This window comes from Odontesthes bonariensis, chromosome 18, assembly GCF_027942865.1.
Source record: "Odontesthes bonariensis isolate fOdoBon6 chromosome 18, fOdoBon6.hap1, whole genome shotgun sequence".
NCBI classification, from domain to species: Eukaryota; Metazoa; Chordata; class Actinopteri; order Atheriniformes; family Atherinopsidae; genus Odontesthes; species Odontesthes bonariensis.
In genome coordinates, this window is record NC_134523.1 from 6146866 (window position 1) to 6218637 (window position 71772).

Below are 71772 nucleotides of genomic sequence, written 5' to 3' on the forward strand. Positions count from 1 at the left end.
TGGTGTGTAGATAGACTGATTTGACTGTCATGAGATGCACTCATGGACAGATTATGACACGACAGCTGCTCTGACATCCAGAGGACCCCGACAAAGAGAGACGCAAAATGACCACAAACCATGCCTATATCATTATGTCGTACTGGGTATCTTGCAGCAAACGTCCAGCATTATGTCTTTCGGTTGCCAGTCTTCCTCCCTTTCTTTCTTTTTGTCTCATTTTGCATCTTTGCTTTGCCACATTTTTTACCAGTTTGTCTCCTTTTGAATTGGCTTTAAAAATATTGTCATGTTGTGTCAGCCATTTGCCACGTTTGAAAGTCTATATTTCATTTTGTTTCTCTCTCTCTGGGATTTATGAGACATTTCTAGGATAAAACCAAGAGCCCCATTCACTCCTTGGGCCCTTGGTCCTGTAGCTACTAGGCCTGCTAAATAACTATTGATTTTTTCAGATGTTCAGTAAATGCCCCTGTGAGTACAAATTATTTTCTCCCGTTGTGGTTGGATTACATATGGCTTGCAGTTATCTTTCTCCTTTTTTATTTCATATTGGTGGGTTTCATTGGTGGTTAGCTGCCTTCGAACGGATCAAAGTCATGGGACAGCATTAACGTGCAGTGAGAGTAAGTAGTAATGTTAGTAAAGTAGAAATCTTATGCTCTTAATCTGCATAGTAATGTACGGAAGAGTATTAGGGCCAGGCATAAGAAAAAATAATAATATTTTGCCTGTCGAGATTAAAGTCGACACGTCGAGAATAAAGTTGAATTTTCGAGAAAAAAGTCAACTCCTCTGGTCCATCATCTAATTACTTTATTCTCGACATTTCGACTTTTCAAGATTCAAAGGTTTATTGTCATTTGTGCAGTTAGAAACGTGTTTCCCTGAACAATGAAATTATTTTCTTTGTTGCCCGCACTGGATGTCCAAATATATAATAATAAAAGATAAGATAAAGATAAAATAAGCATGCAACAACAATATTCTAACAGGTTTCTTAAATAAAATAGAAATATAGAAATAAAAATATAGAAATCTAGCCTGTGTACATAATGTGCAGTAGTGCGCTACATTACATCGACATGTCGACTTTATTCTCGACAGGCAAAATATTAATATTTTTTCTTATGCCTGGCCCTAATACTCTTCCGTAGCATAGTAATGGGGTATTGGTTCTCCAAAATACTTTTCTAATTTGAAAACAAAATGATGAGATAGCTAATAGCTCGTTACGCATGCGCAGTGTCGCCGGAACGCTCCGCATCCAACCTCACCTCGTGAAGTTATTAAATCCGAGCGGCAGGGCACGTGGTAGGGAAAGGTAGGGTTAAGGGTTAAAGTGTTTACGTCGTTACGCTGGGTTAGCTGAAGCAAAAATCATAGCTTACTGGAATTACTTCTATATTTTTTTTTTATAGAAAGCAGGTTCAAATAACAGCATTCAGTTGGGTTTGTCAGCCACGCTTTTAATAGTCATCATGTTTCCAACTTCCAGCAGAGTAAAACTCAACCGAGTGGCGTTGAAAGACGTTGTTGGGCTCAAACTAGCCCCGCGGAGGCGAAGACCTCCAAAGCCAATCACTAATATTTCAGCTGGCTCCTCAAAACAAGGAGACAACGTAGTTTCTGAGTCGGCTCCTTTTAACAGCAATGCACCACCCCAGACTTGTTTAACACAACTAAAAAAACAAGAACATGGGACGGAGATGCCCGCTGACATCCCGGGCGGAAAGTTAGAGGAGAAATGCGCAGGGTCGCAGCAGGCAAAGAGGAAAAATGATCACGTGTCACGCGATGATATGGAGTGTAAACATAACCGGCCTAACACTAGAGGCAAGTATCAGCGGAGTAAACTCTACACTAGGAGCAAAGGCAGGTTGGAGCAACCGGAAATGCTCGGCAATTTTCGATGGAGGTTCACATTGTGCGTTGGCGCCGATTCGGACAGCGGCGGCAGGGCGAAACCGAGGGTTAAAAACTACAAAATGTCCCGCCGGGTGAAACCGGCCAGCGGGACACCGCCGCCGCCGCTCACAAAGACTGCAGAGAAGCGTACACAATCGGCCTTCAAGCCAGGTAGAAGATGTGGAAGTGTAATTGGGAACGATAAAACTGTAATACAACGTGTTAGCCGCGTTGCTAAGCGATCTGGAGGCGGAGGGGGAAGGAGCTCAGAGAAGGCCAAGTGCGGGCTGTGTGACCCTCAGCCCGCGGCTGCACGCACGGGACGAGTGACGCCGTCAGTGCTCTCAAGACCACCAAGTAAGGTGCACTGTTAGCTGTTAGGATAGCGAGCGACTTTAAGGTATTTCACTGAGCACATGGCACTTTGGTCGAAATGTACCAGCAGTTTAAATCGGCGGTTTGCTTGCAGATAAGAAAAAAAGATTCAGCTAATTGTTGGCTAACTTGCTTTTTTTTCTTTTTTTTTTTTTGTTGTTTGCTAAGTTTGTTCGATCATTTTGAGATGCTAAGCTAACGGCGGGATGAGTCTAGCATCTTTGTCGACTGAGAAAAATGTGATGTTTTGTTTCGTGGGTGTGTCCAGCGGGAAATGTTTATACTCGGTGCCAAAGACGAGGTATTAACTAAAACCACACTGACATTAAACATTAACTAGGAGGCTGATAGTTTGAGTCCCTGAGGGGCTGCCACGTTGTGCTGAGACCCTTCTTGCTTTGGTCCCCGATTGCTGCCAATGGGCACCACTGTGTGTTAGTAGAGATGATTTCCTGTTACTTCAGGATCATAGGGATCAGTTAAAAAGAAAAGCTCATCTATTCTCTTTGGGGTTTATTAACCAACATTTAGTAGTAATATAAGAAAGCGTTATTATGATGGGTATTGAATATTTATATGTCTAGCTTACTTTTGGGACTATCTCATCTGCATCCTGGAAGAGGATCCCAGATGGTTCCCACTGAAGCCGCTCAGCTCTATAACTTAGATGGGAAAGTTAATTCGGTGTACATTTGCTTCACCGAGCAGTTGGTCCTGTAACCTGAGTGGTTCCCATTTGTAAAACCAGGACACTTTAAAAGCACTCCCTGCATAGTGTAAATCTGAATTTTATGCGTCCAGGTGCGTTCCACTGATGCCATTTGGAGTTGGTTTGGGCCAAATTATTATTTGGTGGTAAGACATTGGCGTGAAACCATGTTTTAACATTATTATTATTTTTTATGTTGTTGTTGTAAAAGGGACCAGTGGGTCTGTCACCTTTATTGGTAGCTTGTTAGGAGCATTTTGCACAGGGGGCTGGAATTGCTGGAATTCATTTTTTTTTCCTCCTAAGCCAAAAACGGGTAAACTGTAGCAGCCAAAAATGCAGACAAAGGGTCAGGTGTCATTTGACTGCAAGTGTCTACCTCCATTTGTTAGAATGTTGTTGTAGCACCTCTTCAGAGAGGGAGAGAAGAACAATTTTCCTCACCGTTTCAACATGGGGGGTTTCTCAGTTTTCCTTCTGTTCCGGTCTAATAGCACCAAGTGTTCACGTTGGGGATTTGAACTTCTGATTTTCGACCAACTGCATTTTAATGAGCATCTGTTCTCATAACATCAAGTATTTAGTCACTCGGCCAAACACGACAGCATCTGGGTCTGCGTCGGTTTTTGTGTTTTCAGCCAAAAAGAGGTTAGAAACGTGCACAAACGTCATATTTGATCTAATGAATGGGAAAAGACAGATCTTACATTGCGGGTGTTTGGCTCACAGCTGATGTCGGATAAGATTTCAGGATTGTGACAGCTTCGGGGGACCAAAGTGGTCCTGCTATCGATGTAGTGGTGATCAGGTGCAGAGTGTTGCGCTCCTGTTATTGCACTTTTTGACTGTTTTTTTTTTTTTTGTCTCCACCTGCAGACAATAGAAATACACACCCAAACGCCACTGGATCTGCGGGTTCAGAGGGATGTTTGAGAAGATCCTCTGGAGCCTCCCACTGTGTTGTTCGGGGGGAAAGTAAACACGTTTCCTCTCAGCAGAAGAACCTGTGTAAGCAAGCGCCAAAAAGCTCTCGTCCAGGGTCAGAGACGCGCACCGTTGACTTTAAGGTCAACGGAGAAAACGCAGTCGGCGGAGCAACTGACAAGATTATTGTGTGGATAAACCAGTATCCCAAAGTGACTCTTTGCGACGTCGGCAAAAAATGTGACGCGTGCCGTCACAATTGTGGCTACGTGTTGCCGGACATTCTGAAGAACAAGGTTGTGCGCTGCTTCAAACGGGAAATGAGAGCTGGATTTCGGTTTTGGCCCGGTTGTTTTGGGCACGACATACACGAAAGAGAGGCAAGTGCTCGGGCTAAAAGTAATAAGTGCCGTCCCAGTGTTCCAGATGAGGAGCACACCCGTCCGCCTCGAAGTCTAGTTGAACACCTGGAAGAGGGCATGGATTCACGGGCGCCATCTTGTCAACCCACAAAGCGCGTCCGCAGCTGCCGGACGAGGGAAGACTCTGCGACTCGTTTCTCAAGTGGCAAACATGCCAAAAAGGGGGAGTGCAGGACTGGCGTGTGGGGCAGAGACGCCTCGGAGGACACCGGTCCGGGATCTGACTCAGTGGCTGTAGAGATTCGCAGAGACAAAAGAATTAAGCTTGGCGATAGCGTTGTGAGCAGCAGCACTTGCGGCTCGGCGGTGAAAGAAAACCGCATCGCAGAGAACCCTGGTGCTCAGAGAGGATGTCCTGCAGAAACGAATGGATTGGACGTGTCGTCAGAACCTTTCTGTGAGGACGATGAGCTGGGCGCAGATGAGGCAGAGTCGTTCACTTGCCAGAGAGTGAAGGCCTACATCAGAAAAATCCGTTTTTCCTGTGCACGCACATATGTGTCTTGGCCCTTCTTAGGTGGCGGCCCGGCTCCTGCTGCTACCACGGCCTCCTCAGCAGGGTCTGTCCATTCATCAGAAAAGGACAGTCCCTCTGTTAAAGCCAATCTAAATGAGGCCAGTTCATCCAGCGACCAAACTGAGAACCTCCTCCCGGGTGCACGTTTAGAGGCGCAAATAGAAGATGATGAGAGCATTTTAGGAAGAAGAAATGGGAAACGACATAGAAATGCATCCGTAAACACAGATACGGGGATCATCGAGCAGACGGCGTGGTCTGAAGAATCCGTTTCCTTTTCCTTCCACAGTCGGCACGGGACAGAGCCTGGTGTTGGTGCAGCTCTCACCTCACCTTTTCTCGTTAATGGGCCTGAAACCTACAGCTCCATGTCCACCCCTTCCCCGTCAGCCCTCGGGCTGAGCGACTGGGAAACTGGCACTACTTTGTCTGCTGTGTCAGATCCATCCACAAAGGATGGTCCAAGTAGGCTCTCAGCCACGCCACCCTCCCTCCCACCGTCATCGTTTCTGCCAGGGAAAGCCTGTGACCTTAAGTTGAAAACCGTAGAAAACTTGCTATTCCACTGCAAAGAAACCCGGCTGATTTCTTGTGGTTCTTTATCCTCTGCTCAGCCAAACTCGGACTCCTCTCGTTCAGGTGGATCCTCCCCGCTTCTTCCTCAGGATGCACACAAGAATGACGAGTTTCTCCCAGAAAGGAGCCCACCAGAACTGAAGCCTTATTATTACACCAGCCCCATTAAACGCGACTGCTCATTTACCATGGAGCATTATGGGCTGACGGACTCCAGTGGGTTTATGCTTCCACCGGTGCTTTCTCCTGTCACTTCACCACAAATGCACTCGTTCCGGAGCAGCCTCTCGTCCCAGAGCTCAAGCACTTCTGAAGAAGAGGAGGAGGAAATGAGCGCAGATGCCAACAAAAACGAAACGGTAACCGAATGTCAGATGTCACGAATCGTTAATCGCTGCACTGAAAAATCCATAGATTACCATGAAGAACGGGGAGAAGTTTCAATGAATTTCAACACCCTTACCGCCAGCGACACTAAAGAGCCGCGTGATTGTAACGAAGAGGAAAGCCGGGAGGAGTCGGATGACGAAGATGATGTGGAGCAGGGTAAAAGAAGTTCGGAGCAAGTTCCCTTAAATCCTAAAATGAAGGCTTCCCTTGGCTCAGCTGTTCTGACTGAAGCCCACTCTTCTCCCAGCAGTGACGAAGAAGACGGCGAGGAGGGAGAGCAGGATTCTGTTGGAGAAGCGGAATCAAGGCCAAGTGAAATTTCAGACATTTTGAACGAGTTCATAGCTTACGAACAGGACATCCTGCTTGTCGATGTGATCCAGGACGACCCGGAGCTGTTTGACAACCTGCCGGAGCAAAGTCTGCTGAAGCTGGGGCCCGCCAGAGCGGCCGAGGCCCCCAGAAGGAGACTCACCGCGGCGGTGAAAACGTCAACAAGGATAGGCGGCACACCGGCGGAGCTCGATCGAAGGTATGGTCTTCACATGCGACGGCTTCTCCTTACAGTCACAGAAGACTTGTGCTGCAGCTGCTGTAAGTGAAGTTTTTTTTTTTCGCGTTTTCAGATTGGCGCCAGGAAGAGGAGACTTTCACTGCGACAGCCCCGATAACACAGGTATGAGCAGCGCCCAGAGGTTGTTGGAGAGAGAAACAAGTCCGTGCCTCAAATGTGGTGCACTTCACCCGCGGGCTGATTTCCATCTTTTTTTTTTTGCATTTGCATTTGCAGAGGAGGGTGACAGCAGGCCATGGAGACCGCGGTGTAACACCACCCAAGCCAAAACGCAGAGCACATGCCCCGGCACAAACAAGCAGCCCAGACATGTGGTAAAGTAATGGGGTCTACGCTGCCCCTGCTTTCTGTCGTGTATAGGAGGACAAAGAGCTCTTCTCCCGGCGCCCATTTTGAAGCATTTTATTTGCAGGGCCTCAGGCATGATAATAATGTCTCTGCAGCTTTAGAGAGGAGCGTTGATAGGGGTTTGTCTTGCGTAAAAGCTCCAAATTAAAAGGCGCAGAATGAAAACCGAGGAGAAGAGCGTGACGTGTTACGAAATTAAGAAAACACGACACCCTTTTATCAGTTTTTTTTTTTTTTTTTTTAGGTTTAGAAGACAAGGATTTTCACAGTTTTACAATGCCTAGTTTGTGATTTAGTGTCACACGCTGCAGAAGCTTAGATGTTACACACAAAATCGGATTGGGTGTTATTAGAGGTGTGAGTTTGAAACTTTTTTTTTCTTCTGTTTTTTAAAAAAAAAGGGTCAGTCCGACGCCAACAACAATCACGCGGACGGTGACCTGGAAAGGTACACGCACAGGTCGCAAGATCAGAGCTGCTTTGTGTGTTCAGTGTTCAAATGTTGTGTTCGTGTCCACTAGCAGGAGTCAGCCCATCCACACGGACTCCCCTCACATCCCCCACTTAATGTCCGCAGGCACTGGTGAGTAAAAGTGGAAAAATCGCTTCTGTCTCAGGTTTCGCTGATGACAGACTCTTTTGGCAATTGAACTGTCGGCGTGAATCTTCGGCCGTGTTTTCCTTACGTAAAACAAAACTGTTGTCCGGCTCCCCTCGCAGGGCCGTGGATCAAAAACGCAGCAAACGTGACCGATCTCAGGCGCCAGAAATCTAATGCTGTAAGTGTTCCGTTGTGTGAAGTATGATCACCTCCCTCAGAACAAGCTTGATTTATTTTTTTCATACATGTTCACTGGCTTTAACTTTGATTAAATTGTGGGGGGGGGGGGGGGCATTATTTTGGAAAGAATCCCTTTGGAATCAGAGCTGGATGAATGGCTGTGGGTGACGCATTAAATCTGTGTCGATGCAAATTGGACAAAAAGGGACATTTGTTGCATTTCCTCAATTCCTGCTGCTGCAGCTTAATAGAAAACATAAAAAAGGACCAAAGAGTGGTTTAAAGGGATAGTTCGCCTCTTTTGACATTAAACTGTATGACATCCCATACTAGCAATATCATTTCTGAACATTGACTTAACCCTGCTGCGTCCTGTGAGCAGACTTCCAGCCTCGTTTTGGCTTTGACGAAGGTAGTCCGGCTAGTTGGCTGGGGCCACAAAAATATATCATTTTGCTTCTCAAAACAATATGCGTTCAAAAGAGTAATACATTTGCATCACAAAATCACAAAAAGTCAGACCTCACAATCGCTTGGCGCTACTTTCTCTCCCTTCGTATCACTGCGGGCTGTGCAGACCGAGCAGTTAACACTGTAACAGGTGCGGCTGTCGGCAGGCGGCAATCACGGAGTGATATGAAGGGAGAGAAAATAGCGCCAAGCGATGTGAGGTCTGACTTTTTCTGGATGAACGATTTTGTGATGCAAATGTATTACTCTTTTTGAACGCATATTGTTTTGAGAAGCAAGACGCTTTATTTTTGTAGCCTCAGCAAACTAGCCGGACTACCTTCGTCAACGCCAAAACGAGGCTGGAACTCGGCAGGACGCAGCAGGGGGTAAGAAAATGTTCATAAATAATATTGCTAGTATGGGATGTCATACAGCTTCATGTCAAGAGGCGAACTGTCCCTTTAAGTAATTCATTCTTTGGAACTGCGGTTTTGTTCTGTCACACGGTTGGTCGTAAGTTCAGTGTTTGGTCCATCTGTGTAACGCAGCAAATCTTCTTCTAACTCTCAGTACTGCAGGCAGTTCTTTAGTGAATCACTATCCTGTGGGTTCAAGATGTGTCGCTTCCAACATCTACCTGTGGAGGGGGATGAGAAGGTACGTTGAGCACAGAAATGGATTTGTTCCCAGCTTGAAACCAGTGGGCTTAACTGTGAAAAAACTTGTAGAAACCTGGTTTCCCCTTAATTCAGTGGAAGAAGAACCGTGAACTGTACATGTTTCCTCCCATGATTCTGAGTATTGGAGCCAGGGGGCTGTGGGAGTGTGTTGATGTCGAAGCTTTCAGATGATTGTTGAGCTCCCCCTGCTGTGCTACAGCTGTGATTGCACGCTTCTGATCCTTTGAATCTCTTCATTTGTTGTTATGTGCCTGCTAGTTCTGTGTTGAAACTGTGGCAAGGTTCACCAAAAATCCAGCATGCCTTCAGAAAGCTGGTAAGTTACCCCCCCCCTTAACATTTGATAAATTTGACATGAATGCTATTGGATAGATTTTGGAATAATCCCTGCTTTACATTTTCACCTTCATGAGCCGCTCTTGCCTGCCTTTCTGTGCCTGTCTGCAGGAGCCGTGTTTATGGGATACTACCACAAAAACCCACCGGGAGTGTATTTCTCCGTGCCGGTCCTGCTGTCCCTGCTGCGGGCTCTGCTCAAAGCTGGCATGGTGTCTGATGTCTTCGGAGTCCTGAGCGCCAGCTTGGCCCACAGTATAGTGGTCAGTGGGGCAGTCGCTCATCTAACGTTAGCATTAACATCAAGCTGCAGGATGCCTCGCGGGCCAGCAGCCGCAGCATGTTCTGTGGGGAGTTACTGGTCCCCTTTGGACACTGGATTAGATGCTGAACCTGTCCCCCTCCCCCCCTCTTTCTAGCCCGGCCATGAGTTCCTGCTGGACCTTTTTAACTTTGTGAGAGAGAAGGGTCTCATGGGCTTAGTACCTGAACTAATGCAGCTCACATTCAAGGTATTTTAGTGCCCTCGTACTGTATTCACAGCAAGCCAGTGGGATCTGCGTATGTTGTGGTGCGTGTGCAGGATTTTTATCGTGCGTGTCCGTTTGCAGATGGCCAACGTTGGTCTGGAGCTGAGCTTGGATTGTCTCGACTGTGTAAAAAACGCTCCTATGTTCCAGCAGACGGTCCATCCAAACTCGACTGTCGCCGTGTCTGCCAACCACAAGCAAGTGGAACTTTTTCTTTCTTATCCGTGCTGTCAGTGTTTTCATTTTTTCCAACTGTAATCAACTGAACGACTGTCTTCTTTCCCTAAGGTTATCCACCCCCGCACACTTTCCAGAGTACCTGAATTTAGCCCATGCAGTTGTTGAAATAGAGGTCGGTGCTTTGCTTCTTTCGGCCGGTCATGAGCACGTTTGGTTTCAGTTAACTGTCGTATCAATATGAATTTAATCTCTTTGTCAGCTTTGCACCAAGCAAGAGGACTGGAAGCGGATCGGAGAGGTTTTTAGGTGCATCTGCCAGTCCAGCCACCATCCCTACCAAGTAGAGCGCATCAGTGGTCGCATTGCCATTGCACTCCTGTGCGAGAGCAAAGACAAGCTGTCGCTGCCCTTTGCTGCCTTTGCAGAGACGGGTAACAGCTGTTTGTGAACATGGCTCTATTCACTAGCGCTTATCACTCTCCTTTAAACATATATGATAATGCCTGATGATTTTATTTATTTGTTTTTTTTAGTGTGTCAGAACGAAGGTGAGGACAACCTGATCAAGAGTTTTGTTGGCAGAATCGGAGTCTCGTTGATGTTAAGATACCACAAAACTCATCAGTGGGTCAAGGTAAGTGAACCGCGTGCGTCTTTCGGGCCCGTCTTCATCTTCCGTCTCATTTCTTATGCTCGTGGGATATCTGTCTCGCGTGTGTCTCCAAATGTAGGGTCGCAGGGTGGTGGAGATCATGTCGACTTCGAAGGTCGGCTACACAACACTGAAGGGTTTGTTTGGGAACGAGGATGGAGCATCGCGGTGCTACCTGGTCACTGTGGCAACGGAGCTCCTCCTCCTCAGTGGCAGTGTGGAGGGGGCTCTAAACACACTCCGAGGTAACAACGTGGTTAGCTCAGCTGACTTTATCAACCTGTAAAGGTTTTTCTGTAATGGGTCCTTCTTGATGGTGAGTCTGGTGGGTTGAATTAGAGGGGAAAGCGTGTGATGTCATCGGACAAGCGACTGCACTCGTGTTACACCCAGCGAGCAGCAAAAAGACAGCTGGCCTAATGGCCGTGGACAGTTTGACTGGCTCAAACAGGTCTTGAATAATGAATAGCTGTTGTGCGATTGACAGCAGCAGCAGGTTCAGAGAAGGGTCTTCCTTAAAAGTTTAGAGAAGAGACCCAGAGAGATTTCTGTCTTTAACAGAGACAAGTGCAGTCCGGCATTTGGTGTCTGGTTTGTTAGCTTTCTGAGTATTAATCATTATTCTACAACAGTATGACGAACCATTGACGTGATAAGCTGTTTAATGTCTGCCATGTTTAGTCTGTGTGAGTGCAAAGTTTTTAATGTCGGCGCGACCTTATCCTGAACCCAGAGAGCTGATTTGGTCTTTTACACCCTCATCTTTGCGTACTTGTATACGCTTTCAGGATTTTCTTCATGAATTTTCCCGGCTTAAGAATAAGGTTCATATCAGCAAACTTGATCTCCGGCCAGATGTTGATGTCTGCGGTCCACAGATTGTTTGGGAGGTCCCTAAGATCTCACAGCTTTTACAATCAGCCCATGGTCTCAGGATATTTCTTGCTGATTATTTATTCATGCTTTCATTGTTCATTCGCTAACAGTTCAAAGTGTTTTGGAATAAAAGCCGAAGTGTGTTCGATCCCTCCACCGTCGCTGTGGAGCGGAGAACAAAATCATTCATCGGCCCCGGTCGACGTCTCGGCTCATATCTTTTTCATGAGCCCAGAAATGCCCGATATCGGGAAAAAAAATCCCATGAGCATGTAAAAGAATGAACCATTTAAATGGTAGTTCTAAGTAAATGATGATGGGATTATAAAATTCGTTGAGGAAAAAAAGCCTCTTTATTTATAGTACAAAACATTGAACAATTACACATTCAAGGTCCGGGGGTGGTCGGTATTTTCGAAAGACGGAATATCATACACAACACGTTAAAACAGTCTCACTCATTGGCCAAATAAGCATGCCATTAGAGTTGGTTCTGTTCTTAAAGGAAAGAGTCAGGGCCTCCTCCTCACATCAGTCCCAAATTTCTGATGAGGACGAGATGTGGAATCAGCAGGTGATCCACTTTGAAAAAGGCAAAGAGTCACTCCTGCCAACATGAAACGCAAGTTAACGGGCTAAAGATTTTGCCATACGTTATCTGTGTAAGTATTTTAAAGGCAGGAGTCCACTCAGCGCCGAGCAGAGGAGACTGGATCCACATTCAGCACATCCAGCCGAACAAAGAGCTGCTGTTCTTTATGTTCATACTGCGGGGGGGAAACTGAGTGGATTGGACTTGCAGAAACGACATTGTGTAAACGGACGTGTCAGCCAATTATTTCAGTGGTGAAATATGTGAAAAACAACATAGTTTTCAGGTCTCCTTCTATACATATTAACCATGATAAACTGTGGTTAAACGTGTGTTGTTGAGAAGCTTTTTTTAAATCTGTTTAACTGTTACTATAAGTCTTGAGATTTCATATTAATGGTAAGAAAAAGCCCACCTTGCATAAGTTTTGCTCTGAGCATGGACCAAATATGCAGCTCAGTGGGGGGAAAGGTAGGAAATGATCTTAACGTGCACTGATGCAAACGAAAACCGCATCCTAACCCGGTGAGCCTGAACTTAATATCTTGTTTATGTAAGCAAAAATACGATACTCTACACTTCCCGCTGTAATAAAAAAACAAAAAAAAAAACAAGGTGGTGAATTATTGCACCGGCCTGTTTTTGCATTGCATTACACTTTTATTGTTTTTCCATTGGACTTTTATGGGATACTTGATACCGGCAGATGGCTTATTTCTGCTTCTGTTGGCAGTAAATCTCCACTGAGTTCCAGAAATAATAAAACCCCTAATTGAACTGAATTTTGACCCTTGAATAGAGTTTTTATGCAGATGTAGCTTTGAGAGCTCACCAGACTGCATATGATTCTGTGAAAGCTTTGAAAAAGAAGACATGAAGGCAATGCTTTTTTTTTTCCTTCCGTCTTGTAAACCGTTTGACGAGCTTTGGCAAGTGTCGTGTTTATTTTCGTTTGTGCATCTGTCCACTCAGAAAACAAGTGGTTCCTGAGCTCGTCCTTGTGGCCGTGTGAGCCTGCAGATCTGGAGAGTCGGACTCATGTGTTGATCCGTCTGGCTAAGAAAACGTCCCACAGAGGCACGCTGGAGGTGCTCTGTAACCTCCCTGGAATTAAAGAGCCCAATGGTGAGCTGCGGGGGGGTTGGTTGGGTGTCAGATGCCCGGAGCATTGGAGAAACCAAACAGTTGAAAGGTTTTCCTATAAGTATGTATTTAAGCTGGTGTCCTCTCTGAAGCCTGATCAGTTTGATTCCCTTCTTCCCCCTCAGACTCGATCGACATCTCCAGGTACAGTCCTCTGTTTAATGCCCACCTACAGGTGTGTGTGGACAGACTGATGCTTCCCGTAGCTTCGGACACGGTGGACTTAATGCTGTCTAAAAACTTGGCTGTTGAGCACTCTGTGCTGCAGACACTTCTACACAAACTGGGCAAGCAAAACATCTGGTTGCGGGCCCGGGAGGTCTTCAGACGTAAGTATCGCTCTCTGGTTTATGGATTGGCTCACTTATGGTGAAGAGGAAAAAATGGCCAAAAATTAGACAATTGAGCTCTCGGGATGAAGCTATACACCGCTCATTGGATCATCCCTGGTCTCAGCTGTGCTTTAGCTTGGAGAGGCTGCAGATAATTTTTTTTCTAGGCTTGAAATGATCACAGTTAGGCTGACGAGCTACAAAATCTACCCTTTTGGCTACTAATACGCTGAAGGATTAGAATTGAAGACGTCAGTTATAGAGCAAGCAAATTTACAATTTGACTTTATTTTTTAAGATTTTTTTAGCTCTAATAGCAATTTACTTCTAGTTTACGGTGACAACCCAGGCAACAGGAGGCAGGAGCATACTGCACAATCAGCCTCACAAAAAAACGAGGCGCTAACACAGCAGTTAATGAGTTAGCCAACTTAGCTTTAGCAAAGGAGTATTTCAAAGGTTGTCAGCCTCAGTATGATGGTTGTAAGCCCTGCTAATGCCCACCTGTGGCAGTGGTCACCAGCTCAGAGATGCTAGTTGTTAGCCTCTCCAAGCTAATGCACAGTGAGACATTAGGCGATCCAATGGGTAGTTGGGTGAAATGCACGCGTTACCGACCACTGCTCCACTTATACAGTCTCATTTTCTCACCCTTTTTCTGCACCATAGAAGGTGAACCTTAAATAATCGATCAATTCAAATAGTGCTGGGCGGTATACCGGTTCACACCGAATACCGGTTTATAATTTCGTTATGATATGAATTTTTAATATACCGCCATACCGGTGTACTTAATTACACAACGGGGGGGAACGCTGCGTCGCGTGACAATGTTTGAGACGGGACCCTTTTCAGTGTTGCGCTTCTAAACACGCATGTTTACTGTCTATTTTTAACGCTATTTAAAAAATACTGGTATTCGTTAAGCTGCATTTCCTTTCCCTGCTCTCCCTCCGTCTCTGTCAGTCACGCGTCTCTCTCACATAGCCTACACACACACACACACACACACACACACACACACACAGCCCCTCCGTGCACACCGCCCCTCCGTGCACACCGCGTGTGTCTCCATCAGCGAGATTATCCCTGGAAGCATGGAAGCTTGCTAGCTTCTGCGCCGCGTTAGATTAGCTCCCATTAAAAAGTCCTATAAAAATATTTTATATTTTTAATACAATGTTGTCCCGACCCATAGCAAACACGCGATTACGCCTTCTTTATAAAGTTAACTAGTCGCAAGTTTGCCGTTTAAAAAAAAAAAAAAAAAAAAAAAAAAGTAGTTGGGTTGTCGAGGTCTAAACACTAGCAGCTGTGAATCAAATAAAGTAGTTTTTTTTAAACTCTTACACTGAATGTTTGCTGCTTCAATCCAGATGAGTATTGAAAAATATTTTCCGCGATTGAAAAAGAGACGTGCGTGTTGAGGATGAGGACCAGCCTGAACCGGAGGTGTCAGTCTGAAACAGCTGAACAGTCCGACCTGTGTAATTAGCTATGTTATTCATTTGTTTACAATGAAGATGTGAATATTAATACAATAAAGTTTTGTGTGACCAATTATTAACGAAGGAATTATTTTGAAGAATTTTTATTTTAATTTTTAATTCTGTTCTCAATCTGTAGAAAATGCTGTGAACACCTAATTATGCATGAAAAAAAATACCGTGATATACCGTGAAACCGTGATGCCATGAAAAAATACCGTGATATGTATTTTTGGTCATACCGCCCAGCACTAAATTCAAAACATAAAGTTGACTTAAAAAAAGGAAATCATTTAATCTGAACTTTCAGAGATTGTTCAAATTATATTTTTATTCTTATTTTTTTAACTGAATGGTTGATCACCAGGTTCTTTAAGTGTGGGCTACTACCCCGGAGTATCTGCTCCCCCTGGTGACATGGCACTTATCGTCCCCTGTGAACTTGGAGAGGTGGAGCTGGCCCTCGCCTTTGAGATGGTCATCACCGTCAATGCATCGATCATTCTTCCCCTTCCAGAGACCACCGCTTCTTCTCTCAGCATCACTCTCACAAGGTAAATTGCATATTTGTGTGCGAGACTTCCAGCTCGTTTGGTCTGCACGTACGCGACGGTCTCGCTTCCTCTTCTTCCAGGTCCCAAAGCTGTGAGAGCGAGTACCTCTCAGCAGGAAGCCGCCTCCTCTCTGCAGCTTGCATCCCGCAGCCCAAACTCACCGTCCACTACACTGCAGTTAACTCCTCCCAGGAGCAGGTCTTCAGACTCGACGTATCCTCAGCGCGCCGTTGGCTCCGCCACAATCATTTATGGGCCGGTGAAGTGTGGACGCACTAAGCCAAATCTTTATTTCCCCTGTTGTCCTCGAAACTATCCGATACTGCTTGTGTTCAACACGCGTTCTTCAGTGAACTCCCTGAAGGCGACCGATGAAATCAGGAAATAGAGTGCATGTTTTCTATCGGCTCATGTATCACTATAGATGAGACACAGAAGATCACAACCAAAGACTGACGCCAGATCTTTACCTTTAGTTTTCTGTTCAGATTCGTTTTAAGATCTCTGTCCGATCAATTTTGTTTCCTGAATCATTTGTGTTGATCCGTCACTCAGTATTTTATGGGATTTTCTATTTGAATACAATTATCTTTGGGAATGGAATCCAGTATAATTTTGCAGCGTCATTGTTACAGTATTGTGTTGATTGTAAATAGAATTTGAGTGTAAATAGATATATATTTATAATGGTGTTTAGTCTTTGACAGTATTATGTTACTGTGTTAATAATTGTCAAAATCTCAATTGTTGCTTGTTCAGAAGCTGTGGTTTACATTTTCTTTGTATAAAGTTTTAATTAAAAAGAAAAAAAGCACAAAAAGATTGGCTTCTGTGGTGGATTTGAAGTCCGTGAATGTAGTGTTCAAGAAAACTATATTTAGTTCTCTAAACGGGAAGTTATTTTGCAGCATAAAGAACGGTTAAGAGTCCAAAAAGAAGTCATCGTGTAGAGTTATCGCTGTAGGGGAGACTGACCTCCTGTACTGTGCTTTGTTGCAGTGACTTCTTTTTTTGGATGATCACAATCTCTGAGTCACTGGCTCTGGTGCTGCTGCGCCAAACAGATGGCTGCAAAGAAGGTTGTTCTCATCAAAGACTTCTAAAAGATTTGTGTTATCTTGATGCACGCGTCGTTTCCTCAAGAACTACAGTCAGGACTCAAGCGGTGCTAATAGAATTAGTAGAAAAGTTAAGAGTACCGTGCCCTGTGGTTGTCCTATGGTGCTGATCACTTTATCAAACACAACTCTTCCAAGTTTCACAGACGATGGTCTTTTCCAGGCGGTTGTGGGCCCCCCCCCCCCTGTATTTTCTGCTGCTTCTTATATAACAGGATAAGTTGGTTTAAAAACATTGAAGAGGGCTCGGATAACATGATTCCCAGAGTGCTGCCTGTTCCGTCCAGGTCAGAGTAGGCTTGTTGCAGCAGGTAGACGATGACATCTTTGACACCAAACCCAGGACAATAAGCAAACTGTAGTGGGTCTTGAAAGTGGATCATTTACCATCTCTACAGGACTTTCATGATGTGGGGTGTTAGAGCAACTGGTCTGTAGTTGTTGTCATGCAAGGCTAAGGTTGAATAGAATCCCACATAGTTGTTCCACACAGGCCTTCAGGAAACTGAGGCGGACACCATCTGGCCCGGCAGCCTTGTTGCAGTTCAGTCCCTTCAGCTGCTTCTTCAGCTGACTGCTGGAGACAGACCGACGGACAGGCTGGGGAGGGGGCTGTTGGTTAGGCTGTTAATGTCCATTACTGAGCTGCAGGGTGCTTCTGTAGGGGTGTGAGAGAAAGGCTGTGGATCCAGAGAGTGTGTGAGGTCCTCGTAGTAGGATGCAGTTGAGGATAACGCTGTGTGTTGTTTTGAACTAAACATATTTGACAAGATGTTCAGGTCATTGGCTCCGTCTAGACTTTCCTCAATCTGTTGTTGGAGAAGCACTTCACTATCCTTGTGGGGATGATAGTATCCACAAGGATGCCGATATAAGCTGACTAAGCTGTCACACGCTTAGTCATGGCGCTGATGTCATCACCATGTGGCTCATAGAGTGTCTAAGATGCTGTTTGATCACAGGTTGCTGCTGAACAAGTACCAGATTATCGTTTGATTTTCCTAATGGTGGATGTTCAGAGGAGCTGTATGCATCTCTAACAAAAAATGAAACTTTTTATTTTCTCTGGTAGAAAAAAAAGGAACGTAGTTGAAATCTCCAGAGATTGCCATGAATGTGTTTGGGTGTTTGAAGCCTGTCAACATCTCAACTAATGACGTGTTATATGTTTGGAGGGGAACTGGGTGAAATACGCACCGCTCCTATTTTAATACAGGTGAACTGTCTCAGTACAAATTTTCTCATTCACAGTGACATGTCCAGGATTACACCATCCGTTAACAAGCACTACAATGCCTCCTACTTTGCTTTTTTGTCGCTCTTTCTGATGTTGCGGTTTGCCTACATAATCTGAAAGCGGGGTCAAAAGGTGTTTGAGTCCGCTTTATGCTTCTGCTAACATGTCTGTGTGGAAAAACATTACAATGCATTCTCCACAGCCCCGCTTTGTCCTTGTGAGTGCTGCAAGCTCGTCCATTTTATTTTCTAGCGGTCTTATGTTACCCATGTGGATTTAGGGAAGAGATGATTTAAACCTCCTCCACCTCCTTTACTGACATGCTGCCACCCAAAGTCCACAGCATTTTCTTTTCATCTATTTGGGGTCTTTTTGGGGCATTAATTGGCTTTTTAAAAACTCAGTCAGCTGCTCCATTTAGTGAAAAACTCTTCCACTGGCATGTTAACTCACAGCAGATGTTAAAAGGTACGAGAAGAAATCCCTTTGGCCTTTAAACCAGCATTGGTAGCTTCCTTTCATTGGCATGCGTGACTTGTAAGGATGTATGTAGCACATGAGCACCAATACTTTTTGTTTTGTTTAGAGCTCCATACTGGACAGCACTGGTAACAGGCACTGCTGTACCCCAGGACAAGTGCAGTTGCATTATAGAGGGGGTTGTCACTGATTTGCAAAAGTTTTGGAATGAGTGGCAAGCGTTGTAGTTACATCTATGTAAATGCCAGGATGTTTCAATGTTGTGGCTGATCAGCGGTGAAGGTCTCAAACACACAAAAATGTTCAAATGAGCAAATCAGTATTTGGTCATATCAGTCAGGATCTATTTATAAATATATATATATATATCAAATGTATCCCTACACTTAACTGCAAATTAAAGTTTTTATGTTCCCCTGGAGGAGCAAATATTTATATTTATAAGGAGGTGCAAGATATGACCATAGATATCTCTTTCTTAATCTTTGTTGTGCTACAGAGCCAATCAACCACCAGAGGGTAGTGCTGGATTATAATGAGAAGACTTTAACAGTTATTAATGCAGATGAGGGGCAGTTCAGTGTACTGCGAATAAGATTGAAAAGATTTATTGTTGCATTGGTGAAAATCTACCCCTGCTCCGATGGTTTCAGGTGTTCTATGCAAAATCTAACTGCCTCTTTCTTAACTTATTACACCATCTCACTTTCTTACACAAACCAATGGTGTAATCACTTCTCAACTCGCAGCCTTTCTCGCTTCACTTTAGACATGTGTTAAGTCCACCATCCGCTGCAGCAAAGTTTTTGTGACCTTTACAATGTCTAAACGCACTTAAGTGATACAGAGACAAAGTGAGGCTGTGAAGGATGACTTCCCATTTCCTAAACATCTCCTAATCTACGAGACAGTCATGAGATGGGAGCTCAGAGGTGAGCAAACATGGGGAAAAAAAACCCTGCAGACCTTCATGTTGTGGTCTGAGTCCATTAATGTCAGAGGGGATGCTACTAAATCTTAAAATTCTTAAGCGGCCGTTCAGTTCGATCACATGCCAGTGAGGACACAGGCGCCTACGTACATGTCATCTAGGGATAGAGATAATCAGAACACAGGCTTGTTTGTGTGATTTTGTTTCGCTCATGGCTGTACTGTCTTAATCACATTCTCCACCTCATTCAATCTCTCACGGCAACCTTGACCGACCCTCACATCTTGGCATCCAAGGACTGATGTTGTGTCTGTCACGTGATACAGTTCAGTCTAACTCCGCAGGCGCGGCCGCAGGGACTCTTCAGCTACATGAGTGTCTGCTGCAGCAGATTTATGAATGGCCTGTAAAAAACTCACGGAATGTTTTCAAACCATTCATCCTTTAATTCACCCTTGGTTACTGTAAATCAAGCACCATCGCCGTCGTTCTTTCTTTAAACCTTGAGATAAATGGAGCATGGAGCAACGTGAAAAATCTGTGTCAAATTAACCTACTTAAATGACTCATATGATCTCACTTAGATAATAACCAAACCATAATTCCATAAGACGTGCAGTTGACCACTTCAATGGTTGTCCTGTACCACTACTGCTTTATTAGTTAGTTATCGCCTTGACAGAGATCATAATTCTTTTCTTTTTGCTATTCGTGTTCGTTATCCTCATGTTGCCTGAGGGCAGAACAATTACAGTAGACAAAAAAAAGCAGCACAGAAGTACAGGAAATTAATAAGAAAAGAGAGTGAGCGTGTATTGCGTATGTAAGTTTACATTACAGTCTATCAGTCGGCTACATATCAATCTCTTTAAATAGATACCCACGCACCACAAGACTTTAAAAATGTGACACGGTTGGATGAAAGTAAAGAGGGAACCTGTAAAGTGACATTTGAATTGCAAACTAATGTGAATCGCTTCTTCATAACTTTTAAGAGCTCATCCAAGTGACCTTTTCAATATTAATAGTCAGAGGGGTTGAAATGAGCTCTCTCAAAGCTCCCTGCACAATCAGGGTGCCAACAGGGAAATACCACAGTAGACTTCTACTCTTTCATATTCATGAACTCCAACAACTCCGTGGATACTCTATAATAACTAGAACCCACTCTACTCTCCTCCCCAACACCTGTTGTCTGGACTGTGGCTCAGAACTCATATAGTATGTTTAAAAGTGTAGCTCCAACAACTGACTCGGTCCCTTTTCAGGCACATGCTCCCCTTCAACAGTCATTTAATTGACATAAAGTGACAATAAAGTCAGTAAAGACGTTTCAAAACTCCAACAAGTAGCACATTTAAATCAAATGAATACGTGTAAGGTTGGACAATGGCGAAATGATTCTCAGGACATAAAGCTGAGTTTTCTACTGTCTTCTTGCCTTCCGTACACACACAAACGTAAAATAAAGCAATTTTACTAATTCACTATTTTGTCTGCATTCGCTATGATTTATTTATTTATTTTTTTTATCATGGTGGAAGTTAGTCTAAATCCCGTTGCCTTGAAACGGAAAACAAATCATTCCAAGGCCCAAAGGTTACCGAAGTAGCCATTAGCCAGTCTAAACTCCACCCATATCAGTCCACCAGCCAGTCAGAGACAGAAATTCCTGAACTGCTGTCTGACCATCAGTCTGTTTATTTATCCTCGCGGAAAGGCGAATTCAATCAAAAAGAACAACTCGGCTTTTTGTCCCGTTTCATTCCCCTCAACTTTTACCAAGATAAAGCTGAAGCAAAACTGTGCACACGCTTGTCACTCAGCTGACCATCGCTCACTTGCGCCATGGCACGCACGCGTTCTCACGTGACCACACTCCCCCAGAGCCTTTGGCACACACCCCTCTCTCCTCCCTTAGGACGGAAGTAGGTCCATTTTTTCCCCTCATCCAGATAAGAGCGGCTCGAGGGGCCGAAGCCCGTGCAACACGCGCTCGTGAGATGGCTTATATTTTGTGTTTGTGTGATCGTTAATCAGCAAAGAACGACAACTCCGAGGAGGCGGGCGTGATTGACCGAGATTTTCCTGTTTGCAAAGACACCATTTTTCTTTTGGTTTTTGTTGCTATCCTGCCTGGGAGGAGAAAACCCTGCGCATTCCTCCGCGCAGGGAGCCACAGACTGAACGGGGAAGGAGAGCTGGAAGCGGCCTCTCCATGAAGTGGACCGATGAATTCACCCTCAGAGGCAAGGGATAGACGTCCTGTCAGATGTTTTGGCTTTGTCAGAGACACGCTGTGGTTGTTATTTGGCATATAGGTGACCCGAGGCGCACTATAAGGTCGCTGCTTTGATGAATAATTCACGGTCTCTCGGTCCAAGGCTCGCGCTGCGACTTCCAAACGACCTGCGCCCGACTCTGCGTGAACGGACCCCCGTGGTGGACTTTAGGCTCGTGTGGTTGTATTGGTTTTTCCTAAAGTGGGGAGTAGGGGAAGTATGAATTGCGTGTCGCTAGTCTAGGTGCTGCTGTGGGGGAGGAGAGAGGCAGCTTCCAGTACTTCAACGCCGACCCGGTGTCACTCCGTTTTCGGGTTTGTTAAATGAAACACAATCGGGACACCTAACCCGAGACTCGCGCTCCGTCATCGCGTCCTTTTTACTGTAGACAGGCACGCGGGTTATTTCCTTGAACCGCCGAGTTGAGCGCAACATATCTCGCATTTAGTTATGTTTGTAGCTACGTTTAATGGAACCGTTTCCGAGCACTTGCTATACCTCTTTGTTTTTGCATCCGACAAAAACTGCATGATATAGATTTTAAAACTCCAAAAACCAACTAGCAGCGTTTCCCAGGCGATCCGACTGTCAGTGTCCCATGAATCCACCTCAAATGCCACATTATCTTCTGTGTAACACAACGGGCTGATATATCCTCAAATGAATGACTCGACCTCATTCCTGCGCGTGTTGTGAACTGAGCCTTGTTTCGCTGCAGATGGCTTCGTTTCCAGACTCGGACCTGCAGACGTGCCCGCTCTGCAAGGAGCTGTGCGGCTCCTCGGCTCCCATTTCCTCCAGCTCCTCTACCTCATCATCTTCCTCGCATAACTCGTCGTCCTCCAGCCAGACCTCAAAGAGGCTTCTCGTCCTGCCCTGCCTGCACACCTTCTGCAGGCAGTGCCTGGAGGGACAGCGCAGTCCCAGTGACCCGCTCAAGCTGCGGTGCCCCACCTGCGACCAGAAGTTCTCCATCTCAGAGGCCGGGGTGGACTCCCTGCCTTCCTCTAACTTCCTCTTCAGCAACCTGCTGGATGTGGTGGTCAGCTCAGAAGAGCAGATCCAAAACAAGAATGGCCTCCACCATCACCGAGGAGGGTTAGTTGGGGTGTCCTCTGCTTTCCATCACCCGCATGGAGGCCTGCTGCACCCGCACAATGTGGGAGAGCCTCAGTGCAGTTCTTGTGACGAGGAGAACCCAGCTACATCCCACTGCCTTGACTGCCAGGAGTACCTCTGTGACAACTGTGTGCGGGCACACCAGCGGGTGCGGCTGACTAAGGACCACTTCATTGAGCGCCAGGGAGAGAGCCTCCACCTCGGCCGGGTCAACAGCAACGCGGGCCAGTCGGGGGTGTCCGTGTCCCTCGCCCAGTCCCTGCAGAACAACTTTGCCCTGCTGTCTCTGTTCCAGGACCGCATGAGTTTCTGCCAGCACCATGAAAGCGAGGTGAGTAGAGCACAGAACTTTACTCACATTACAAACTGTTGAAACTAAAGGCGAGGGAAGGGGAAGGGGGGTCAACCCATTCACAAATGCTATAACTTTGGGTGTGTTTTTTGTGCCGTGGAATCTAAACCTTCTGCATTAGTCCCACACATACATTCACAGATGCTCCTATAGCATAATAGCATTATGTGTGTGTAGTATAGAACCATGCTGCGAGCCATATGGCCTTAGTTTCAAAGGGAGCTGAGTGGCTCTTCACCTAGTTCCCTGGAGAGGAACAGGCACGCGTGTTGAGCTGGATTTTCTCACACACGCACACACACAAAGGCCTTATGTGCACACACACGCTTATAGGGCATAGACACACGCAGAGTCTGGTTAATCTGTACCACACCATCCATTCAAGGCAGAGAGAGGCCCCTGTAGGAACTGCACACATGTTTCTGCGAGTGTTTGAAGTCCTGTCCATGGACTATTTGTGAAGACCTATCTTTTTTAGATAATGGAAAAGACAAGTTAGAATTCAAAAGTGTTTTTTTTGGTTTTTTTCCCCACTGCTGTAGGCAAAGCAAACTACAAAGGCCTGTGTAGCAGGAAACCATTTTTTTTTCTTGGTTTAGTCATCTGGTCAGGAAGTATAACAAATAGCATTAGTAGGAGGTCTTGGAATGCCATATTTGCAATACTTCTGGTTTCTGTTGAGGAGCTTGGAGAAGTTCTTCACCCTGCTCAAGACTTATAAATGGTCGCTCTTTTGGCTGAGTTGCTCGTCATTAAACGTTTGGCCAAGTCTGCTCCCCTAATTCCTCCAGAGAATATAGTGGCGGCGCATTGTAGTAAGTCAGTCAATTAATCTACTGCAGAACTCAAAGCAGTGTTAAGTTTTCCACGTAACCAAGAGCAGATTGTGGTTACACATCAATCTTTTAAGTTACAGTAGCATGTGTGCGCCTTACTGCCTGGGCCTGCATTTAAACACTGCCGACCCAGCAGGATGCCATTCATTGCTAACAGAACCTCGAAAAACAAGCTTGCGGTGCCTGCAATGACTTACTGCCTGCATGTGACCAGAGGTGCAACTCAGAAGTTAAAAAAGCTCTTGCTTCATAAAGCTGTCATCTTAATTGTGACCTGGTAGTTAAGTGTGTGTACATTAGTATATTTCTACCCACACTTTAGATATCATCACCATACTTGCTAATTGTGGCGTAAAATAGCAATGTTTCAAGATTTTAAAGCTACATGTACTTGTGCCACAGCGGTTACAGACTGATATTAGCCGTGTTTCCATTCAGTAGCGAAACAAACAAGATGCAATCCCTAAAAAGTGCAAAAAGAAGCGAGTTAGGTATGTTTCCAATAACTGGTTTGAAACTAATAGAGTAGGCTGCTTAATGTTGCCCGAGGGTGGTGGTACAGTCTCCACAGCTTGTGGTTGCAATTCAGTAGAAGAAGTAGTTTTTGTAACTGGAAAACGAACGTCAAAGAGGGGGGAAAAAAACTAATACTACTTAGTTCAGAACCAGGGAGACCTTTCTCCAAGGGGAAGCCTCCTCCTTTGTGCAATTGTGAAATTGCTTGCATGAGTGAGCATGTTTCTGAGCGGTTGTTGAAGCAATGGACGTGTTGAGATCTTTCTGATCTCTGCCAGGTCTCAAATGATTTGCAGTTGTTTCCATTTCCCCTTTATACAGAGTCTCCCTGAGAATGAGCCAAAACCTCCTCAGCCGAGCATGTAAACTTATTTTGCTCATCAGCGGATGTTTTTTCCAGTTTTTGCCATTCGCGTTCACCTTTTCGTATTCATATCTTCCGAGTGTGGATCAAAAATGCTGTAGTGGCGCGAGTTGAAAACGCGGGGTCTCGTCGCTTCTTTTGCTTTGTGGTAAAGCTTGTCCCTCCTTCACTCAGACAGACAGATGTTTGTTATTAGTTTAACTGGGTTCCAGAGTTGGTGTTTGTTAGAACCCAACGAATCGAAGTAAAACAAAACCTCCAAATGAGTGATTCTTCGTTTTTGTCAAGACTTCAGATCAGTCAACTTGTGACAAAAAAAAAACGCAGAAAACTATTCTTCAAATTTCTATCTTTTTTTTTTTTTTTCCATTCTTATTTTTTGTTGGGTGACCCCCACCCCCCATTCCACTGCCAGTAAATAGGCAGGTTCAGTTTTCCAGTAAGGGCCTCATTTCCCTCTCACTCACTCGGTGTTCTTCTGGCCTGGGGGAGGGAATGACACAGGAGAGGGCTAGTCTTTCTTTACCTGTGAGCGTTGAGAAAGCAGAGCCATTGTCCATCATCCAGCTCTAAGTCCATCATATATTAAAATTCCCCCGTGTGCTTCGTCATTCTGCTGGTTAGAAACCAGCCTCGACTTGTTTTTGTTTGTCGTAGTTGCCAATTACATTCCAATTTCAAATCCTCGTAATCACAGAGGATTAGTTTGTTGGTTTCTTTTCTTTTTTTAATGTATTCTTTCTGTATTGTGCTTTGGAATAAAGTCCATGGTATGCGCAGGAACATCCTGAGAGGCTTGCATTCAGCTGGCTATCAGCTGTAGCCTTTTAAAGGGTTCCCAAGTGCGACTCGTAACGGGGGCACGAGGCGGCGAGCACGCTTTTGTCTGGGCTGGTTCTGCAAGGCTGACATAAAGTGTTTTGGTCCTCGTTCCATTATGAGAGGAGTATGTGGTGTTCTAGGTTGCTTGGTCTTTCAAAGACGATCAGAAATGAATAAATAGATCCCATGATACTCCATGTGTTTATATAAACTCCAGTTTATATGACAAGTCTTTAACCCCCCCCCCCCGCCCATAAATGGTAAATTCTTACGATGAACAATTTGGTTGCTATTTTGTGAAATAATTGCTTTTTTTTTCCTTTTTCTTTTTTTTTCCTGTGTGACAAATCTGCCCTAAATTATTGGGCTCTCCTCTGGTTGTTTGGCATAAATTAGAGCTGGACAGATCAATCAGTTTCACCATAATTGGTTCCAATAGCACTTTTTTTTTTTTTTTTTTTTTAACTGTATCTATCTGTATGAGTTGTGGCTGATGGCTGTGCAGCCTCCACCGTCTCTGCTAGTGTTGGACACACACACACAATGCAGTTTTGAATGCAGGCTCCATATACATCAAGCTGAATTGTGTGTCAAGTACAATTCATTGTTTAACATCTGATATTCTCTGTTGCTGCCCTTAAAATAAAACGGCTCAAGCCTTTTTAGTCGTTGCCAAACAGCTGGCAGAAATGGCAGAAAATGCTGAAGAACAAAACGTTGTCGTCAGTTTCATTTAGGCCATTCTGTTGATAACGCACAACGATTGCAGTTGGTGCCAATAATTTCCATTAGTCGGTTATTTTAACAACTGTGACAGGCGTGAAGAAAAGACGTTTTCTGCGTGCTGTTTCCCAAGAGTGGACGTTCAGTCTGGTTCTGCTTGGCAGAGATTAAAGATGAAACGTGTCCAGCGAGGGGTTAATTAAAAAGCCAACTTGGTTAACCTGTTAAAGAGGATCTCATCAGCCCACAATGGCTCATAAGTCTTAGACAATGGTCCTGGTCTGTGGAGGAGTGGAACGAGATTTAACACGGGCGTAAGTAATGGCATTAGCAATGACTGCATTCCATTTGGACACTCGGGTTTTCAAGACGTTGTCATTGTGCATGTTTGTTTAGCATCTGTTGGGCAAATAATTGATGTTATTATCTACAGCCATGTCTTCTTCGCTTGAAATAAAAGGAAAAAGAAAAGGCTGTATTCACAATTCAAGCCTAATGGTGTATAATGTTTTCTTGCTGATTGTCTTTTGTTGCTTCTCCACTGCTTCTGATAATTGTGACAAATTGCTCGTATGTCATCTCTGACATAAATGTTTACATCGCCACAGTCGGAGAGGATCTTAAAGAAAAAAACGGACAAGATGGATGGGTTTGAATGGAAAACAGATATGCAAAAAACTCTCTGACCTATCCTCATTAATACTGATTTGAGCAACTTCATATTTAACCTGATCTTTCTCAGACTGAGAGAGACGAATTTTTGTCTTTCTTTTATGAACGCTGTGGAATGATGACTGTAGAGTTTACTTGCTGTGGCTTGAGTTTCCCCCAAATCTGTAAACTTAACCTATTGCTATTTCCAATGAGGGTCATTGAAGCACAGAAAATGAAGAAACTGTAGAACCTTGTTGCTTCCCAACTGATGGAGACAAAAAAAAAACTGCCACCGAAAGGAAGAATTTCAGGTGGAAGATAAGACTCCTTGGTGTCTTATCAGTGGCGAAGGGAGTCGGCTCCACGCTGATAAGAACACGCAGGGTATATGTGCTCGAGAGTGGGCGCAGGCCTACCTAAGCAGCGCTGATGTCACTTTTTTTTCACATTCGCATGCAGGGTGTCCCACGCTGTGTGCGTGAAGTTTAAAATGGAAAATTGGATTACATCAAAGGAGCGCCCTCTGCTCGCTGTGATGTCACGCTCCGACATACAAATGAATTACGGGCCCCATTTGAGAGACGGCTAATGATATGTTAATCCTACGAAATGTCACTCCGCTCTTTAGATTGAATTGTTCTTGCCCTGGCTACGTGCATGGCTGCACACGCTCGCGACTTCACAGCAACACACACACACACACTCACACTCACACTCACTCCCAACTGGTCTACGTGTTGACGGGGTGAGGGGCTACTGGAGCGGTCTGATAGAAAGTGGTTGCTGGGCAATGGGGGGGCAGAAATGCGTTGTGCTTTAGGGATGATCTGAAGTTGAACTAATCAGTTTGATGGCCCTCTAATGCTTTTGTATCTCCTGAAGGGCCCAGTTTGTGTGACGTTAACGCACGAAGGACAGTGAGATGTTTGATTCTCCTGGGAGGTCTAGGAATGTTGCTGCGGGTTGTTTCGCATTTCTACTATTCTGGCTTTTTATTTGTGTATTTTACAGCTCTATTGTCCTGTTCTGTAGTAAAGGGTTATCGCTTGAAACACATGCTTGCTTGGCTTTGTGAACCCCTGTTCTACTCCCCCCGCCTTGGAGGTCACTAGTGGAGAATGTTTGCAAGGAAACCTAACCCAACACTGACGCTGATACAAGTCCAGAGGAATTCCTGTAACTTGAGTTTATACCTCCTGGGTTCTCTTTCCCCTTCTCCCTCTCCCTCTCACACACACATAACACATACTGGGTATTTCCTCTGCCGACTCCTGCCTTTCTCATCAGCACTCTCGGCCTGTCTGTTCTGTGTCGGAGACAAAGGACGTCGCAGATACAGAAAATCTCCTGCATGATTTAGCAGCTGTTGCTGTTAAGGGACTAGTGATTACGTTTCATCACTCCTGGATGCGAGTGTGGGAGTGTGTGGCGGCGGCGTTTTTCTTTTCCGAGAGCATCTTCCATCTGTAGGTAGTTATCCCCTGAAGAGGATTTCAGCGTGCGCGCCCTTCCACGCAGGCAGCAGAGTTCGATTATATGAAGTTGGACTTCCAGGGTTTTAATGTGCAACATGTGCCCAGTAATTAGAGAGCATTCCTTGTTTCCTGCGCGTTTCATGTAGGCTAAAGGGAAATGTACGTGTGTGTGTCCTAGCTTTGATGTCCATTTGAGGACTTTTGTCCATATAAATTTTATGGTTTGAAAGGAAGGCATTTATCACATTCCCTTTGACAACAGGATTTAAACCCCATTCAAAAGCTGGAACCTGTGCAGCTTCCCTCTCAGCGGTTGGGCCCAAATGGGGTTTTAATTGGCCATTATTTGACCTCACTCAAAAGAATTGTGCTATTAACACATTTAACTTTAAAGCTCTCCTCCCTGCGTGAGGGACACTGCGCAGCTTCCAGATACAGTTTGTCCGCTGGAAGTTTTGGTATACGTTACAAGCTTTGGAAGGCCTTTCAGAGTTCTTAGCAGCTTGGATAATCCACTGGTGCTGTTCCCAGCATGAAGTACTTCCCTAAAATTGAAGTTAACCTAAGGACTGTATCTATTTGATTGCGCGCACTTTTTCAAGAGTCAAGAGTTAAATATGTCAGGCACAAGAGTTTGAGACATTTCGCATCTAAAACAGCGTGGGTAACCTGGAATCTAGTGCTTTTACATAGCTGTACCATTGTTGTTCTGTTTAGAAAATTTTAGGCAATGCTGATCTAAAACCTCTCCTCACCTCCCATCCCTAACCTGTCCTTACAACCCTAAGCCAGTCAGACTGTTGCCAGGTCTCTGCACGTGTTGGATACAGCCGGTGGCAGAGTATTGGCTGATAGGAAAATCCAGTGAGAGCTACAAACAACCAAAACGGTTTTAAAGAAAGGAATAAGAATACAACTTAAGTTACTTCCAACAACTTTTGCAGCTTGTTAGTTTACTACTGAAGAAGATGTTGATGAATCACATGAAGTTTTATTATTCATGGTGCTATGAAACACACTCCTGTACCAGGTGTTTTTCCCAGTGTTAAACATGTTGCTTTGGCTAGCTTTGCATCTCGCGTTACTGTTGTTTTTGCAAGAGTTGTCTGACTCTGACTATGTAGCGCTTAATCGAGCTGAGGAGCATTAAGCATTTGGGTTGCTTACTATGCAATCTAAATGCACAGCTAGCGTGGTTACATGCTAAGTGGAGTCAAGCCACGGTTAGGGTTGGAATTGGCTGGTCGAATGGACCTCCGTCTTTGTCCCAGTATACATGTACTGGAAGGGAATGGAGTTATTGACGGGCTTTTTTTGACCATATGAGAAAGTGTGGTTCTGAAAAGCAGGATTTTATCACAGCAGAGCGGCAGGCGTGAAATGCCTAAAAGTCTCATTGGGCAGATTTTTTTTTTTTTAATCGTAATTATTGACGAGTTTTGTCGTCTGACAAGAGAAACAGGAAACTATGTGAATGAGAGCAGCTTTAAGGAGGAATAGGGCTGTAATAATAAGCTGTTCATTTTTTACAGATGCAAAAAAAAAAAAAAAAAAGGTTTAGGCTACGGCTACACGAAAACGTTTTTCACTGTAAACGATACTTTTTCTTATCGTTTGGCTGTTGCGGCCACACGCAGCCGGCGTTCCCAGTACCCCAAAACGATAGTTTTGGAGAACGGGTTCCAGAGTGGGAAGATCTGAGAACGGCGTCGTTTCGTTTCCATTGTTACAGCCAAAACGGATTTGTTTACATCTGCGTCACAGCCACATGACCAACGCAGTGACGTATACACATACGTCAGTGGCCAGAACAAAAAGCGGCTTCCATTCAAAATCTGGAAGAAGAAGACAACACAACGAGGACAGACAGCGATCATCATGGACCCCACAACATTGATAGCAGCACTGCTGCAGACACTGCTAACTACAGCGGCGTTGTTGAAGGAACATTTACAGGCGATGCGCTGGTAGAAGTAGGGGCGTACACGCATTGCTTCTTCTACTGTTCTGGTGTAACCGGTGGGGGTGGCTTACAGCGCACCTAGAGGTGTGGCGTGTGTACTGCATCGTTTTCAGCAAGCGTCGCGTTTCCATGTGGACACAGAAGCTTCCCTGTGTGGTCTCAATCATTTTCGTACCCTTTTTTTTTAAAAAAAACCCTCGTTTCGTTTTCGTGTAGCCGTAGCCTTAAACTTTGGAGTGCCTTGACCACGCAGGAGTGATTCACACCCCTGCATGTATTATCTGGGTGTGTAAGTCTGGCTTCACTTTTGTAGGATTTTGATCAAACTAACATATTTACATGCATTGTTAAATTCTAGTTTTGGTATGACTTAATGCAAATTTTAATTTATTGATTTGTTTTTTTTCCTGTGTTTTTTTTTTTTTTTTTCCCAGTCTAATGTCCTTACTGATAAAAGCTAGTTTGTGGCTAAACACACACACACACACACACACACACACACGTGCACATTTGTTATGTTCCCAGCTGCTCCACATTTCATTCACAGTTTCTCCAACTGATTGATTCATGAACCCAGCTTTGATTCTCTCCTGTTTTTTTTTTTTGTTTTTTTTTAATCCCGTCTTCTTTCCTCCATCGGGCCTCAGTTGCCGAAGTCCCACCCTTTCCTTCGCTGTCATTTATCTCTATCTTTATCTCAAAGAGCCACTTGCACGCTCGCTGTCTAAGGAGACCAGCTGACTCCAGATTGTATTCCTTCTCCGCTGCAGAGCTGCCCAATCAGAGCGTCGGCTTACAGCCACCGCCCCCCCATGCTGTATCTGGCAGAGTTTCAAAACATCGGCAGGAGTGTCCGGTGGCAACGAGCCAACAGGGTTTGCCTCAAGAGGGCGGAGCAGTAGTCAAGAAGGAGAAAGAAAAATGCCAGTGAGAGAGAAAGGGAGTGATGGAGGGAAAAAAGAGGGAGGGTAAGAAGATTTGTGGAAAAGGTTAGGGTAGGTGTCTGTAATTTTCTTAAAAAAGCCCTTTTGTCTGGTGCTTTTCCGGGTTTGTCTGAGAATATTGGGATCAGGCATTCCTCAGATTACTCACCCTGAACATACCAGACTGTCTTAGGGCTGGTGCTGACTCTTTAGCCTCTCATTAGTGGAGACATTTTGCTGATCCTTCCTCTGTAAACTGGCTTGACTTTTGCTCATACTAAAATCGATCACTTCCACACTAACAACTAAAGAGGTGTTGCTTGGTTTTAACAACCCCCTCTTGCCGTGGTAGGTTTGGCCGTGCAGGAAACACACTCCTGCAGCTGGTGTAGCTTTTTTTTTCCCCCCAAAGCTTAATAATAACAGTTTCCACTGAAAGTTGGAAAGTTTTGTTCAATTCGAACCTTGAGACACCTGCGTCCGCCTGAAGTGTTGAAAGGGGGGATGTGTTTGCGTTACGCATTCATCAAATACTTGAGTCTTACCTGACGTGGCTTTGGCTTTGCAGTGCATCTCTTTGAGCTAAGAAAGATTGAAAAGAAAGTTCAAATCCGTCTTATCTGCATTCTCCTTGGTAGCAGCGTGTTGTTGTGCTTGTTCTTTTGAAAGGAAAAACTACAACATGGGTTACTGTACGGAGAGAAGCAGTCTGCAGATGTAGTCGTTTTAATTGGGGTTTATTCATTTGAATTATGGTTAAATTTTAGCAATATTTTTGCCATTGTTTTAGAAGCAACTCATTTGCATAAAGGTGGGAAGCTGGCAGATATGTGGAGAGCTGACATCAGCCTTCAGAAATGTCCCTTTTGTGTTTGTTTGTTGGCGTCCGTACCTTTCTGACCCGTCTTGTTTCTGTCTGTTGAAAGGCAGCTAATGAAAGAGCTCACAAGCCTGAATCACGGACACGGTTTACAAAATAAAATTAAATCATCAGCAGGGGTGATCCACAGACTTTTAAAAAGGATTGGGTATAAGTTTCTTTCTAAAAACTCCAAACATGTTTATGTTCCCGCAAGGGATTAATAAAGTTATTCTGATTCTGATTCTGATTGAGACTCTTCGCGGCACTCTTAAATAAATGACTTTTGGCTGTCTTGGTAGAGAAAGTCGAGCCACTGCACACCGTTGCTGAACAGATGAAGTTGCCTCTTCTGTATTCTCCTTTTATTGAACCTGTTTTAGCACTTCACAGAGCCGTTCTGGTTTTTCTGGCACCACAGTGTGACATTACATGGCCCTCGTCCCTTCCCCCCACTCGGCTGTGCACGCAGGCAGCGAATGCTGCATGGAGTGGTTTTAATGGCTAGCCGAGTTGGTGGCCCCCCCCCCCCCCCCCCCCCCCCCCCCCCAGTTCTCTGTACATCAGAGGGGAGGATGGGAGGGAGGAAAAGTGGCAGATCCTGCCGCTGTGTGAACACAAAGCCAGGCAGCTCACAACAATCACGCCTTTTCTATTTTCAAGATCCTCGCACGCATGTTTACATTAGGAAAAAAAAACCAACAAAATGGCATAGGTTCAACTTGAATCATTTCCAGACTGTCACTGGTATAATTAATCAGACAAAATCACCATCCAGGTGACTTAAAGACGAGTCTGAGCAGTGAATTCGGCTCTGCAGCCATGTTTGGTACATTTTCCTCACACAGTCCGCAGCGTTGTGGCGCGGATATATTTTACATACATACAAGGGTGGCGGTCCCCTTAAAGGACCAAGCCAAGCTGTAACCATGGCCCGACTCAACTGTGCATGTCTGCATTTTGATGTTCTAACTTCTGAATGAATGAATCACGTGCTGTCGTTGGAGCCCTGTACGTAATTAATGAATTAATTGCGCTAGAGGACATACTTTTTGTTATTTCTTTATGCTACTGTGAACAAATTATTAATATTTGCTGATAAAGGTGTAGCTGGAAGTAAGTATTTTCTGAAAAATTACTGATTTTTTTTTTTTATTTTTTATTTTATTTTTTTATTTATTTATTTATTTTATTTTTTTTTGGCCTATGATCTGGATAGAAATGAACAATTTTATTTTTAAAATAATTTTTCTTGATCAAGTAGCTGTTGATGCTTTACTCGAGTTCCTTTAAATTAAAGGTAAAATGTTGGCAAAAGCAAAACATTCAGCAACACTCTTCAGTTTTCTTTTTTGTTTTTAAATTTTGATGATGTAGGTGAGTCTACGTGGAAAACTAAGAATGGGTCCGTGCAGTACGACGGGAGGGAGAATGAGAAGCATCCGGTGCGCTAATGAAATCCAATAACTCACTTCCGCCCCCAGCCTGCTGGAGCCCTGCTGCTCAGATCTCTGCAGCCGGTGATGCCGTGTTGATTTCAGCACAAAATGCACATCCAGCTTGCCTTTCCGCTGTTTGTGGCTGCTGGAGCCGTAACTCCAGCGTGTAGTTTTTGATTTAGCTACATGTTCAGTGTGATCGTGCAGGAGAATCACTTGTGCCTGAAGGCGTCCTGTTCAGGGTGTTTCCTGTGGAATTTACGACCTTTGTTAGCACGTCACCACACCTGCTCACCATCTTTTCTGAGTTGTTTTCCATTTCTGCAAAAGACGAGTGTCTGCCGGGTCCTTTTGTCTCTGTGAGGGTATCCAGCGTATAAACATGGCCGCCTGAGTAGCACATCTGAAAAATCTCTATTTCCACTCCCAAAAAAACCCATTTGCTTAATCTCTCATTTCACCAAACCTAGTTTTATTTTGTCTTTGATTCAGCCCGAGACGCAGAACTTGGATATGACGCGAGGTTGACGTGTAAATTTCAGCAGAGAAGGAACGGGACTCTTTCCTTGAAAGAGGAAGCGCGTGTATCCTGTGCCAGTCGATAATATTGACCGGTATTCTAAGGTGTTGTGTAATCTGCAACCCCGTGAGTGTGCAGGGGTGTGTTTCACCTCAAGGTCTGGTGTGCTGTCGATGACTCATAGGCAGCAGGTATCACTGAAGGCATCTGCAGTTGTTTGTCAGAGGATCTGCTTCATGAAACGGGACTCCCGAGCGGCCTTCTCGGCCATCCTGCTTCTCAGTCGGCCGCGCTTCCGCACACGTGAGCGGTGACTCTAATCGGGAGATGACACTCTCGTGAACTAATATTGATTTCTGGATGGGTCGTATAAAATCTTATGGGAAAAATGGATGTTCCACTTAATTGAGATTTAACTGTCAGCCGTTTCATTTACCCTTTGGAGTGTTTGATATTTTGAGTGGCACAGAGACCTAAATTAGACCAACCCTCGACGAATGTTAGCTCGACATACATTGATCATTATGGGAAATTCTAAACCTATTGTTATCTTGTTAGTAAATGAGGATTAGAATAAATCATTCAACAGGTAACCACCGTTGGCTCGGCTTCATTTCACGTTCTGATTGCTGCTGATCTCAGGCCTGCAGCTGTTATGTACAAGTCGGTCCCTCATCAGAATTCATCCTACACTTTAACACCATCAGGCCGCATGTCCATCACCTTCCTCTTCTGCTCCAGCCCAGCTGCATTCCTCCCTTTTGTGTGCCCCGTCTCCCTGTTGAATTCAGGAGATGTCGGCGGGGGAGGGATGGGACAGGAAGGCAGAGCAGAGGAGGGCAATGAATGACAGGATGGTGCAGAGACTGTAGTTGAGGCCAAAGCTCAGCAGAAGGAGCGACAGTAAGGGGGGGGGAATCCAAAGAGGAGGTTGAGCCAAAGGCAGAAAGGAGGAGGAAGTCAAATAAAAGAGGGAGGTGTGTGTGTGTGTGTGTGGGACTCATTAGATTAGGCTGCTCCCCAAGGGAACCGCCAATATTGATGGATTGATTGCAGGCCCCTCTCCATCCACTCAGTTCTCCCGCTACTGGAGGCCATTGATCCAGTGTCTCTTTGGGATATGATGCACAGTGCATATTTAATTAACCTTCCATTACAGCCAATCAGCATTCAGACATGGGGCTTTAGAGCAAAGCTCCATTTTTAGCAGCAAAGGTTAAATGACGTTTTTCCTTCCTGTCCCAAGGGACAGGGGGGTGTTTTGGTCAACACTGTTTTTACTTAATTGTACCTTGTACAACCCACGTGTCTTGTTATATAAATGTGTGTCTATTCCAAGACATTCTTCACTGTTTTTTAGCTGGAAATATAGCACATTTAATCCACTATGGCCTGATGCTACATATGTTCACGTTTCATGCCTGAAGCGACGCACGCGTTTACATCGACATTTTTCAAAACTTATTTCAGTTTCTAGAAATGCAGATTAAACATATGGACAAACTCTAATAATCAGGATTTTTCTTGTCTTAAAAGGACTTTTCAACATGCATCCCTAAAATGTCCAGATTGCCCAGAATGAACATTGATCATATTGACGTGAACATCGACATATAGAGGACTTGTTTGTTTAGTCATTTATAGTCTGTTCTCTTTAATGAGATTGAGTTAGCTTTGTCTTAGGGAGTGACTGATACTTCACTCAGGGATTTATATAGATGTATATCTGTTTTGCCACTTTGCTGTGGAGCATCTTGTTAGGGTCTTTCTGTCCTGTTTATTATGCGATCTTTTGTTGGTCCGTGATCAACGCGTGGTCTGCTAAAGGACTTTTCTTTATGCTTGCGCCACCAGGTGGCGATTCAATTCCTACTATTCCGAGCGCAAACCTAATTTGTCCGCTTGTGTTTCTCAGGTGGTTTTGTTCTTCTGTGAAACCTGCTCGGTGCCTATCTGCAGGGAGTGCAGCTTGGGCCGTCACATGGGCCACACTTCAGTTTACCTGCAGGATGCTTTGCAGGACTGCCGGGCCATCACCATCCAGCTGCTGGCAGATGCGCAGCAGGGACGACAGGCAGTGCAGGTGAGACGGAAACTCAAACGGGAACATTCAAAAGAGTAACACAACTTCTAAAGCGGTGTGCTGAAATTGAATGCGGTCAGTTCGATAGATGATTTTAAAGTAAATCGTCCTGATTCATCTCCCTCTTGGATCAAGACTCTGTTTATGATGATTAAAGCCTGTGAATACATCATCATCCATCTTTTAGAAAGACTAAGTAGAAACCAGGGAGAACAGCTGTGTCTCGGCAGCACAGAGCGGCTCCCAGCTATTAGAGCTGATCAGCTTAAACCGGTTTGAGAGTGACCAGTCCGTGGCTGCTGGGGAGCCTGGGGTTAGAGGTGTCCAGCTGGCCCTTGAAAAGGGGTGGGTCGCATCGGCTGAATTCTGGCGGGGGCAGGGCCCCGGGTCAAAGGGGAGGGGGAGTGGAGGGGAGGATGGGGGAGGGTAGGTGAGGTATTTAAAGGATTTTAGAGAAAGGAAAACTCCACTCCTCTTTTGAAGAAGTGGAAGACTTTGCCCTTCCCCTTTTCACTCTTTGGCTCGCACCCCCACCTCTCGCTCTTGCTCCAGCATGCACGTCACCTCCCTTCATTTACATTATTATTGTTGAAGTTGCAGCCTCTCGGACCCCATTGACGGTCTAATTTCATCAGCGACGCACGGGTGGGAAAAGGTTGGTAGTTTCAGAAGCAGCTTGTCAGGCACTGGCTTTTTCACATAAAGTCATACAAGTTGCATTTTATCTCACTGACCTTAGGGTGGAACGTTTTAATAACCGTTGCTTAAACACTGAAGTGCATTGAACTTTTAAATGGATCAATGTAGTCTTTTAAAAATAAAAAAAATAGTCTAAATGGCAAGCAGCCAGTTCCTGTTTGTTCTTTGTGTGTTGGGACTAGTTATGTAACAATTGTATTATTGTCTGATAGAACTCCCCGCCCCCTCATTTACACACACAGAATGTGAACCAGCGGGGGCTTGTGGTTGATGCTCAGTGTGAAGCATAAAGATTGTCAACCCAAATACGTTCCAGATGTCTGGGGTGTCCCTGGAATGAATTTTTCAAAAATAAACCAGAAACCTGACAGACTTTAATATCAAAGCAAATGGTGTGTTCTGACAATGTTTCCTGAGGTTCTGAATCAGTTATAAAACGGCAATAATAAGTCTGCCACGCTGAGCTCCACCTCCACCAGTGATGACAATAATGTATCTTTTGATTGCATTTACTTCATTACATCCATGATATTATTATGTAAATCTAATAGTGGCACAGGCGACAAATTTGATTGCCTAATATGTGAGCGCGTGTACAGCTTGTTAGTGTTTTCGTTTCAGTGAAGCCACTGAATGCGTCTTTCACCGCGTACAAATTAAGCTTTAAAATCATGAGACTAACTGGTGCTGCGGGGATCTTTGAGCGTCTGCTGACTGATGCAGGGGGATTCCTTTTCGAACAGCGAATATAATGCTATAAATCACACTGTTGGCTGACAACGAGAGCACCACACCGCCGTCACTTGGAAGGAATAACTGCAGGAAGGGATTATTTTAAAAAGAGAAAAAAAGAGTTTCTATTGTTGTTATTTTCCATATTGTTCACTATTAATCTTGATCACTACATTGAATTTGGTTATGCTGTCGGCGTGTATGTCTACCAACCTACATTTTAGGTATATTCACATTCATTTACAGTTGTATTGATATTTGCACGACACTACATTTTAGCAACATTTTCTGTCTCACTCCCATTAATGTCTTTACCAACCGACAGGCTGCAGCTCATCGATTTGGATGCAAAACCTAAAACTACGATGGCGACGTCAAATAGTGGTTTTTCAGCCACATGAAATATTTGAATTTGTCCGCTTTTCTTCCCCGTTCCTCCCCCGCTGACATTTCCGAAATTCCAGAGCGACACTTAAATTGAACAGAGGGACACAATTAAACCTTTAATTGCAGTTATTTGCGTGACAGCTATAAAGTTGCCTCGGACTTCACGATTGTGACAGACCTGTTTGGGATGTGGGAAGGTTTTGAAGGCTTGAAAACGTGTCGCATTAAAGTGTTTCCGTTTTTTAAAAATCTACTATGTGGTGCAAAAAAATCTGCACCTTCAACGCCATTGAGAGGTATTCATGAAGTCGTGAATCCCACCGATTTTTCAGATTCCAATTTGGGTTCTGTTGAGATTTATTGTCTCCAAGCTTTATTTCACTTTTCCATTTTGTTGAAGTTTGACTTCCCGGACTTCTTCTTCTTCTAGGAAATTTCAGCAAGCCTTTACCCATATTCTCTGACTAACGGGTCAGTAAAAAACAAGGTAATCTTTGCAGTATTATAACAAACATACGTTTAGAATCTATCCATCAAACGCAACTAACTGAGATGGGTCAGACACACGAATGTTACCTAATTTGCCCCGAAGGTGGGGCAATGTTGTGACCTTGGCAAATACTCGCCCAAAACATGAAACACAAGCTTTTCCACTGAGGTCATATGACATTCTGGCATGTACTGTCTCCTTGACGAGGCATGTGCCTCTCCTATCCATTTCTTAGCTTGACCTTTGACTGACTGGGTCATACTTTGTATCTCATGGCTGGGTGATTATGTCACTCTTGGTGTTCTTGAATCGTTCAGAAATCCCAAGATACGGGGACGTTGCCACCTCCAGGTCACGTGTAGTAAAATTAGTTTAACATTAAAAATCGGGTCCCTCGGCACACATTTGGAATCGCAGCAACACGCTTGTTTGATTAGATGAAAAGCTCCGAGATGCGGGCTGTTGAGTCAGAAGACGCGCCGCCTACCATCTGCCGATACCTCGTGCTCTTTGGTGTGTGTTTGTCCACTTTTGTCCAGGTCACCGCCGGAGTAAACGCTGACGCCAGATAATATGTAAACACACACACATACACACACACAGATATACACGTTACACACACGCTCCTGTCCCTTGAGGTAGGAAATTTCCGCCCACTCTACACCCATTATCTCTCCTGACCCCTGACCCTGGACTCGTGACCTCCTGGTTGGTCAGAGCTCTTTGCTTCTGTGCTTTGATTGGTTGGCTCGTCTCTTTGTGCTCCAAGCTGTGCTCCTCTGGGAGTGCGGAGAGAAATGCGGAAGATGATGGAGACACGGAGACTGGGAGCGAAAGACGAATGATGAAGACGAGACAGAATATGATGCGCGACCGTGTGAGAGATGGCAGGGGCTGGTTCAGGAAGACGGAAAAAGATCGGACAAGAAAGAATATAACAAGCGCCTGAAAAGGTGTTTTAGATTGCACCATGGCTCCTTCTTCCTTTAATTGATGGTGGCCCTCCCCCGATTCCTCCAGGTTTCCTTTCCTGCTGTTTCGTCTCTGGAGGCCTGATTTAGTTGTTCCTTTAGCTGGCCATTTTAAATGGCCTTGCCAGAGAGAAAAGGGCCCTGCTGACAGGCTTTGTTCTTGCGGAGGTGCAATGGGGGTGGGCCGCATGTGTCTTAAGACAGGGATTGCGGATCACGACCTATAGAGGTTTAGGCGACCTTTGATCTTTGTCGCAGATATCACAAAGGAAGCCTTATCCCACCTCCCCTTCGTGCCTGTGAGGTCCAGTTCACCCTGCGACCTTCCAGAAAGCGCCAGAGGAAAAGCCTGATAAAACTCAGTGGGGAGAGGGTGACAATTTGGCCCAAATTGTGTGTTGTAAATGCTCAGACCTTTATTTTGATACTGAGGCTTTTTAGTGCTGCAGGTAGTAATAAAATCTGTCCTTTCATGTCATTGTGTCGACTCTGTCAAGCCCCATTATTTATTACCGTCCTGTGAAATGACACCAAAAGTATCTTTGCACGTAAAGCATTGTATTGACTGATGTATTTTGATAACATAGGAAATTTGATACCAATGTGATACTTTTTTTTTTTGTATTTAGTTAGCCAAATCTAGTTTTTGCCTTTAATAAAACTAGGGCTGGGCAACGATTAAAATTTTTAATTTTTTTTTTTTTATGCACAGTTATACTTGTTTTGTCTTTTTTTATGGACAATTTTTCTACTTATCTTTATTTAATGCTGTTGGCGACGCCTTGTCACCAAGAATTTCAATGTACAGCATGACCCAGTGTCTCTCTGTACAAATGACAATAAATCTTGAATCTTGAATCTTGAATCTAATCTAATTAATCACATGATTTCCCTGATTAATCACGATTAATCGCATTTGTACGCAAAATCCAAAAATGAATCCAAAAGTAGTGTATAGCTTTTAGCATTTAGTTTTATTTTAAATGTGCTGCCATATGAATGAAAGTGCCATAACATTTGTTGTGCAAACACACTTTTAACATCAGCATCTTTCTGTAGTTTTTATGTAGAAGCCTCGCTCCACTGTCTGTTTCCTTGAATGACTTGCTGCTATCAGTTGTGTGTTTTGCCTTTAAGTGATATTTTAGACTGGAACTACTACGCTGAGAAGACGATTCAACTTGGCAGTGTTTACAGATGACTTTGGTTCTGTCGACTCCGCCGTCTGGAAGAACTTTAAAAGGAAAATGGCCGAGTAAAAGTTCCGTACCCTTCTCAATTTTTGGTGGATCCGCCTATTACTTTCTTTTCCGGTTCCACAGCAGACAGCAGCAGACTTTTACAAATTAAAAGCCTGTGAGCAACAGACTTTTACAATAATAAAATAAATAACAAAACCTGCGCTAATGCACAATAAAATATTTATCGGCGTTAAATAATTAACGAGTTAACGCGATAATAACGAGTTGACTCGTCCAGCCCTAAATAAAACACACTCGTCACAATTTGGTGACAAAGTATCAAGTCATGAATTTGGAACAGCTGACACTTTTCAGTGCTCACTTTGAGTGCTCCCATGGCTCTGTGAGTGGAAAAACGTCTTCAAACGTCGTGTTCTCACCGATGTCACGGGGCCTACTCTGAATAAGACGAATGAAAATCGTTCAGCTCCAGCAGGAAGTTCATCATTTTGTGCAGTGTGAAGTGACTTCCTATTCCTGACCCACATTTCCTTTCCTCCTTGACATAAGCCACCAAATGTAACAAAGGAATAGACCACAAACAATGGGAAAGAAGTTTTGCATTGGCTCGCCAGGAAGATGTTTCATACAGTGTCCTTTATTTTTAATGTTTCCTGATCTTCTGCTTCCTGCTTTGGAGGTCATCTGTGTCCCTTTTGAGAAATATGACGTTTCCCGTCCGATCCTTTGCCACGCTTTCCTTCTGTATTCATGACCTGTGGATTTTCTTTTATTTGAAATCGCGGTTGTTCCAGCTTTTGTTTGCCGCATAGTGATTGCCGCCCCGTTGTGTCGTTTGTTCTCAGCTAAGCATGGAGAAGGTCCAGGCCATGGCAGAGCAGGTGGAGATCAAGGCCAAGGTGGTGCAGACTGAAGTGAAGGCCCTTGTCCTGAGACACAAGAAAGCGCTGGAGGAGAGGGAGTGTGAGCTTTTGTGGAAGGTAAGCTACTACCAATCCCATTTTTAGGGACCACAAACAAAATGTCTATATAAACGTGATGTACAAATGATTTATTCCAATAAGTTGTACTATTTCGCCATCTGTGGTTTGCCATCTAAAACGACCTGAGGTCTTCCATGACGTGAAGGTATTCCTCTCTGCCATCCCACTAGCTGAGCGGCCTACACATGCAAATGAAAGACTGGCCTCCTGCTGAGGAGCAGATGTGAAGCCAAATGTGTCTGAGACACAGCGTCTTTCTCCATTTGTTATTTCTTTAGTCTTTATGGTAACAGAATGCGGTGGCGGTGCACGGCCACAGCAACAGATGTTGACAAAGCAGTCACAGACCACTTCAACTGTAAAAAAAGTAACACCGACTGAGTCATTTTTTTGCTTGGGAAATGGCATTGTTAAGGATGACCATATTGGTAATTTCCACAGGGGACAAAGCTGGAGAAAAAATGTGATCACGGAGGAGGGGGAAGGTCTGCTCCCACCAGCATGTTGTGGAGATTAGGAGCTCTCTTATGCACCACACGAGGGAGCTTAGAGGAGCAGTTCATAAGCTTCTTGGCACATATCAAGAACTTGCCAAATGTCTTTGATTCCACTCTGTCTTTGTAACAATTATGTTGTCTTTATTTAGATTAGCGAGCTTTGGGCTGTATATCCAAGCTTCCTAATGTTCTCTTTGTCAAAACCAATTTTCAAGCTCTTTAATTTGGACTGAAATGTTCACATTTGAGCAGCAGATCAGACTAATCTGGGAGAAGAGAGGTTTTTTGTTTTAGTTTTTTTCCCCAGATGTTGGAAGATTTGATAGTTCAAGGCAGTTTTTTGGATGTTTGCCTTTCTTCCAAATGTGTCTAAAAAGTTCACTTTGCATGCATCAAAAGGCTTTTTCAAGTGTCTCTTGCCCTGTCAAAATAAAGAAGACATCAGCTGGATAGCAGTCCAATTTAAGCTCCTACTTGTTGTTAATAAATAATCCACATTCCTCAATGTCCTTAGTTAGCATATGTAGTTGGAGGAATATGTGTAATTCCTAACGCCCTCTAAATTGTTATTCTACGCTGTCTTTGTCTGTGCTTGGAGGAAAAGACATGTTTCCTCTCTCTTAGAGGTTCTTTAGTCCTTAATGTCCCAATCCCATCACCAGGTGTAGATGTGTTGAATGAGTTATTTGACATTCAATTCATTTGTAACTGCACAACACACGGTTGTATAACAAAGTAACAGATGTAGTACATTTGTGGACCAAATATGCTCTAAACCCTCATTCCTGAGACCCTTAACCTCTGGATCAATGTTCCAAATCCCTAAAAGTTGGCTAATTCCTAACAACATACTGTAGATTGGCATATGTCTAAGACTAAACTACCTGCATATTCTTGTTCTTATAAGGCGCATTGAAACACAAACTTAAAAAGAAAACAAGCTAGGTGGGCATAAGACTGAAATCTGATAAGTAAAACGTTAATATTTTGTTCTGGCAGAGTTGTTGTTTTTTTTTTTGTTTTTTTTTGCTTGACACATCAACTCAACCAACTAAATGATTCCTTTCACAGCAGGATTAATGATATCGTAACAGACCACTGTCCCATACCTTTAAAGACATTAAAGGAAAACCTAAAAGCCTAAAAAAAAAAAGCAAAAAAAAGCATTTCTGGCCACAAATAGCCCACTGCTAGTTTGCCCCATCTCCACCTGGACATCCTTTTCCACAACAGCCCGCTGCCCTTTCTCTGGAAGCACAGGTAGCAACTTTGCTTTTCCAGTGCCTTCAAACACCAAACAGCCTGTGCTTCTTACGGCCGTTCCCTGAGGGATCCGTCTGTAAGACAAGGCAAGTTTATTTGTATAGCACAATTCAACTACAAGGCGATTCAAAGTGCTTTACAGAGACATTAAAACAGGAGAAATAAAAAGCACGATTTAAATTTTAAACAAAAAAGAAAGAAGGCAAGGCATCTTTATTTATACAGCGCATTTCATACCACAGGCAACTCAATGTGCTTTACATAAATACAAGGCATTTAAAAGAACAGCATAAAGCAGCAATTTAAAGAGAAAAAAATAGAATAAAAATTAAAAACACAGTTAAAAGCAATCAAAGAAGAGGGGAAAAAGAAAGATATAAACTCAACCATAAGCACACGAAAGAGAAATGTTTTTAACCTGGATTTAAAAGTGCTTACAGTTGTGGCTGATTTCAGTTCTGCTGGTAGTTTGTTCCAGTTGTGTGCAGCATAACAGCTAAAAGCTGCTTCACCGTGTCTAGTTTGAACTCTGGCCTCCACTATCTGACCTGAGTCAGCAAAGCTCATAGCTCTGCTGGGTTTATACTCTGCTAGCATGTCATTCATGTATTCTGGACCGTTTAAATAAAAACAATAGATAAAATCAGTAGTTAAAATGTGATTAAGTTTTGAGCTTTATTCAAACGCAGCTGAAAATAGGTGTGTCTTCAACCTGGACTTAAATACACTGAGTGTGTCAGCTGATCTGAGGCTTTCTGGGAGTTTGTTCCAGACATGTGGAGCATAGAAGCTGAATGCAGCTCCTCCATGTCTGGTTCTGACTCTGGGAACTGATAGAAGACCGGATCCAGATGACCTGAGGGGTCTGAAAGGTTTATACTGGGTCAGGAGGTCACTGATGTATTCTGGTCCTGGACCATTCAGAGCTTTATAGAGCAGCATCAGAACTTTAAAGTCTATCCTCTGATGGACAGGCAGCCGGTGTAAAGACCTCAGAGCTGGACTGATGTGCTCCACTTTTTTGGTGTTAGTGAGGACTCGAGCAGCAGAGTTCTGAATGGGCTGCAGTTGTCTAACTGACTTTTTAGGTAGACCTGTAAAGATGCTGTTACAGTAATCAAGCCGACTAAAGATGAATGCATGGACTAGTTTTTCCAGGTCCTGCTGACAGATCAGATCCTTTAACCTCGATATATTCTTAAGGTGATAGTAGGCTGATTTTGTTATTGCCTTAATGTGTTTTTCCAAATTTAGGTCTGAGTCCATCACTACACCCAGATTTCTGGCCTGGTTGGTAGTTTTTAGGTGTATAGATTGAAGTTCTGTGGTGACCTGTAATCGTTTCTCTTTGGCTCCAAAGACAATTACCTCAGTTTTGTTTTTGTTTAGCTGGAAAAAGTTGTGGCACACTCAGCCTCCACCATCAGCAGAGACCTTTCGTTTTTTCCAACACAGACGACAGGTGTGCGGCCCTCCAAAAAGCTAACAACACACAGGCTTAGGCGACGACGCCTTCGGCTGACCGAAATTTGATTGGTTTAAAGTTAGCTGGAGCTGACTAAAGCCAGGAGGGGCCGACAACAACCGTTTTATAACAACAAAGAGGCTGAAACGCCAGCTTAAGAAACAACAACGGTGCAAAAAGCAGCCCACACGTGGCAGCAAAACGCTTCAACATCTAGACGCGTAGCTGCGAGGCACCAGTGGAGAACTGTGCTCAGCTTATTGGGGTCAGGCTACAGGACAAGGCGGTGGACCAGTTCTGGTCTTTTTTTGGGGATTTTTGACAACCTCACCAACCGACCATGAAACGGGTACGAGTCTGACTTGCTTGAACAGAACAGGCCCGGCTGGCACCTGTTCTGGTTCCCTTCATCTTTACTCTCCACACCATGGACTTCACGTTTCATCCGCACACCTGCAAAGGTTCTCTGATTACTCTACAACAGCTGGAGAGTACAGAGGAGGGACATTTAAAGAATAAATGGATAAATTGGTTCATTTTTAGCGTTGCATCCAGTTGTTAATTCATTCTCCACGTATTTCAGTATTTTGTGCTTACGTGTCTTTGTGCTGTGCTGCAGTTTTTCTTGTTGAGGCACTAACAAAGATGATTCGGTTTTGTAGGTGTGTGTCTGTGGATGTCACACAGAGGCTTTTCACTTTACACGCGTCTCCTCTTTAATCCCATTTGCACCACTACAAGAGTTACTTTTCATCCCTGACCAAATAAAGAGATTACAATCCCTTTTCATGGCTTGGGAGACTCCCTGGTTATGCCACTGTTGTTCACCTTTAGCTTGCTCGCACCGAACAGCCAAAGGCAGTTTAAAGCCGTCCTATTGTGTGCTTTGGAATGGCCTGCTGACATTGTGGATTTAGTGGCGTGTAGACGTAACGGTCTAAGTGTCTACTGGGATGTTTTCCAGGAGGTCGTGTCTCAAATTCAGCACAGTTACAGCTCGACTTGGTTATTTAAATGGACAACCGTCCTTGCCACGGGCTTTTCATGCAGAGGAGCAGAAGTGAGTTATTTAGTGAGGTATGTCTGACGCTCTGGACTGTGTTTTTCTCTTCGGCTTCTTCTTCTTCTGTGGGAAATTGTCGTCCATCTAACACAGCTGAATTCTCCGCACAGACATAGTCTTAAAATGACTTGAATGGTGATTTATTTTCTTTTGTTGTTTGTTTTTTGTCAGTCGACTGCCGTTATAAAAATCCGGATTTTATTTGAGCAGAGCCAACTGTTTGAAAGGGTTTAAGTGGTTTGCTACTGTTACCGAAAGATTTTAAAAAAAGTTGGAATTTCAGGCTATGTAGAAGCAAAACAGGAACAATGCCAGAGAGCCAATGCTTTTGCAAGCCAGGTTAAATGTAGCTCGGCTAACGCGTTTGTTGTCCCTTACAATTCTGCCAGAAGCTTGTCGATGGTTACCAAAGGAGTCTGGTCAAGGTTCAAATTGCTGGGTGAATATTTGACTACTCTTCTTGGCAGAATTGGTAGAGTTCATTTGGGTTTTTCTGGCACTAACCAGAGTTTTAAGCACAGCCCATATGTATTTGCCAGCACTGTGACCAGGACTGAAGGAAGAACATAGACATAATTGTTATTTCTGCCCGGTACGTCCTCAGCTCAGGAGGTAAAAACTTGCAAGTTAAATTAAACAACTTCTGAGTCAGTCTGGATACTGAAAATGACTCTGCTTGAGTTTCCCGTTGCCGTCGTGATGAACGCTTGTGGTGTCAGAGGAATGGGGAGTTAAACCTGATTAAGCTGCTCTTCAGTGAGTCAGCATTGTATAACAAGCTCCAGAGATTCACGGCCGTGACACGACAGGCGCAGCGCTGGCTACAATAAGGCTTGTAGGTAAAGTGTAACACGCCGGTCAGCGTTGTCTGGGCGCGTCTCATATTTGCTGTTGTGTGAATCGGTTTGCCCAAAGTTGTGCTGGCCGAGAAAGAAGTCTCTGAAACTCTGAAATACACACCAACACGGCCATTCTTTCACCCCGCTGAGGATCTAAAACTAGTGTGTCTGTCAGAAAGCCTAACTCCAGTCTTTGTTCTCACCAACCATAAAGTGTAACTCTAGTCTCACAGATGCAAATTGCAGTTCAGCGCCTTCTCTTCTGGACTCTTTGTTTCTTTCAGAGTCCCTCCCTAACCATAGAGGCAGTCTGCTATTGTGTTGGACTCTTTTTGTTGGTTGATGGGAGGTGAGAGTCCAGCCTCTGTGCCTCGGGTTGTATCCCACTCTTTAAGGCTTTATACACAGTGACTTTACTGTAACCTGATCTGGCTTCTCAGAAACACGACATGTGCCATTTATTTTCCATTCCTCCAACAATGAGCAGATTATAACTAGTTTTTAAGCCTTGACCCTTGTTGGCTTTTGTTAAAGCCAAGACTGAAGACATGAAGAAATATTTTCTCTTTGCCCTGTAAATAATCTTGGGCAAAAGCTTAAGGTCAGCTTTAATGTTTTAACTAATGTCAGAGTGGTGACTGCTTCTTTTAACAACCACTTCAACCTCCCCTTTTCTTCATTTAACCCACATGCTGTAAGAACAGTTTTAATACCGGCACACTAAAAACATTTGTCGCAATTGGTGTGCTGGCAGCTGTTTGCAAGTCCAAAGCTTTTGTTTTCCTTCTCAAGTGAATTGGACTGCTTCGCACATTGCTGCCACCCAGAGGGCAGAGTGGCTGTAGTTCCCAGTTGGATTCCAAGAGACGTGATGCATTTCTCTGCATTCGGTTTAACTTCCAACATCGATTTATAGTAGAAACCACACACTGCAAAGTTGATGCCGCTGCTTTAAACCAGGACACTCATTATTGCTGTGTTGTTGTTGTTTTTCATTTCGTGCCAGAGTGTCATGTGACCTGTGGGTCATCTCAGTGCAATCTGCCATCAGTTGAATTCTCTTGCTGTTGAACAGTCTCTTGGAACGACAGTTGCATGTGCTCAGGTTCTCCTCCCATCGAGTCACATTCTCCGTCTTTTTCCAGGTGGAGAAAATCCGTCAGGTGAAAGCCAAGTCTTTGTACCTGCAGGTGGAGAAACTCCACCAGAGTCTGACCAAATTAGATAGCACGATCGCTGCTGTCAGCCAGGTACTGGATGAAGGCCACCACCTCGATGTGCTGCTGGCCAGGGAGAGGATGCTCACCCAGATCAACGAACTCAAGGCCCTCCGGGGCCTGCTGCAGCCGCAGGAGGACGACCGCTTCATGTTCACTCCTCCAGACCAGGTGGGTACTGGCACTGTTTGAACTGATCAAAAAACTAGTAACCTCGGTGATACTTACACTCAACTCATTCTGTACGTGTTCACACAGGCGCTGTACATAGCCATCCAGTCCATGGGCCTGATCAGCAGCGGAGCCTTTGCCCCTGTAACCAAAGCTCACGGTGAGGGTCTGAAAACCGCGCTCCGTGGCAAGCCTGCCTCCTTCTCCGTAATAGGATACGATCACGATGGCGAACCACGTCTTTCTGGTGGGGATGCAATGTCCGCACTGGTCATGTCGGTCGCAGATGGCAATCTGTCCGCAGTGGAGGTGACGGATCACCAGAATGGCTCCTACACCGTCAGCTACCTCCCTAAAACGGAGGGGGAGCACCTGGTGTCTGTGTTGGTGTGTAACCAGCACATCCAGGGCAGTCCCTTCAAGGTGACGGTGAAGTCGGGCAGGAGCTATGGGTCCCTCGGCTCCCAGGTGTCATCCTTTGGATGCGAGGGGGAGGGAGATGGGCAGCTGTGTCGTCCCTGGGGCATCAGCGTTGACAAGGAGGGATACGTGGTGGTGGCTGATCGCAGCAACAACCGCATACAGGTAGAGGCTAATTTAATATCATTTCTTTTTCTTTGGCTAAATATCATCTGTATCGTCTTCCTTCCACTCTTGCTTGTGTGTACTATATTCGCTCTCGGGTCTCATTACTGCAAGGATTTTTTTTTTTTTAATGATAAAATGGAGAAATAAATGCAGAACCTAATCTAATGGAACAGTCGTAAATATTATGGCTTCACTGGCGTAGGCTTTCCAGCTCGTCCCACACAAGTGTGCTTAAGTGGCGATACTAATAATATTAGTGTAATCCTCTCCCTTATGAAGGAGTTAGCTGTGTTTACATGAAACATGCAGGATTCTGTTGGAACCACACAAACCAGTTGGTCTAACGCGGTTAAAGCGTTTCCAGTGTTGTTGCTTACTGAAGGCTCTGCTGTCTGTTTTGAAAGCAAATCAATGGGCAAAGTTTCTTTTTCCGCAGATATTCAAGCCTTGCGGTACGTTCCACCATAAATTTGGCTCCCTGGGTTCTCGGCCCGGTCAGTTTGACCGTCCCGCTGGGGTTGCATGTGACAGTCAAAGGCGAATCGTTGTGGCTGATAAGGACAATCACCGTGTGCAGGTATGAAAACCCACTCGCGTATGATCAACACACCCCTGCATAGCTATTTTAAAAGCGTTATATTAGTTTAACATCTAAAGGCCATTAGAATATTGCTGGGGAAAATGGTCTACTTTACAAAAGCCTGAAAAAAAAAGTATATATGTTGGTTAATGCATAGCTCCTCAAGCTGACTCTCGTACACTCCACATGTAAACACGTCGTGCTTCAACACATTTGCTTTGTCTGACAGGTGTTTACTTTTGAGGGCCAGTTCCTGCTGAAGTTTGGGGAAAAGGGCACCAAGAACGGGCAGTTCAACTATCCCTGGGACGTGGCTGTCAACTCTGAGGGTAAAATCCTGGTCTCCGACACCAGGAACCACCGCGTGCAGCTCTTTGCCCCTGACGGCTCTTTCCTCAACAAGTACGGCTTTGAAGGGGCCCTGTGGAAACACTTCGACTCTCCCAGAGGAGTGGCCTTTAACCACGAAGACCACCTGGTGGTGACTGACTTCAACAACCACCGGCTCCTGGTTATCCGGCCCGACTGTCAGTCGGCTCGCTTCCTGGGCTCCGAAGGCACCGGTAACGGGCAGTTTCTGCGGCCCCAGGGCGTCGCCGTGGACCAAGAGAACCGCATCATCGTGGCTGACTCCCGCAACCACAGGATCCAAATATTCGAAGCGAACGGAAACTTCTTATGCAAATTTGGCACGCAGGGGAGTGGCTACGGACAGATGGACCGCCCCTCTGGTGTGGCCGTGACGCCCGATGGAGTCATTGTGGTCGTTGACTTTGGAAACAACCGCATCCTCAAGTTCTGAAAAAAAATAAGAAAAGAAAAATAAGAAAAGAAAAGAAAAAAAAATCTATTTTTGCATTCTCTCCCTCCATTTGTCCTTTTTGCAGTCTTTTTTGTTTAGTGAAGGAAATGGAGGTGAGAGAATGAAACATCAAGAAGGAGGTGCGTTCAGAGAGGACTGAGAGCATGCTGAAACGAAGGGAAATGAAAACTATAGAGTATTTTCTTCATTTTCACTTTCTCCAGAACACGTCTGTGTAATGTATACAGCAAAGTGGACCTCCACATACTGATAATCAGTTTAAAAAGAGCCATATTTCCCTTCCCGACTCTCTGTGGCTCTCGGTTCTCTCCGTCAGCCCTCCTTTGGTATTCATCTCAGGGAATTTCTCACTTCTTGAAATCTTGTATCCTCTGCTCCATACCTACCTCATTTAGCTCTTTATGAATGTACTCATAGTCACTGAGCAGAGGTTTTAGTCCGTGAAGTTTTACAAAGAAGAAAGTCTACCTCTATGCTTTGTTATTTAAGAGAGACAAAAAAAGAATACTCTTGGATTGATATTTGCACAGGATTAATGGAATTCTTGCTGTGCATTTCTGAAATACGAGTTAAAGTGAACCTTCTGAATGTTGTTGCTGAGACAATACTCAGAGCGCTGTAGAGGCTGCATGATTCATTCTTATTGGAGTCATTATCCTGTTTTTAGGCTACTTAGTTTTTTGCTTGTTTAGGTTGATCCTTGTCTCCGTTTGGCTCTGTGGAGTTTAACGTGTCACGATAGGCGAGGAAAACTGTGTAAAGAAGATGCCAAACCTTGATGGAATCAAAATGAGCTCAGGTCATCGTTGGGACTGATTGAAATGATCAGTGCTCATCAGGCTCTCTTTCTAGCTTCACCGGCTAATGCTGATCAGATGAATTTATTGACAAATAGAAAGTTTTAGGAAATCAGCTCTAAAATCATCCCTGAAATGATCCCTGATATATGTCGTTGTTGGAATTATTTGACCGTTGACGGACACACTAGTTTTAGATCCGCATCTCCCAAACACGTCTCTTAGGACTGGACAGTGATAGGGTAATGTCGAAAAATGTAACGCGTCAGTACTGTCCAGTCAGTCACTTAAACAAAGAATTATATGCAAAGGGAGCAGCGTCTTCTCAAACAGGAAGACCCGCGAAAGATCTTGGAGCCAAAACCTTCGAGATCTGGACCTATTAGACATCTTAACATAGAGATTTAATCATTTATAATTATTGAATGAGACCTTTTAGATGTGGCAAGCTGTGTCACAAAAGCCTCAGAGGTAGACATTTAAATTTTTGGCCGTCCAGAGGACTGAAATGACATCAAATTAAAGGCCTAAAATATCAGTCTCTTGGATTTAGAATGTGGTTGAAAGCCGCGCCCTATGGCTCCTGGGGCCTAGGATTTAGTCCAATCCAATGAGAGGGCACCATAACAAAGCCCGACCCTATTTATTTATGCTTGGAGTTAAGAAGATGCCTCCAGATTTAGTGTTAGTAGACCGATTCCTCTAAAGATGGACGTCTGCAGACCCATTACTAGAGTAAACCAAAGTTAGAATTTCTGCACAACGGCCAACTGTAGATTTGGCAATTAAAGAAACTTAAAATCCCTCGTTAATACATTCTTTTTCTTTCTTTTAAAAAAATAAATAAAATGAATAAATGATTTGAGTTGTCGAGAAGCCTTAAGTTCCTGATACTGGTGGAGTTGAGTTCATCGCACTGTCTGCGTTAGGCTTTGAAGAACGGAGCGCACGGGCCACAGGGTGTTCCCTGCCTGTAAAGACCGAGGCCGTGGCTGCGCGAGTCAATGTTCGGGTGTTTGTTGAGACAACGGAAGACGCCTGCTCCAAAGAGAAACTCTTTGTCCATCTCGCATCCGTTGCCTCGGCTCTTCAAACAATGCCATCGTTTTTTTTTTTTAATCAATATTAGCCCACAGACTCAGTACCATCTCAGATTAGCCTCTCCACCCAAAGCAGTGGATACTAAGTCTTTGTGATGAAAGCGTTGAGGGGTTTTCGAATCTCCTTACCCCTCATTCTATGTCCCTCTGGAAGCACTAGACAATTAAGATTCTGCCAATTTCCTCAGCCCGGCAAAGAATCTATCAATAAACATTCAGACTGGTCCTCACCTCTGAGGTGACGGTTGTCTGCAAATGATCAGGATCAACGTCCTCCTATATCAGATATCCTCCGTTTCACCCCTTTTCTTCTATACCTCAACTCCGGAATACCTCAAGTATGTTCCTCATAGCTGCTGCGCATTTAAACATTCAAATACCTCAACTTACTCATTCTGAATACCTCAATTCTAGTCTTATTTAAGCATGCCTTAGGGTTTGTTTTTTTTTGTTTGTTTTTTTTAACTCACAAATGAATACCTCTTTTGTTACAGTCCATTACATGTCTCACACCTCAAGGACCAAAGATCATGGCACTGTTTTGAGTTGAAATGGAATTTCTGTGATGATTACTACCACTCCGTGCTTGCAACCCTTGCAACAGCTTTTGTTCTGCTGAATCTACTGTAAACTGCCTGGTTAATTATGCCTTTTATCACCAAGATACCAAATATTTCAGATTGAAAGCATCGTGCCAAAATGATCTGTGAGAGTTCTGTGCCAAACCGGGTTGGCATTTGGACCCCGCTGTTGTAGACGAAGTGTCACTGGACCATTATATCATTGACGCAAATGTTAAGTCGGAGCAGCTGAGGATAAATCCTCCTCCTCTGATGGGATGCACTTAAGAGGGCTGGGCCCCATTTGTCTTTACCTCATGATGATAATGATGATGCACAATACAGATTCCACTTGTACTGTGTTACTGTGCGCCAGCGGCGAGGAGCTGATAGAGGAAGTGGCGTCTTTTCGAAAGTGAGTTAACAACTTCACACGTCCGTCTTTTTTAATGCACATGAATTACCTCGAATCTCAGCACAATTAACCATTATTTCAGTGTGGATTTTAGGATGCTGGATGTTGGTTTGCGGAGGACATTAGAATGAGCCTGAACTCGACCATTCTGACTGTGGTTTAAACAAACGCGTCGGAGCATTGCGCCTAATGTGTGACAGCAGGCTGGTTTGTTAACTGAGTAGAGCTGTTGGCATGTTGATGATGAGCCAGCCAGAGTCCACAGACCCTGCTGCTTTGAACGCAACACCGAGTTTCAACCAATAAGATTGTTTTTTGCTTTTCAGTATTACTCTGAGATGTTAACTCGTGTTGCATCCGATTTTTTTTTTTTTTTCTTCCCTTTCCCCTGTTTTAATTAAAATGGCAGAATTCTATCTTTGAGATCCTTTGGTCTTCAATCTTAAAGAGGAAAAAAAAATTATTTTAAACCTTTATTTGTGTTTCATTTTGTTGCATGCTTTAAAAGTCCTTGTATTATACTGGTGTCTCCCAAATAGGTGTTGAAAAACTCAGATGGGGTGGGTAGCTGATTGTTGGGATGGTTTTTCCAAATGTATACCCAAAGATGTGTATGTGCGTGTTAGGCTTGCGTTGGATGGAATTAACCTTTTGACCTTTGCGATTGTATTTCCTGCTCTCGAGAGGCTCTGCAGAGCACAACCTGTTCAGCCAGCGATGCTTCAATTCCCGAGAGATGACGGAGGCAGAGTTTTGGTGTGACACTTGAAAATTAGTGCTTCATTTTCTTTGCCCCCATTCCAGCTCCTCCCCTTGGCCCCAACCCTCAGTTTTGCAGAGTCGAGCTGCCCCCACCCCTTTGTCATAGGGATCAAGGACTAGTGTTCGTGTAGCCCTTTAACCGGGGCGTTGGGATCCATTAGGAAGGGTAGATCAGCACTACTCCTTGATCTCTAAAAGAAAAGGGGGTCCTCACCTCTGTAAAATGGAGGGTGAGGGCCAAGGGGAGGAATTAGACTTGGACCCTTATCTCCCTGTAATATGCTTAAAATGCGTAGGCGTGTTAACATACTGTCCTTTCACAAAAAACCCTGTAATTTAAAGAGCTTGTTAAAGCTTCCGACATAAATCCACAGAGCGGCCATTTTGTCTTTGACCCGGTGAAGAACTCCAGAGTGTCATGTGAGAAGCAGCTAGATTTCTCCAGAACAGACCAGCAATCACCTCCCCTCCTCAAATCCAGGAAGTGAGGTGACGGCTGATGTGTTCACTAGACTGCACTCCGACATATTTGGCCCTGTTTTGGTTTGGTTTTTTTTTGTACACACCCCCCCCCCCCCCCCCCCCCCCACACACACACACACACACACACACACACACACACACAAAAATAATAATTTGTGCCCCCGTGGTTTATGTCCACCATGTTATTTCTGGCCTCTCGAGACTCAAGAGAAAAGATGCAGAGCTGCACCAGGTAACACGTGCAAGGTCATAGACCTCCTTTTAAAATGATTGTAAACTCTAAAGAAAGAATGGAAAACAAACAAAAAAAAAAGGTTTGAAAATATAGAAAGGAAAAAAAAAAAGCCAAACTCAGGTAGGTCCTGGCAGCCCCGGGCTGCAGGTGTCTCATTGAAACGTGTCCTGTAGTGATAATGTAGTGAACTCTCAGTACTAGTCTGATTCTTTTTTGCGTGTCCATTTGAATATTATGAAACCAATTATTTCTCAATCTGGAAAAAACAAAACCTTTTTGATTAGTCTGCCCTGATTCGTCTCTCTTTATTTTTTGTTTTATTGTTTTTTTTTCTTTCTTTCACAAAAAGTACAAACGCCTCACATCGCTCGAAGCTCGTTGGCCCTTTTAGAATGTATTTTGTGAAGTAAAGGGTCAAATGGGATCTTGCAGATGCTCACTTGCAGCCACCAGCTGCTGGGAGCGCGACGGAACAGGGCGGAGGCTGTGGAAAAACCTCTTTACCTGTTGGTGTTTATCAACCCGCTTAAACGTCAGCCGAGGCGGGCGGTGTTTGGCCCCCAGGCTGCTCTTCCTGTATGAGCTTTCTTGCCCCTGCCGTGTCCTGTTCTCCCAGCACCTGGCTGTGCGCAGGGGGGGGGGGGGCGAGTGCTGTGTTTGTGCGCTGCATCTCTGTTATCTAAACGGAAAATCCACTGAATGTATCCTCCTCTCAGTCCAAGAGGCAGGGCGAGCCAGCGTGGCCAGCCGAGTTTAGATGAGTGCTGCTGATGCTTTCATTATCTGAGCTGCTCTGTGTGTGTGCGTGTTAATCTGTCTAACCTGTTTGTGTGTGAGTGTGTGAATGTGTGCTTTCCAGCACGCCCTCCTAACACACACCCACACATTGCGCTGAATGGAAGCGCAGATGTCAGGTCTTCAGTCTAAATAAGGCCGATGAGACTATAATATATTGGCCACCTGCAGCTCTCTCTGTACTCTGAGGACTTTAAACATTTCCTATGCAGTTCTTTTGGTTGTTTTTTTTTTATTTTGTTTTGTTTACGCTTTAATAAAGTTGTATTTCTTTGACTTCAAATCCTGCGACTGTCTTTGCTGATTCCACTAAAAACACAAAGCCATTGAGCATTGTCTCACACTGTAGACCTAAGATAGTGACTTGAGATTAGCGCTGCACAATTTAAACCTACTAGAGCCAGAAATCCACGTCACACGGTGTATCCCTCTGAGTCCCGGTGACTCGCAGAGAGTTGACATAAGGTAATCTTCACATGATCCGAAGTGAACTGTTAAACCTGCTCAAGGCGGAAAAGACACACACACCCTGTGTTGGTTGAGAACTGGTTTGGACAGTCCCTCGTTTCATTGGGGGATGGAAGTGCACCTCCATCCTAATTATGAACAAAAACGCCTCTGCTTTGTCGCAACACACAACAAGGTTTAGGCGAGCGGTCCAGCACAGCACTGTATGGCAGAATTTCAAGTCTGTGTGAGGAGATGTTGATTTGGCTATAAAAGAAGATGCCATTTGTTGAATGTCTTTAGATAAAACTTGAAATGAGAAAATATGGAGGGAGGGCATTTAGGCACATAGGAAATCACTCTAATTAAAATAATAATAATAAAAAAGATTGTATACTTGAGTATTGTATAATCAATAATGTGTTAGTTCTTTCTTCCTTTCAGGGCACATTACATCTCGATTAGTCCACCATGGGCTACTATCTCCCCCTAGTGGACACGGTAGGAAGTAGACGTTTTTGTGATTTTTCTTTTGGTGCCTTCAAACAAGTTAAAGGTCAGCGGGGAGCCTGGAAATGTCAGCCAGACACCTGGATATGATCCTCTGTTGGATTAAACTACATATTAAACTTTCAATCATTCCCATGTCCCAACCGGCGGTAGCTGCTTCGCCAAATGACTCCACCAAAGGAGTCTCATGCGTGTGCGGTCGATGGATAAAGGACACTTGTGCACTTCACGGCTTGCTTATTCACTTACATTTATATTTTTCAGCTTTTGGGAAAGAATGGAGGCAGAAGTGTAGTGTATAGTTGGTCCAATTGGAATAAAAAGAAAAGCATTTCTGGCAGCAGTGTATGTGGTCGTCCGAGGCCGCTGAATAAAATGCTATTTGGAGCTCGCTGAGCTCTTAAGAAGGAAGATTCATATCCCACAACAACTATCCTGACTGGCCAGTGAGGCGGGCTAAGGAAGGAAGCCAAAATGGCATAAAATGTTTTTTTTATACCACTCTCTCAGTGGTGTACGGTATGTGCACTGATCGACACTAATGGCTCAAAACAATACAAGTGTCATAAAGATAATAGCTCTCAATCTAGAATTACTTGTACTGTGGTCAAGGTAGTCCATACTGTATTTAAACGTCCCGCTGTTTAACCCCAGAGTGAATCCCAAGAAGAACTGGTGACAGTCGTTTGCTGTCAGCTGTGTAGCTCAGGAAAAGCACAGGTGTTACATGTCATCTTAGGGAGATGTCTTCCCCACTGAAGTCTTTTTTTTTTTTTTAATGCAAATGCAAATCAAGTCAATGCTGTTCCTTTGAGTAACCCATTAGCTATGACAGCGGATCAGACAGCTCAGACCAAGGATCCTGGAGGAAGTCCAACACAGTTTCACTTGGTCTGCTTTTAAAAGAGGCCCAAAAAAGGATATTTTCACAGGTAAATAGACAACTTCCATTATTAATCACCATAAATTGGAGCCCGTGTTTTGCCATCTCAACTTGCAATTGTGTGAAAAATCTTTTCCCATTATCATCTTCTGTTACACAACTCAGATATCAGAGTCGGACATCACTCTGCTGTAGTTTCCTGCCGCCACAACTTGATGTCAGCAGTGCTGCATTTCACATTCACCCTGAGAACACCAGGGGCTTAACCATATCACAGTAGCTTGTTTACTACAATATAGTACATGTGTAGGGAGGTGATTTCATTCAAATCAAGAGGAATTCTAAATGAGGCTGCGTGAAATGTACTGCGAGGGATAGATGTGTTCATAGATGAGGAGGATTCCAAGATTGAGGATCCAGACACGTTTATTTTTTCTTACCAATCATTTCCATACACCATCACCTACATCAACACACCCACAGTCAAACCTAATAAACACACACATGTATTTTACACCAGTTAAATACATATTTACACAACATGAAACTCCCCTCTACCTATTTCCCACTTGTCCACACTCCCTTCCGGGTCTAAGAAGGTGCGCGTGCCCCGGGGAACTGTTTTGCCCGAACACCTCGGGAGACAGGACGACAACATGGATGTATTATATTGGACGACAGGCAGACAAGGGCGTCGCACCCGTGGGGGATGGGGGTGTTTCAACACCCCCACTTTTACAGCAAGATGATTTCACCTTTTTGAATTTTCAATGACCAAATAAAGTTTTAACAAATCATAAAATGTGTTTTAAAGACTCTGTACCCTCTTTAGAATAATTCTGTCCAGATTTGAGAAGTGTAACTATTGTAGTTTCTATACAGGATCTAAAAAAAGCAGTAAAATGGCCCTGTTCTGCATTTTCACAGATCAGAAAAAGGTTTCACAAATCCCAAACAAGGTTTTAATGAATCTATAGCCTCTTTAGCATAATTCCATGCAGATTTGAGCAGTGTGACTATTGTAGTTTCCATACGGGATCTAGTTTAGGGTGATCAAAACGCAGTGAAATGGCCCTTTATGCCCATCCATTTAATTTGCGAATCGGATGCCAGGTTTGCAACATGACAATGACAGGACATGGCACCGGCAGCACCGGCGAGCTGGGAAAACAGGAGCAGAAGAGCACCTGTACGTGTGAGCCCCCAACAGATGGCTGGGAGGTCCTCGGTCAGTGTGTTTTTTTTTTGCGTGGAAGTTTTAGTCCGCATCCACTGAATGTCTATGAGTGGCTGTAGGTGGCTCTCAGAGGAGCCAATTAGCTGTAGCAGACTGAGGAGGCGCCCCGGAGCACAGAGATCCAGACTGTTTCGCTTTGTTCTGCCAAAAATCAGCCGGGAGCATCAGACACCTTGAGTCACCAAAGTGTTGGATAATATTTTCATAGTTTTTACCTACTTATTTGTACTGTGAGGGGGACACCCGATACAGACACTGAGCCAGGCTCTTAAAATTAATTACAGGACATGAAATAGTCGCAGAAATAGTTGCATGTAGGCTTACACCACCATTAAGTTTTGTAAATTTCCTTGTTAAACCTCACTCTAGATGTATTTTTTTAATTTAATATTAAAATGATACATAACTCTACATGATAAATAAGTTGGCTAACTTCAGCTCCACTTGCAGCTTTATTTACAAGAAGTCAAATTCTGTTTGATGTCACAGCCGCCATTAATAGCCAGCTAGCAAGGGTAGCAGGTAGCATGTTAGCATATTAGCAAAGAGTCGATATAGAATGTTGAAATAAGTTTATGTGAATATATTCAAAAACATTTACATTCATTTGCAGTCATGTTTCAAGCGACCCAATGGATGTGAATCCAAACTCTTCAAGCTTTGTAGATAATTTGGACAAAATTGTGGATTTTCTCACCAAACAGCAGCGGTAATGCTAACAAGACCGGAATGAGCGAACCGAAGCTGTAAAGTTGAGTCTCAAAAAACAAGCTAAACTCAGTACGAAGCTCCAGAAAGTTGGGTAGCTGTAAACAATTTTCTGCTAACAGTTGTTTTAACACACATGTATATATATTTGATGAAAATAGAAATAAATAAATATACTTGTTTACTTTTTGAGTAAAAAAAGATGAGTACTGTGGAGAGAATGGAGAGATGCAATGATCAACAGGTAATTCAAACCAACAGATTATAATGTGTCACTCACTTTCATTTGAGTGTGTTTGTGGCATTTCCGTTTTATTTGTGGCATCTGTTTTGCTTTGACACTGATGCAGCCTTTCAACTCGTCATTAGGATCTCAAGTTTTTATTTACTGAATATTATTCCCCGGCTCCATAAACATATTCCCACATTATATGGAGCAGCAACGTGTAGCTATGCTTTTAGAATATGTTTCTGTTATAATGAGGCATAGAAAAATAAATCTGCATCTGGACAATAACGTCACCGTCCAAAATGAAATATTCACCCAGGTTCATTTGAATATAAAAGGAAAAAGTGTTGGTAATATCAAGTTTGATCATTTACCTCAAAGTCTGTAACGTCTTTCTTTTGTTTGTATTTTTTCCAATAGAATTTCCATTCAAATACAGTTTAGGAACTGTACCTCCACGTGTGAATGAAGGAAAGGAGTAAACACAACTTCCCTTAACTCTTACCTACGATACCAAGGCGTGGGTGGATTAGACCGATCCCACTTTCACAGATCAAAACTGACAGCTGACGTACTCCTGACTTGACGTCGAGGTGACCGAGGTCGTGACGTAGTCAGAGGAGCGTGACCCACACGCCAGCCCCCATCGTGTAGATGCCTTCATATTCAGTTCAACCGTGTTGGTGAGGAGAGTCAATTCTCACAAAGGTGTCGGGAAGGAGATAAAGAGGAAGGGGGCAGATGTGGCGGAGAAGCGGGGGGAGGGGGGGTATATCAGAAAGAGAGACAGACATTGAGTTTGTCTTGTATTCTACACTCCTCAAAGACTTTTTCAGGCACACTCACTCCAACTCTGAGCCCAGACATCAGGATGACAACTAGAAAACAACCCTGCTCACGACGTAATGAGGCTTCTCAAAGATAGCAAGATTCCCAAAGTGCGAACATGGAAAACCACCTTTTTATTTTTTTAAACTGGATTTGAGAAAAGAAATTTATGTCCTGACATCTCATGAACATACCACTGTCAGCTCTGTCATAATGTTGTTGTATTGTCTTCTGTAGTATCTCCTTGTAGTGTCATATAATACGTGTGATATGTTTTTTTTTCTCTTCAGGCTTGTTGTCTCACCACGAACAGAGCTGAGGACAGAAATGTACAGACAGATTTAGCTCAGCAGGGAGCTCAAAGTAAGGTGCTAAAATCATCCTTATGTCTTGCAGTGACTGTTGTTTATCTCGGTCGCTGCTGCACGACCAGTTTGTTGCAAGTCTTCCATACAAGCCAAGAGATCTTAGACCTTATCTACTGTACACAGGTCCTCCTTTACAAATGTACGCCGCTGAGTATTTATTTTTCTGTTTACCCTTAATTTGCCTCTCATCGCCATTCAAACTCTTTAGAAATTTCTCCCTGTTGGAAGTGAACCTCCGTTGTGAGGAGGCAGCAAAGCTTTTGTAGTCTTTCAGACACAATTGCACACACACACCCTGTCAAACTTTGAGGAGGCATTCAAATAAGCACGCACCTACTTCTCTGAAACTGCGACAATGATACTCAATGAAAGCTAAACTCGGAAAATGATGCCCATTTTTCAGCCGAGACAAATCGAGCTGACATGTTGAGTCATACTTGAGCTCATTGAGCTCGTGAAACCCTCTGAGGAAGATGGGACAGATGAGCATGGATGGCACTGTCTTGATGTAGCAGCTGTAGGACTTTTAGCCATTTTATTAAATGTCTTCTGATTAATTTCTTTTTCGTGGATTAATCGAATCATAACAACATCATCCTCATCGCTTTCTGTCTGGGAGTCATGGCAACCCAACTATCATCATCGTCAGGCAGAATGTGAGGGGAAACGTAAACCTGTGGTAGAAACACTGGCCCTGTAACCGCACATTTAGTCTTGATTGACAACGACTTTGATTAATCATCATGCATCGGAGAAGTTTATCGGACACACACTCGCATGAGTAACCCTTTACAGCAGACACCGGACTGATAACCAGGCAAAGCGACAGATGTAAGACGGAACCATGTAGGAGCTCATTGACCTCTGCTCTGTTCCGTGGGCGCTGTGTTCACCAGCGCAAATTACCCATCCGTCCATCCCATGCATCCTCCCAGCAAAATAAGACTGACTGTGGATCAAGCACAAAAATAGCCCGCTCCCGTCTGGAAACTTGAACTTCTTTCACGCGTGTCTCAGAGATGAATAACCAAAGAGGAAATGAAATCTAATAAAAGACAGCTGAGGAAATGCCCGTGGAGTTCAAGCTGCTCGAAGAGAAATTCATGCAAATGTTTGTTAAAAAAAGTTAGGAAGTAATCCAAAAGTAATCAGACTACAAATGCTGCCTCGTGGTTGAACACCTCTGCTAACCTGTTTCTGAGTTCAGTCTCAGTGTTAAATTACTATCATTCTTTGGTTAGGTTTAGGAATCGGAAATACTTGATTAGGGTTAAGAAAACAAAATCCTGATTTGGGCTAAAACACATTCTTCCCAACACTCATGTCACCCTACATGGTGTTACTTTGTAGGATGCCTGTGTTACATGCCCACGGGAGATTTTCTCTGTGTGTGATTTGATATCTCTCACTTGTTAATGTATAATATTTAACAGTGGCTAGCTAATTTTGTCAGAACTGGTCTGCTAGCTGGAAAAATTGAGCAAAGAACTGAAACTAAATATTCATCAGAGCAGTTTCAGGTCTTTACTCATTTTAAATCACAGCGTGATGAGGAAAAAAGATAGAAAAACAAACACAGCTTGCTGCGTAAAATTTCCTTTTTATTTTGATATGAATATTCATCTATTGATTCGTTGTTTTGTTTTTGTCAAGAAAACTTCGCACTCTGTATAGAGAGTTATTTAATTTGACCTTCCATTTGTTTTTATAGTTCCTCCAGCCTCGTGTTGTTACTTTGAGCCGTCATGCCCTAACAGCCGCCCTACTGTTCATACTCCTACTATATATATATGTGTGTGTATATATATATATATATATATATATACACAGTACAGACCAAAAGTTTGGACACACCTTCTCATTCAATGAGTTTCCTTTCTTTTCATGACTATTGACATTGTAGATTCACACGGAAGGGATCAAAACTATGAATTAACACATGTGGAAATATGTACTTAACAAAAAAGTGTAAACCAACTGAAAATACGCCTTATATTCTAGTTTCTTCAAAGTAGCCACCTTTTGCTGTGATTACTGCTTTGCACACACTCTTGGCATTCTCTTGATGAGCTTCAAGAGGTAGTCACCTGAAACGGTTTTCACTTTACAGGTGTGCCTTGTCAGGTTTAATAAGTGGGATTTCTTGCCTTATAAATGGGGTTGGGACCATCAGTTGTGTTGTGCAGAAGTCAGGTGGATACACAGCTGATAGTCCTACTGAATTGACTGTTAGAATTTGTATTATGGCAAGAAAAAAGCAGCTAAGTAAAGAAAAACGAGTGGCCATCATTACTTTAAGAAATGAAGGTCAGTCAGTCCGAAAAATTGGGAAAACTTTGAAAGTGTGCCCAAGTGCAGTCGCAAAAACCATCAAGCGCTACAAAGAAACTGGCTCACATGAGGACCGCCCCAGGAAAGGAAGACCAAGAGTCACCTCTGCTTCGGAGGATAAGTTCATCCGAGTCACCAGCCTCAGAAATCGCAGGTTAACAGCAGCTCAGATTAGAGACCATGGCTGTGTTCGAAACCGCCTACTTCTCCTACTATTCCTACTAGTCATACTTTTTTAAGTTCCCGGATGTACACTAGATGCATACTAGATTCGCCGAAATGTTGAGTATTCATCATGAGGTTACTTGTCACACTCAAACTACCCAAGATGCAACGTAACGTGACGTCGCCCATCGCCATTTGAACGGTCAAATTCCGTTAACGGGACGAGAGCAGTCAAAACGGCATAACCGGAAGTGCGTTGCTCACTGCGGCTAGCTTTACTAGCGCCGAATTCGTGGGAACAAAATTGTAAATAGCCGGTATTTTGTCAGATTTTCAACACCTTGGGGGTCTAAACGACTACTTTCTCGCGTGAAAATGTTTCAAATGTTGCTAAAGTTATATATTTACAGAGTTTATAGCTTAAGCGAAATCAGCTTTTCAGGCCAGCTGATTTCGGCTCGGGCAGGAGTGAAGTGCACTGTGTGTAAACGCTCTGTATGCTGTCTGATCGATGAGTATGCCGTTTGCAAGTATGTAGTATGTAGTAGGCGGTTTCGAACACAGCCCATGTCAATGCCACACAGAGTTCTAGCAGCAGACACATCTCTAGAACAACTGTTAAGAGGAGACTGTGTGAATCAGGCCTTCATGGTAGAATAACTGCTAGGAAACCACTGCGAAGGACAGGCAACAAGGAGAAGAGACTTGTTTGGGCTAAAGAACACAAGGAATGGACATTAGACCAGTGGAAATCTGTGCTTTGGTCTGATGAGTAACAAATTTGAGATCTTTGGTTCCAACCACCGTGTCTTTGTGCGACGCAGAAAAGGTGAACGGATGGACTCTACATGCCTGGTTCCCACCGTGAAGCATGGAGGAGGAGGTGTGATGGTGTGGGCGTGCTTTGCTGGTGACACTGTTGGGGATTTATTCGAAATTGAAGGCATACTGAACCAGCATGGCTACCACAGCATATTGCAGCGGCAGCGGCTATTCCATCCGGTTTGCGTTTCGTTGGACCATCATTTATTTTCCAACAGGACAATGACAATGATGGGATGCTGCGTCAGATGACCTGGCCTCCACAGTCACCGGACCTGAACCCAATCGAGATGGTTTGGGGTGAGCTGGACCGCAGAGTGAAGGCAAAAGGGCCAACAAGTGCTAAGCGTCTCTGGGAACTTCTTCAAGACTGTTGGAAAACCGTTTCAGGTCACTACCTCTTGAAGCTCATTAAGAGAATGCCAAGAGTGTGCAAAGCAGTAATCAAAGCAAAAGGTGGCTATTTTGAAGGACCTAGAATATAAGGCATATTTTCAGTTGTTTCACACTTTTTTGTGAAGTACATATTTCCACATGTGTTAATTCATAGTTTTGATGCCTTCAGTGTGAATCTACAATCTTCATAGTCATGAAAATAAAGAAAACTCATTGAATGAGAAGGTGTGTCCAAACTTTTGGTCTGTCTATATATATATACACATACATACACTACTTCTTCATTCAGTATATCTGCTCATCTGCCTTGCTGTGGCTTCCTCCCGGTTTGATAGAAATGGATAGAAATGGAGCTCCAGAAAGTGTGGATTTCCCGTTTTTCACAAATTGCACACTTCATATTACAATGCATTCACAAATGCAATGCAAACGAAATTCTAACTTCAAGTTAACTTCAGGCCTCAAAGTGCCCTTTGAAGGGCTGTGAGAAAGTCAGAATGTCCTCAGTTCCTTTGTCATCTTTACAAAAAAACACAGCTACACACTACACGGACGATGTATTGCGTCACACCCTTTTTATGTATTTTCAGTCATTCAGAAAAGATTTCTTCCTCTGTGACGACATCAAGAACCCAGCGGTGAAGTGCGTCACAGCACGTTTCATGCTGAGGCGCAAACACCCCGGCACATCTTTTTGTTCTGAGATTCTGACTGGCCTTAGAAGAATACACTGGGTATTAGGGAGATTGGCTCATTCCGACTAAGTACTTTGTATGCATAAAAAACTAGAGAAGCACTGATAAGAGTTTACTGATACCAACGGCACCACCAATCCGTTTATCTATCTAGTTTATTATCAACTCTAGACCCAAGTTTTTATGAGGAAACAGGAACAGTGCACAGGTTTTCAGCATGAACACAACTGGCTACTGTCTGAAATCCCCAAACAGACAGCGGTCCTCAGAGTGAGTCCCATGTTGTGTAGAACGATGCTTCAGTGTGTTGCTGGTGAAATAATTATATTCTTGAGAAAGTTTTCATCAACTTAAAATCGTCCCTTCGTGTCTAGATAGGGCGAACAGTTTTCCACTTAGAACTATGTACCGCTACATGACTTACTTATGTAGTACTTCCTATCAAAGAAACAAGAAAAAAAAAATATTTTTCACATTTTAATCTGAAAATCCTACAGTTGGGTTGGGTTAATGAGAAATAACTGCAGATAGACCCTTCTTATACGGGGCAGGTCCCTACAGTGGCATTCACCATTTTTCTACGAGAGCCCAGTTGGGACAAACCAAATTATTGCTACCCAGTTTTCCTCTTTTGCTTTTAACCATGGCCGCGTAGGTTCTCCTGTACGCTACTTGGTTGCACGTGCCACTTAAAACTACTTTGTTTTAAACCTTAAACCAATCTTTCTGTTTTCTTATTCGCTAATTCCACTTTGTTTTTTTACGGTGCTGTGCACACACATCTTTTAAAGACTACGTAGCCATTGACTGCAAATCCCACACGTCAGCGTCATGCCTCAGTCTACCTGATTGATCCGACATCCTGAAGTGTTTGCATGGAGCACGGGTGTTAATGATTCTCAGGGGTACACGCGGGTAAAGTTTTATTCACAAAGCAGACAAACAGCACGCTGAGCTATATGATATATGCTCAGGATTTAAAAGTCATCTGATAGTGAGATAAGGGGCTGGGAAGGCCTCACTGTTTCATGCGGGCTAATGATTCTGTCGATATTAATGGAGCACAACAAACACAGCTCTATTGGCATAAAAGATCACAGATCAATTAAGAGTCGACTGCCAGCGAGTTATTTGAATTCAGACGTCTCTGTTTAGGTTAAAGTGGTCTGTGCTGACAGGGAAAAAAATAATGAAGAGATTTGAAAGAATTAAACAGATACATTAATAACTTTCCAGTTTCCAACATCAGACTTGTTTCCTGATGCAGCAGCTTCCTGTGTTCACTAAAAAAGCTTGGAAGACCACTAAGTGCCAAATGTTCTGCAGCAAACAGTTGCTCACCTGCCGATGAACACAGTGGAGCGTTTGAGTGCTAAAGAGCCTGGCATTTTGTAGAAACCGGAACCGAGGCACAATCTCAAATTTACAGTTGTCCGACAGCCAATTCTTATTCTATGTTTTGACGTCAGCATTAAAGCTTGACGCTCGGCTCTCCGGTGGCTCTGAAAACTCTTAACTGTCACTTCATGTTACCCATCAGTCTGCAACAAAGACGCAACAGTCATGGGGATTTCTGCAATCGGGGATACTAACTACGGAGCTCAGAGAGATTTTCCAAGATTTGTAAAGTCAACATCTGTCAGCTGACGCCTCAATATCTGTGAAGCCTCTCGGCCCATCAAATATTGAAGCCCTGCACATTAAAAATGTACGAGGTTAACAATAGCTTGTTATTTCTCTGATCCGTCTCCTAATGATTGTCTTCAGAGGGCCGAAACAAGCCGCTGCTCACAAAACAAGCTCATCCACAGACAGACTTCCATCAGCATCACAGGGTTTTCGGTGCTGTTTCACTCATTCTGTCGATCCGGGAAAACTCCGTTTTAACAATGTTAAGAGAGAGCAAAAGGGGGGTTGCTGCTTCTGTCATACGTTCCTTCTTAGATGATTTTAAAGTCATTTTGGAGGTGTATATCTACGGTTCTGTATGTGTTTGAAGCTTCTTCAACTTCCTGTTGCATGCTTAAAAGAGTTGACACCTCAACCATTTCTCTCTGATTATCAGGTCAAGCAGCACCTGTAATGACGCACAGCTCATTTTGTAAATATTCAGACATCATGCCTCATTACACTTGCTCAAAAGTTTCAGTTTTTCTCTGTAAAATGTGCCCACTGTTGAATCCAGTTAAACATAGTACTCTCAGGCTCTACATAGCAGTTACTGAAAACGAAATGTACTTTTAATGCTAATTTCTGTCTCATCTCAATCATCCATCCCTTGTCTCCACCTCTTCCTTTTCCCACTCGAAATTCCACTTCTTCCTCTTTTATTCCCTCTTCTCCGTCTCTCTCTCTCTCAGTAACAAAGGTTGAGAATAAAGACTCTAATGAAGACCGGTGAGATTTCATATTCGCACGTCACCACAGAAGTCCGCAGGCATAAATAAATGAAGAGGGGATGACAGGGAAAGAGTTTTTTGCTCAGAATAAGCGTCATCAGCACTGTGATTAATCAACATAAAAAGCATTACTGAGAGCTGAAAAAGGCATTTGAAATTATTTGATGTGAAATAATTGGGGGATGGACTCATATTTCAGCAGCTAGATTTTGATTATGGACCCCTCAATCGTATAGATTCCTTGCAGCAGACATTTTGTGAGCTGGTGTTTATGATACGACTCTGGGATGCTCATTTTGGCATGTGGTGAGCACATCAAGCTCAAAAAGACAGTGATCGAGAGATCCGAATTTGCGCTGCTTGGTTGTACATTTGTAAGGAGGCTGGTATCAATGAGCATGTGCGTGGTACAAATTCTCAAACGAACACCGATTCTCTTTGCAGTTTCCTGTGAGGGAACTCATTTTGACAGAAAAAAAAACATTAATAATTGGTGACGCAAGGGTCACATCACCAGCATTCAAATGCTCCAAGCAGTTTGTCGTTGTAGCTATTTAAACATTTTCAGCACCGTTGCAAACATTTTATAATTCCACCCCTGGTATTAAAGTTTACCGTTGGACCTACGGGACAGAGTGCGAACTACAAAAAGAATACGATAAACATCCAACCCAAAATATGAAACAGTTGGGACAGCATGGGAAATACTAGCCCTAATTCTTACATTCACTTTGTCATTTATTTCACTGCAGACAGTATATTTCTTGCTCTGTTTTCTTATCAACTACAGTTCATTTGTTCATATTCATCCATTTTTGCATCACGGGCCTGAAACACACTCTAATAAAAAAAAAGGTGGGGTGGGGGGGTCAAATTTAGGACTATAAATTTAGTCTGAAAAGAACGTTCCTCAACAAATGATTTGAAGGGATTTCCATATTTCTCCCTCTACAGAGCATGATAAATCAAAGTCACCTTTGTAAGGCACTACAGTACAGAACTAAATTCACAAATACAGCTTTGAACATTTTCCCGTGCTAAACAATAAGGCCTTATGTTAGCTTTTTTCCAGAATCGCTCTCAACTTCCCTGGGCTCTTTGGCATCTCAAAAAGGAGCATCACACAGTGGAAACGTGTCTTTTTGTCAGGCTCAGCTCTGGACTTTGACTTGGGGTTACAGATTTGCTCGTGTGCTCGGGATCATTGTCGTGTTGGACAAACTCATTTTAGCCCAGTCTTAGATTTCTTACCACTGACACTGAAAAAGCCCCCCTTGGACAGGTCTAAGTAAACTAGCATGTATTATGGAATGAATGATCTGTGTGGCTTGAATGTGAAAGACCAATTTTAGCAGAATGTAAGATCTACATTATCCTCTTTTTGAAAAGAGCTCTGTAAAGGAAATCATCCCGACCTTCACCAAAGTGTAATGGGTTCCTCTGTTGCACATGCTGCACCGCTCCGCCAAAGTAGTTTTTGTGTTGAAATGATGGTAGAAAATCCTCAGCTTTTGCTGTTTTCGAAGAACACCGGGTTGGGATTGAGTGATGGAAGTTGTCTTGGAGACGCTATCTTTCTAATTAACAACCCCTCTGACAGACGTCACTGCAGATTGTGCTTGGCCTTCAGTGCTCCATCGACAGTGTCCTCAAGCTTTGCTGATAATCACCACTGGTGAACATTGCAAAAGATGTTAAAGCCTCGAGTGAATTGACAAGTAATCCGTCAAGACATCCATTTCTCCCAAAATGACACCGAACATCGGAGAGATTTTCTCATAATTAAAGGTGCTCTGGAAATCCCTCGCTGGTGTTGCACTGCTTTAGCACTTCATATGGAGGGACGTGATAGTGAGTTTAAGGCACTTACTGAAAATCCTTTGTCAATAAAAGTGGTGTTCATGTGTTGTCCGTCTATTTGAAGTTATTGTTGACACATTGATTTTAAAGATGCATCTGGGGATTCGTTGCGAGTTTTTCTTTTCCCTGCTAAAATTCAAATATCCAATCAATGCTGAAACCACCTCGACCACTGAGAAACCCAGCTGTTACATACATTTCTGAGCTAATATTGTATCTAATAATCCTGTCGTTGAGTGACACGACTCACTGTGCGAGTCACTTCATTATTTTGGCTCTAATACTGATGGGATTCGTGGATCGATGGTATTAGAATTTGTTTTCTTGTTTGGATTATTGCTGTTTTGAGTCATTACTCAGTTTGTATTTGTCTAGTCTTTATTTATCTTTTGGTTTTTAGTAGGGCTGGGCAACGATTACAAATTTTAATCTAATTAATCACATGATTTCCCTGATTAATCACGATTAATCACGATTAATCACGATTAATCGCATTTGTACGCAAAATCCAAAAATGAATCCAAAAGTAGTGTATAGCTTTTAGCATTTAGCTTTATTTTAAATGTGCTGCCATATGAATGAAAGTGCCATAACATTTGTTGTGCAAACACACTTTTAACATCAGCATCTTTCTGTAGTTTTTATGTAGAAGCCTCGCTCCACTGTCTGTTTCCTTGAATGACTTGCTGCTATCAGTTGTGTGTTTTGCCTTTAAGTGATATTTTAGACTGGAACTACTACGCTGAGAAGACAATTCAACTTGGCAGTGTTTACAGATGACTTTGGTTCTGTCGCCTCCGCCGTCTGTAAGAACTTTAAAATGAAAATGGCCGAGTAAAAGTTCCGTACCCTTCTCCATGTTTGGTGGATCCGCCGATTACTTTCTTTTCCTGTTCCACAGCAGACGGCAACAGACTTTTACAAAATAAAAGCCTGTGAGCAACAGACTTTTACAATAATGAAATAAATAATAAAACCTGCGCTAATGCGCAATAAAATATTTGTTGGCGTTAAATAATTAATGAGTTAACGCGATAATAAGGAGTTAACTCGCCCAGCCCTAGTTTTTAGTTAATCTCATGGTCTCATTTTTTGCCTTTTGAGTATTTTGTCATTACCCCTGGTTAGCCTCACATGCCCTGTTTTTTGGTTCTCAGGTCCTCTTCACACCTGTCTCCACTCTATCTGACACAGCTGAAGTCAGTCACTAATCAGCTCCCCACAGCATTTAACTTCCCTGGTTTCTCACAATCACTGTCAGATCCTCGCTGTTACAATCACTTGTTCCAGTTGTAGTTTCTTTCACGTCCTATTTAGTCCTGTTTTTTTTCCACATTTTGTCAGCATTTTGGTTTTCGTTGTATCAATTGCTCAACCAACACGCACACACACACACACACACGTTAAACTTAGATGATGAATATGTTAAACAGTTTTTAATCAGAACGTAAGCGTTACCATTGTTAGGACATGATCCTCAACCTGGATATATTTCATTTACATTAATTACAAAAAACACATCAAATTTCCTTTTTTGGAGGAGCTGGAACCAGAAAATGTTTAACAGTTTTATGAGACCAAAGCCCTGATATTCATTTATTGTATCTTAGTTTTAAACAAATAATAATGTTAACAGTACACTTTACAAAACTAACACCAAACTCTTAAGAGCAGATGTAGCATATGAAATCAAATCAAAACAAGACTTAACTTAAATGTGATCATAAAAATAGAGGTTGAAGACAGTCATTTTATTTTCTTTTAACACTATTTAACAACATTTTCAGGCTGTGTCATTATGACTTTAAAGAGATGATCTAGCAGTGAATGAAACTTTATTAGTTCTTCAAACAATTTTAAAGCGTACACCCCCCCTAACTGCTTGAGATAGAGCCATCTGGGAGATGGGCGGCTTGGCTCCTCAAAGATTTTCTGTCAGACTTTAGCACTGCCTCTCACATTTGGCTTCATCTTTGTGGAATCCTCTGAAGATTCAGGTTGCTTTTCTTTTTTTCTTCTTTTCTTTTTCAATGCAGCCTGTGTGCCACTTGGCTGACTCATGGGTTGCCTGTTGTGTAGATAATGGTGACTCTGCCCAAGTGTAGGTCTCAATTAACAGGCCCATGTGTCCACAAATAGAAAGTTTATAAGGAATATTTACTTTCAACCCTTAGTTAAAAACACCAATTCTCTACAAGCTGATATCTAGTATGATGTAAGAATTGAAAAGTGAATGTTTTTTTTCTTTTTTACACAAATTTCAGAACTTTACATCACATGGTTCCTTTCTGTCTGCTGGACCTGTCTGACACAGCAGCTAACGATGGGAAGGTTGAACACAATGCTCACCTTCTCCCTGCTTTGTAGAGTTTGTCTTTTTAGCGAAGTTCTTGAAGGCTACTACCTATCAGAACAGTTTCTCTTTTACGGCTAGGTTTCCCCTTGTTAAATAAACTCTGCTGTAATATGAGAAAAGTTGACTGAAGTTCTTTTAACTTAGTGCAGTTGCATACAAAATAGTACCATACTGAATTGGCTCCAATCAGTTCTGTAGTCAAGCTAACATTTTTGCGCGGGCCATGCTAGTTCTCGTGAGCTAACAGGTTTGCCGTCAACATAATTTTACAACAGTCTGGTCAGAAAGATACAATGCTTTCCACTTACACTTAATTTTGAAACTTTTGCTACAAGCTCTCCCACTGCATTCATATTTAAAAAGAGAGATATTAAACATTAAACAGC

At 43.6% G+C, this 71772-nt stretch overlaps 2 protein-coding genes across 3 annotated transcripts; both read left to right on the forward strand.

The window, feature by feature from the left end:
- Positions 1–10455: 10455 nt before the first annotated feature.
- Positions 10456–16022, forward strand: topaz1 (testis and ovary specific TOPAZ 1). The gene is made up of 5 exons (XM_075450346.1): positions 10456–10600; positions 12796–12948; positions 13092–13295; positions 15153–15339; positions 15420–16022. The coding sequence occupies exons 1-5, from the start codon at positions 10456–10458 to the stop codon at positions 15616–15618; spliced, it is 888 nt and encodes a 295-aa protein (XP_075306461.1). The 3' UTR covers positions 15619–16022.
- Positions 16023–21064: 5042 nt separating this feature from the next.
- On the forward strand, positions 21065–54191 carry trim71 (tripartite motif containing 71, E3 ubiquitin protein ligase). Of its 2 annotated transcripts, XM_075449925.1 has the most exons (7): positions 21065–22837; positions 35868–36035; positions 41362–41496; positions 47772–48014; positions 48102–48599; positions 49039–49179; positions 49412–54191. In XM_075449925.1, exons 1-7 carry the CDS (start codon positions 22052–22054, stop codon positions 49982–49984), a joined length of 2544 nt encoding a protein of 847 aa, XP_075306040.1. In that variant the 5' UTR covers positions 21065–22051; the 3' UTR covers positions 49985–54191. The 2 variants fall into 2 exon arrangements, with proteins under 2 accessions (XP_075306040.1, XP_075306041.1); XM_075449926.1 differs by lacking the exon at positions 35868–36035.
- The last annotated feature ends 17581 nt before the right edge of the window (positions 54192–71772 follow it).

Coding starts and splice junctions, on each gene's coding strand:
- topaz1 (XM_075450346.1), top strand. CDS start 10,456: ATGTCGACTTCGAAGGTCGGCTACACAACACTGAAGGGTTTGTTTGGG. Junction 10,601..12,795: donor GGCTCTAAACACACTCCGAG/GTAACAACGTGG, acceptor CTGTCCACTCAG/AAAACAAGTGGTTCCTGAGC. Junction 13,296..15,152: donor GGCCCGGGAGGTCTTCAGAC/GTAAGTATCGCT, acceptor GTTGATCACCAG/GTTCTTTAAGTGTGGGCTAC.
- trim71 (XM_075449925.1), top strand. CDS start 22,052: ATGACTCGACCTCATTCCTGCGCGTGTTGTGAACTGAGCCTTGTTTCG. Junction 22,838..35,867: donor GCCAGCACCATGAAAGCGAG/GTGAGTAGAGCA, acceptor TGTGTTTCTCAG/GTGGTTTTGTTCTTCTGTGA. Junction 49,180..49,411: donor AGGACAATCACCGTGTGCAG/GTATGAAAACCC, acceptor TTTGTCTGACAG/GTGTTTACTTTTGAGGGCCA.